Source organism: Coenobita brevimanus, chromosome 95, assembly GCF_032717465.1.
Source record: "Coenobita brevimanus isolate Jiangsu-jjx chromosome 95, ASM3271746v2, whole genome shotgun sequence".
NCBI classification, from domain to species: Eukaryota; Metazoa; Arthropoda; class Malacostraca; order Decapoda; family Coenobitidae; genus Coenobita; species Coenobita brevimanus.
Window position 1 is genome coordinate 29,369,260 of NC_137048.1, and position 71,706 is coordinate 29,440,965.

At 42.0% G+C, this 71,706-nt stretch overlaps 4 protein-coding genes across 4 annotated transcripts; all 4 read right to left on the reverse strand.

The window, feature by feature from the left end:
• Nucleotides 1-9,089: 9,089 nt before the first annotated feature.
• Nucleotides 9,090-14,855, reverse strand: LOC145413273 (lactosylceramide 4-alpha-galactosyltransferase-like). The gene is made up of 6 exons (XM_080283001.1): nucleotides 14,842-14,855; nucleotides 11,599-11,694; nucleotides 11,150-11,343; nucleotides 10,521-10,744; nucleotides 10,068-10,284; nucleotides 9,090-9,226 (listed from the first exon to the last, which is right to left on the reverse strand). The coding sequence occupies exons 1-6, from the start codon at nucleotides 14,853-14,855 to the stop codon at nucleotides 9,090-9,092; spliced, it is 882 nt and encodes a 293-aa protein (XP_080139127.1).
• Nucleotides 14,856-27,027: 12,172 nt separating this feature from the next.
• Nucleotides 27,028-34,904, reverse strand: LOC145413138 (D-beta-hydroxybutyrate dehydrogenase, mitochondrial-like). The gene is made up of 8 exons (XM_080282856.1): nucleotides 34,731-34,904; nucleotides 34,065-34,148; nucleotides 33,609-33,771; nucleotides 32,351-32,506; nucleotides 31,417-31,522; nucleotides 30,655-30,716; nucleotides 29,703-29,845; nucleotides 27,028-28,601 (listed from the first exon to the last, which is right to left on the reverse strand). The coding sequence occupies exons 1-8, from the start codon at nucleotides 34,893-34,895 to the stop codon at nucleotides 28,422-28,424; spliced, it is 1,059 nt and encodes a 352-aa protein (XP_080138982.1). The 5' UTR covers nucleotides 34,896-34,904; the 3' UTR covers nucleotides 27,028-28,421.
• A 5,039-nt stretch (nucleotides 34,905-39,943) lies between these two features.
• Nucleotides 39,944-46,418, reverse strand: LOC145413152 (D-beta-hydroxybutyrate dehydrogenase, mitochondrial-like). The gene is made up of 8 exons (XM_080282877.1): nucleotides 46,254-46,418; nucleotides 45,634-45,717; nucleotides 45,194-45,356; nucleotides 43,917-44,072; nucleotides 42,985-43,090; nucleotides 42,182-42,243; nucleotides 41,308-41,450; nucleotides 39,944-40,225 (listed from the first exon to the last, which is right to left on the reverse strand). The coding sequence occupies exons 1-8, from the start codon at nucleotides 46,416-46,418 to the stop codon at nucleotides 40,046-40,048; spliced, it is 1,059 nt and encodes a 352-aa protein (XP_080139003.1). The 3' UTR covers nucleotides 39,944-40,045.
• Nucleotides 46,419-51,141: 4,723 nt separating this feature from the next.
• On the reverse strand, nucleotides 51,142-57,460 carry LOC145413153 (D-beta-hydroxybutyrate dehydrogenase, mitochondrial-like). Its single transcript, XM_080282879.1, has 8 exons — nucleotides 57,296-57,460; nucleotides 56,625-56,708; nucleotides 56,197-56,359; nucleotides 54,935-55,090; nucleotides 54,148-54,253; nucleotides 53,431-53,492; nucleotides 52,409-52,551; nucleotides 51,142-51,326 (listed from the first exon to the last, which is right to left on the reverse strand). The coding sequence occupies exons 1-8, from the start codon at nucleotides 57,458-57,460 to the stop codon at nucleotides 51,147-51,149; spliced, it is 1,059 nt and encodes a 352-aa protein (XP_080139005.1). The 3' UTR covers nucleotides 51,142-51,146.
• Between the last annotated feature and the right edge of the window lie 14,246 nt (nucleotides 57,461-71,706).

Sequence of the window (71,706 nt, forward strand, 5' to 3'; positions counted from 1 at the left end):
TCGACTTTGTTTCCGTGAATAGCATACAACAGGATAGTGAGTTGTAATGAGTGGAATAAATCGCAGTGGAAAAAGTGTTACGGAATTTACAGAACCAGTTAGCATACGACCCTTCGATATATGGAGCACTGGAGATCGTTGTATAACCTCTTCACTACTGTGGGTCCCTAGGTTGAGTACATTCCTTCTCCTCCTGTACCCAATCCTTTGAGAACACTTCAATGGTTTCCGATCCTATTATCCTTCTCCTGCTGTCCCAATCCACCCTCCTTGTGCTGTATTTTTTTTTTCCCTTCCTTTTCTGGATCTCCTTCTCCTCCTGCAGTTCCCACAGTCCTTCCCCCTCTATATCCTGTTCATTTACAGTATTGTCTCTTTTTCCGACCCTGTAATTCCTTGGTTGCAGCCTCAGCTCACCTTCCTTTATATTCTGTGTTCTTGTCCTTTCATCCCTCTGCTTGGTTTACTTCTCCTCATGTAATTCCCGTCCCTTTTAGAATATTGAATCAGTTTCCTACCTTTTTATTCCACAGTTACAGTCCCAGTCTACCCTTATTCGTGTTTTCTCTTCTTGTCTTCACATCCCTCCTTATAGTCTACATCATCTGAAGTTGCCTCGTTCCCCTCTCATCTCTGCCCTTTTAGAATAGTAGCTTAGTTTCCCACCATATTATGCCTCAGTTGCTGGTCTGATCTACCTACCTTCATCTACTGTAATCCTGTCTTTACGTCCCTCTTCCCGATCTCTAATCCACGGTTTCCAGATTCCTTTTCCTTCTACACCCATCTTATTGAGAATACTGACTTAGTTCCCGACCATCTTTTGCCTCTGTTGCAGTCCCAGTTTACCCTCCTTCATGTGTTATATTCTTGTCTGTCACCTTTATTCTCGTCCACCCTTCCTCTTGCCATTTCCATCTCGTTTAGAATACTGACTCAGTTTCCGACTTTGTTATCCACCAACTATTGTCTCACTCCACCAGCTACTGTCTCCACCCTCCTTTATCTGTATTCTTGTCTTTTCAACCATTCTCTTGGTCTACCTCTTCTCCTGCTGCAGTCCCATCCCATTTTATTGACTCCCATTGGGACTTTGTTACTGCAGGTCATTTACAGTTGCAGTCCACATTATGTAACATTCTAGTATTCTCATTTACTCGATCTACCTCTTCTCTACCTCCTTCCATACCTTTTAGTGTATTACCTCCGTTTGCGACATTCTAATATCAACCCATTTGCAATACCAGTGCACCTTACGTCACATATGCCAGTACTCTCATCTACCCGGCCTGCCATCCTGCTTCCGCTACACCCTCCCCTTTTAGTATATTGACCCGTTGGCTGGTGGTAATCGCGTTTGGTGCTAATCTGGAGATGGGCCGAGCTGGTGCCTTCTGTGGTGGCGGTGTAGGGATGTAGGGTCCGTGTTCCCTGCTCGCCGTCTGTCGTGGCCTGTCAATATCTGCCTGTTTCTCTGTTAATATCGCCGTCTGTCTAGCGTCCGTACCGTTCGCGGTTATTCTGCCTGTTGTTGGTGTTCGTCTAGCTAAAAGCATGATCTTCAGTCAGCGTCTGTCTCTGTTTCATGATCGTTTCTAATTATGGTTCTGAATCTGGAGCTGTCATTATCTGTCATTCTTTCTCTTCATATCTCCCTCTGTCTACCCTCCTCAGTCTCTGCTGTTATTCATTTTTGATTGCTCTTTGCCTGGTTTGGGGCTGTTAGTATCTGCTGTCTATCAATACTTTACAGTCTCGTCCTGTTTTCTCTTTCTCTCTGCTTGTCTCTTACGTCTCCTTTCAGTTAATCGTTGTCTAGCTAATGGTATGTTTCTGTAGTGACATGAGTGCATCTTAGTATTTATTTTATTTTGCTGTCTCTCAAAATATTCTCATTCCTTTGTGTTTTCCGTACACGAGTTTGTCTAAGACTGCCGTAGGAAAAATTTAAATCGCGTAAGTAAAGGCTAGCACCAAATATTTTAACGATAAATTCTTAAGCACGTGACGAAAATAGAATGGGTCTGGCCTTCCGCAATCATTGTTAACTGCGCTCTGTAATATGGGATGCAGGCTAATCAAATATAATATCTATAGTGATTCCATTAAATTTTGGCATATATTAGGGGCATTCCTTTTTATTCACTTGATATCTTCACTACGATGACATTATTATCATTGTTATTATTATTGTTATTTATTTATTCATTTATTTTATTTATTTGGCTACTACCAGGCGACTTTATGCTGCTTAGGGGAGACTTTTCGAGCTGGAGGAAGTTCGATTCAGCCTTCCTTAACCCCTTCAATACGAATGGTGTTTTCAGAGCTAAATAAAATCGTTGGGAGGTAGCGAGAACAAACTAAGATATCATCAGACTGAAAGGGTTAAGTTTTAAGTACACGAACGTTACTTCTGTGTTTTCCCCTTTTTCTTCTTCCTCTCTTTGCTCCTTCTCATGCTGTCTTTCCTTCTTTCATTCATTTTTATCTTTTCTTTCCTTCATTCATTCTTTCTTACCGTCCTTCATTCATTCTTCTTACCGTCGTTCATTCATTCTTTCTTTTTATTTAGTTTCCTTCTTTCGTTCATTCTTTTTTCTTCCCTTTTCTTCCTTTCTTTCTCTTTTCATATTCTGCTATCTCCATGTGTCTCCTTATACTGTTACCGGTAAGTCAAAGGCATCTCAGTAACTTTGCCGGTAGCGTTGCCTGTCTTGTAAATCTCGTTATCAAGGTTCTGGGTTCGAGTTTCCTCTGGGGTGGCTGAGCTGGGTTAAACTGGGGTTCTCTCCTGTGCGATACATATACACACATGATACATACATACATACATCATACATACATATATAAATGTTCATATACGTACAGCAATGAGCAAAAGTTCGTCGACAGTCCTTTGCCAGTGTTATATATTTGCCGTCCACATTTCTACTTACATACATACATTGCTACTTACATACATACATACATACATTGCTACTTACATACATACATACATTGCTACTTACATACATACATACAGGAGAGACTTAGGGCCGACTTAGGTATACGTACTTATATATTTACCTACTTACAGTCTTGGGGAGAAGTTCGTCGACATTTCTTTGCCAGAATTGTATCTTGCCATCCATATTTCCCAGTCTTTACAAATAACAACGTACCCTTCCTTCATTTACTCATTTATTTTATGCCTCATTATATATATATATATATATATACACACACACACACACACACACACACACACACACACACACACACACACACACACACACACACAATATTCCGTCTTTGGGCCCTGATGAGTTAATTAGAACCAATTTTTACCACAGAGAAAAAAAAAATCCCTTGTAATGGTGGAAGATTAATGTTTTTGGAGACAAGAATAAAATGACATGTTTTGATTAATGGAGGGAGTATTAAAAAGTAGACAATTTCACCCCTATGCTCCTTAATCATTAGGGTGAAAATCGTACCTTTGTAATGGCATGTGGTTATTAAGCTGTTGTGTAAGACTCTTGTTTTCGCCCTTATGCTTCTTATTTATTAGGGTGAAAATCGTTCCTTTGTAGTAGTAGTAGTAGTTGTAGTAGTTTTAGTGATAGTAGTAGTAGAAGTAGTAGTAGTAGTAGTAGTAATAGTAGTAGTAGTAGTAGTAGTAACCCCAAGCTCATCTGAACATGAACCCAGTGGATTGCAGGCTGAAGTTGCATTTCTCTGGCAGTCCACCATTCTCCTTTTGGCGGATAGGGTGATAACTGAGGGACGCTTGCATAACCAGGCAGTTGAGCCGCATGGTTGTCAGTGCCACCACATAAAGGCGTCCCTATCCTGCACCCGGCCCTTCGTAATGACATAGTGTGATTAATGGATCGAGCTGTGAAGAGATGCCTGTTTCACCCTTAGGCTCCTTATTCATTAGGGTGATATTCCTGCGTTTGTTATGGTGGTGGTGGGGCGAGAGGGGGCGATAATGGAAGCTGTCGACTTGTGCTGGAATCAAAGTTGATAAAGAAGACGAAAATGAAAATAGTTGTCTCGGCAGATTTTACACACCATTCATTTGCTCTCTCTCTCTCTCTCTCTCTCTCTCTCTCTCTCTCTGTGTCTGTCCATCTCTCCGCCCATCAGTACATCAATTCTGTGAGTATTGATCTTGACAACAGAATACCATACTATTTTTTGCTGTGCTTGATAACGACACTCTTTCCCATAACACACACCCTCTCTCATAACCTATCCCACTTTATGTCAACACGAATTTATCAGAATTTATCCAGTCCTAACACTAGATCAACAACTCATCCCAAACCCTCATTTCTGTGTATTTACCATTAACATCTTTATCACGGTCTCTTTCTGACTCCTCCTCTTTTCAGTCCTCTTTGGTTTTTGGTATAATTCTTTTCGTACTCTCTGTCAGCCTCTTCTCCCCTTTTCTCTTTACCTGTTTAGTTATTCCCCTCCGTCTCTCCTCCCGTCAATCTGGTTTCTCGCTACTCCACCCCTTTCTTGTCCTCCACATCTGTTTATTTTTTCCGCTTCCGTCCTTCCTTCCCTGTCAGTTCTTTTCTTCAGATTCTCTTTGTATTTTAACACTCCTCTTTAGATGTTTCCATTTCTCTTGTCTTTCCATCCCTTCCTCTTCTTTTCATCCTCGTGGTGAAAGAGTTAACATTTCTGAGAGCAAATGCTGAACATGATACAAATGGTGACTTGTTCTGTTATTATCCATATAGAAATTTTCGAAATCTGTATATCTGTATCGCTAAACCCGGAAAGAGTGGCCACAAACAAATCTCCTCCATGTCACCCTGCCCTCCGCAGTCAGACTGCCCTCTCTCCAACTCACACTTCCTCTCTCACATATCTCTCCACCCTATCCCTCCATCTCATCTGCGGTCTGCCCTTCCCCTCTGCCTCCATCTCGCTCACATGTACTCCTAGTCAGTTTCTCACTCTCCATTCTCATAATAACTGCCACATTTTCGTTCCTATCAGGCTGTTTATCTTATCTGGTGTTTTCTTTTTGTGCCAGCCTTTTTTTTTATTTTTTTTTTATTTTTTTAATACTGTCTAACTTCTAACAAAAAAACTAATTAAGGGATTATAATAAAGAAATCGAGGGATATTCCTTTTGTCTAGTGGATGAAATGATTATGCTTGGTTGACAGTAATACAATGATGATGATGATGATTGATGATGATGATGATGATGATGGTGATGGTGATGATGATGATGGAGGAGGAGGAGGATTGATTTGATGATGATGATGATGATGATTACTGTTTATTATTATTATTACTGTAATAATAATAGTAATAATAATTTGTCCAATCAGCACATCTCCTTGGAGGTATACGCTCTATTGAGGATTCTTTTTGTTGGTTAGTCATTTCAGTTTACCTTTTGTCTTAGTTATTTTTGGAGAGAGAGAGAGAGAGAGAGAACTAGTCAGTGAGCCAAGAAGACAGAGGTAGAATGGACTTTTTCCTCGAGAGAGAGAGAGAGAGAGAGAGAGAGAGAGAGAGAGAGAGAGAGAGAGAATAAATGAAGATAGGGGGGACTCCATTGTTTTTCCTCGCTCACCCCAAAAGACCGTCTCTCTATTAAGCTGACTTTAAGCTGACAAAAAGATTTCATTAGCTCACATTATTCTCTTTCTCCCTCAGTCATTAGCTTTCTCCCCTTCCCCTCCTTTTTATCAATCAGTTTCTTCATTTGTCTCTCGTTACTTCCTCTCATTTAATTCGTTTTTTCCCTTTGTTCATTCTTTTGATATATCTTTGTTTTGGTGCGCCGTGTTGTGGTGGTGTTTGGTGCCCTGTTTTAAATTCTCTCTCTCTCTCTCTCTCTCTCTCTCTCTCTCTCTCTCTCTCTCTCACACACACACACACACACACACACACACACACACACACACACACACACACACACACACACACACACACACACACACACACACACACACACATGAGCCACAATAACCTATTACGTATTCCTTTCATCTCTCCTGCATGTTTTAGTCTTTTCTCCGTCATGCCGTTCCTCCACACCCTCACTCCACTCGTCTCCACTTCTCCCCACGTCTCCATTTTCCCTCCTCCAATCCACCCCCTCCCAGACCTCATGAGTTAAGGGAAACTAATACATTTTCCCCTCGTCTCTGCTGCCTGGGTAAGTTTTATCTGCTTGTGGCGAGTAATGATGATGGATGGGACTTGGTGGTCGCGTCTGTCTGCCTGGATCTGTCTCTCTGTCCAGCTTTTTCTATCTCTGTGTTTTCTTTCGATCGTTCTGCCTGTCTGGGTATCAGTCTATTTATCTACCTCTGTCTGTCTTGCCAGTCTCTATATGTCTGTGTGTGTTCATTGCGATCTCTGTCTGTCTGTCTGTCGAGGTCTGTTCCGCTGTTTGTATGTCTGTGTATTTTTTAAAGTCTTTCTCTGTGTAGGTGTATCTTTCTGTCCCAGTTTTTTGCTTCTGTGTGTGTGTGTGTGTGTGTGTGTGTTTTTTCTCTCTCTCTTTGACGATGTTTCTGCCTACCTGATTGTGTCTGTCTGTAGGTATGTATGTTTGGGTTCATTTATCTCCTTTTTTATTCCATTTTTAGGACTGACTGACTCTGCATACGTGTCTGTCTGCTTGCCAGTTTGTTTTCTGTCTATATGTTTTTTTCTGTATGGTTACCTTTCTGCCAGCTTATCTGTCTGTCTGTCTGTCAGTCTGTCTATCCGTCTGTTTGTGTTACTGTATTTTTATACGTTTATCGTTTTCTGTCTGTTTGTCATTTTTTATAATATTTTCTGTCTGCCAGTCTGTGTGTCTTGCTGTCTGTGTTTATGTGCGTGTGTCATAGTGTCTGTCTGTCTTGCAATTTGTCGTTCATTCTACAGTGTCTCTCTGCCGTGATCAGTCTTCTTATCTGTTGTTCTGTCTGTTTGTCTATCTTTCTGTGCACCTGTCTGTCTCTTACCTGTCTATCTGTCGTTATTGGTCTCCTTCCTTCCACTTCTGTCCCCCTTCCTCCCACTTCTGTCTCCAAGTTCTCTCCCCACTTTTCACTTCTCTCTTCTTCCTTCCACTTCTCTCTTCTCTCTCCTTCCTAGTACTTTTCTCTCCTTCCTTCTAATTCCTTCTTCTCTCTTCCACATCTCCCCTTTCGTCCACTTCTTATTTCTTCCACGTATCCCTTTCTTCCACTTGTTTCCTCTCTTCCACTTTATGTCTGTCTGCCTGCCTGTCTATTCTCACCTTTCTCACCTTGACTGTGAGGTGAGACATTTTTCTTTTTTTCTTTTCCGAAACTCTTGCTTGGTGCGTCCTAAGAAGCTGCTAAGTTTTATCTGCCTCGGAAATGAGTGGAAGAAGTGTCTGAGAGAGAGAGAGAGAGAGAGAGAGTATACCCTTTAGTACCAGAATATATTAATCTTTTTTTCTTGCTAACGGGCGGTCTTTATTTATTTATTTTTTTTTAATGTTAGGAGAGGACTCTGGTAGTGAAAGACCTCTTGACCTTATCATTTGCACTTCAGCCCCTAAACTGAAAAGTATTATCTAGTTCACAATAAAACAATAACGAACACTTTGGGTGGAATGATATAAAGAGATGTATGTGTTGCGTTGTGTGTGTGTGTGTGTGTGTGTGTGTGTGTGTGTGTGTGTGTGTGTGTGTGTGTGTGTGTAAATATATAAAATTTAGTACATATTTCTTTATAATTCTCATTTCATCAGTCACCTGTCACACTCTCAGATTTCTTTACAGATTGTGACGTTATCCTTTACCATGAGATGCAAAGGTAAGAAACACTATTGTCTCTTTTTAAATTTTATAACTATACCCTTTTTACTCTAACTTGGCCTAAAATTGATATCTATCCATCTTGAATGAGTGGTAATAATAGATAAACACTAAAAATAATCCTAGTCACAAAGAGGAGCTGTGGAAAGAATGTAGAGCTGTAACTCCGTCCTGTTCTGCCACTGAGCTACATGAAAACCACAAAAGGACGAAAATCTGGGCCAGGTTAAGGTGAAAGGAGTATAGGCGTCTTTATCATTTCCATTTCGTGATACCAAGTTTTCCTGCTGATTTTATTTTATTTTTTTTTTTTTATTTTTATTTTTTTTTTTTTTTTGTCTGTCGTGATTAGCAACGTTCTTGTGTCGCCTTTTGATATTATGGTACGTTTCGCGAATTTGTGGCTATGCTTTGACGCTTGACAGCTATGGTAAGGAAGTTTCAGTATCATAGTATCATTAGTTAGATAGATAGATAAAGAGATAGATAGTTATATAAACATGAAATTACGTAAACCTTACAAAGACACAGTACATCACGCTCCGAGTTAGTTTTTAAATTAACGTTATGTTTGGAAATACTGTTAAATATATATGGACGTTGGACGAGAGAAGCATCCGTATAAATGCAGTGTAACGTTGTTTTTTATATATTATTCTGAGGGTATATGGCGAGTTTGAGTTGATGTGACTAAATAATTCTGAACAGAGATATTCCTGTGACAAAATTACCCACTCGGTCCGTCTTTATGTATCACCTCACTGTTAGCTTATCCATCTGTACCTGAATCTGTCTGTTTACCTGTGTACGTGTATTTTTATTTCTAGCTTTCTGTCTGTCTGTAACGTGTATATATAATCCTTTATAGTTTCTCTTGCTTTACCCATTTTCATTCACCTACCTACCTGCTTGTCAACCTACCAACCTGTCTACCTCCCAATCTACCTACTACCTACCCATCTACCTACCTACCTTCTGGTCATGTATCTCATTTATCTCTTTATCTTTATTTGTTTTCATGTTTAGCTGTCCGTCTTGTTTATCAGTATTAAGCGTTATAGCCATGAAAAATAAAGCATTGAGAAATAATAATCACAGAAAAGTAGAGCTTTTATAATAGTAGAGCAGCCAAATGGAGCTTTTAATAAAGATCAAAGGGTATAGGAGCTCTAGAAATAAGATGAGAGTAGAGCAGAGTGTAGAGCCATGATGAAGTTTCGAGAGTAATTCACAGTGTAGTAGACCTCAGGAAGTACGATGAGTATAGGGCACAGTGTCAGAGCTTTAACAGTAGATGGCAGTATAGTGAAGCTTGAACTGGTAGAAAAACTGTGAGCGTAGAGCCTGGTAATACAGATCTTGGATATAGAATTTCAGGAAAAACGATGAGAATGGTAAGCGTAGAGCCTGGTTGTGGAGCTCTGGGGAAAACGAAAGTAGTAACTGTAAATCTGGGTTATAAAGCACTAGGAATATCTAAGAGAACAATGAGCGTAGAGCCTGTTTGTGGAGCGCTAGAAATACGATGAGCGTAGAGCAGCGTGTCGGTAGGTGAGCGGGCAGTGAGCTGTGGCCGCCAAGTCATAAATGCTTCTACTCCCAGCCTTAAAAGCGTGATCCCGGCTGAAGCGATTCCAGGTGTGTAGCGCGAACGTCTCCCGGAATTGCTGTAAGAGAGAATGATAGTCTTGAGGTCGTGGAAGGAGGAAAGGTGGATGGAGAAGAGATAGATGGAGAGGGGAGGACTGAGAGTTGATGGAGATGGAAAGACAAATTGGCAGGACTGTAATGAGAATGGTTGATTGATTGGTTGATTGATTGATTGATTGATTGGTTGATTTTAGAGTTCTTAAAGCAGTAGGGTATCTAGACAAAATTGCCGCAAGAGAGATTATTGGTTTCGGGGGCCTTTGATGCAAGAGGAGAGGCGATAGATCGAGATGGAAGGACGAAGTGGTGGAATACGAGTATATGAGAGATTATACTTATTCTGTCTTGGATGGATCTCTTGCTGTGATGGGATCTCTTAAGGTAAAAAAAAAAAATTGTCTGAGATAGCAAGAATAAAATATACATCATCGTAGTGAGATGCTTAAGGAGTTACTTTGACCCATTCGTCGCAAATGGTGGGAGGAATAATGTAGTCAAAAGAAGAAGGAGAAGAAAAAGAAGAAAAAGAAAAAATAAGTTGTAAGAAGAAGAAAGGGGAAAAAAATAAGTGTCATTGTACTGTGATGCCGTGAACTATCGTCGGAAATTTACGGGTATTGACCTTATCGAAGTAGTTGCCACTGTCAGCGTCGGAGTAGCGGTGGTGTGCCTCAACTCGCAGCGGGTAGAAGTAGTGTCTCGGGTATACGGTCACGTTGCCACAAGATAAATGTTTGTATCCATCCTGAGCAGCTAAAGTAGAGGCCCCACACCAGTCCTGCAGCACCCTGGTCACGGCAGCTGGTCCTATTAAGCCCCACTGACCAGGCTGTGGGAGTTACAGTATTAATCCTCCTCCTCCTGTGACAGTTTTAACACTCGGCTCGTATGACTCTCTTTCTTCTGAATAAAATCGTCTAGCTGGAATAAAATGCTAGAGCTATCTTTTGACCATAGTGAAAAAATCGTCTGTCGTTAATCGAAATAAAATGCAAGGCAGGTAATTCACACCCCTAGGATTAAAGAAGGGGGCAGTTGGTGCAAATATTACCCTCAGTGTCTTACCTTATAGTGCTTCACCATATCCTCCATAAGGTCCATAAGGAAAGCGTGTCCTCTGGTGAAACCCATGATGGCGTTGTTGGCAGCCCCGGGGTCGGAGAAGCCCACGGCGTTGAGGGGCAGCGTGAAGGGCCTGAGACACACCACGTCCGTATCCGAGTACACGCCGCCCCAACGCCACAGGTACACCACGCGTAACATGTTGCTGAGTTGGTTCACAGGCCACGCTACGGCAAAACGGTACACCATCATTTCTCAACGTGTGTTACCTGTGAGCATTAGTTGTAAATAGATGGTCATACTTGCAGTGCAAATTTCGGACATTAGGCCTGTTTAGGTCACTGTAAATAATATCTTAAGATCATGCCCAAAAAAGCATCTGTATATTTTGTTAATGCAAGGAAGAAGGGAGCAAAGAGTAGAAGCTCACAAGAATGTTCCTTTCAAGAGAAAAAATAGAGAACCAAATGCAAGATCCGTTCATTTCGAGGTGCCTGGACACAGTGCTTTTAAAAGACCGGAGGTTATAGGCAGTTCATTTCAAGATGTGCTTTCAAGTCTGGTTGGGGTTGGCGAATGGGGGTCCAATATATTTGACTAGAGATAAAAAGGCACCCTAAGCGGTCACTCACCACTCTCAGCCTTCCAAGCATACGAATTGTACAGGTTGAGCAGCGGCGTCCCCCTGAAAAGCCTGAATGGTGCTCTGGCCACCCTCAGGTTGGGGTAGCGGTGGAGGAGGTGGCTGGCCAGGAGGTCGGTGTTGTCTAGGGCGTGCGAGGTCAGCAGGAACCACACGTCCAGGTGGGGGTTCCTCAGGGCCCAGCTGACCAAAATCACAGGACTAGGTCACGGCTCTGGTAAAGGTCACGGTGTAGAGTAGTACGGATAGTGGTCAGATTTAGTCGTTTGAATTACTTTAATCCCTGAGGTGTTTATACTCTCTTTACTCTAACAGGGCCTAAAATTGCTGTCTGTCCATTTTGAGCGATGAGTTGTAACAACAGAATAACATTAGAGTAAGGTGCTAGTCATCTCTGAGTTTGATAGCAGTATGGTTGGAGTATGGTATAAATCTCACCTCTCCACAGCACACCACGCCCTGAAGGTGGGGTGGGACGTGTTGGAGGAGTCTATAAGGAACACATTGGCGTCCACTTTGTCAGGGGATCCAACACTGTAAGGGAAAAACACAAAATGAGAGAAGGAAGGAGGGGAGGGGCTATTCTTTGACCTCTTTGAGTCCGGTGGTTAATTTTCTTTTTTCCTTGCTACTTCCAGAGTCTTTTATTTAGGAGATATTTTTCACGCTGGAAATTTTACATATGAAATTCACTAATCCTGTCACTATGAGAGCACTTTCCCTCGGCTGAACAAGATATCGTATATTAAGAATTATAAACCGCTGACTCCGCCTGTGTGAAGGGGTTAGTCCAATCAGCCCGAGGACGTCTGTTATTCTCTTTAGCATCAGACATTTTTTATTCTTTTTAGGAGAGACTTTCGTTGATCGAAATCTTAAATATAGCTATTACTAACCCCTTCCGCACGACACCTGAAGACAACAAGAACTTAATAATAATAATAATAATAATAACCTCATCGGATTCGTGATGATACTGTCTATATAATTTTAGCTTAACTGAGGTCAGACTGTTTTTTTCATCTTGGTACACCCTCTCCTAGTGAAGGAATTAATGAAGAATATTACCGTAGCTAAGAATTATCCAAAGCTGTGTAAAAGACTTAATTTTTATCATTACGAAACTTGTTACTCCCACACACCCTCCCTTCTGATGGTACTTCACCTGAGAATGAGTCATACTGTAGGAGCCTGAGTGTTACCTCAAATTGTCTTTTTTTTTTTTTTTTTTTTTCCTTCGTGCTACATTATAGGAGGTCGGGAATTCTTAATATTTCAAATCCGATCGCGTATTTTGCGATTTATTCTTGCGTCCTGATAAGAGCCTGAGAGTGTTAATTGTTATAAAAAAAAATTCGAGATAATTTTGCAACGGACCTGAGTGGTAGGTGTGTGGAGTCTGTTTTCATCCAGGAGGTCCAGGGCCACCATTTTCTCCCACTAGTCTTTACTGCAATAAATAAATAAAAATATAAATAAATAAATGGTAACTGAAAAGGTTAAGTTTATGAAAAATGGGGAAAATAAGTTAGACAATTAGTAAAAATAAATAAAAGTGAAAATAAAGACGGATAGGTGCCGGTACAAATAATATAATAATCCATTACCTTTTCAATAAAGATGTGGCAAACAGTAAACAAGAAAATTAAAGCAGAAATATATGTAATGAATTTTTATTGGCTGTGTCTGCGTGCTTGATTCCGTCTCTTATCATGTTCGTATAGCCTAATTCTTTTACATGACTGGCTCAGATATTCGTCCGTTTTACAGCTTTTACGTAGCCTAGTGGCAGAAGAGACAACATTGCAGCTGTGTTTTCTCCATAGCACTTCTTCGTGACAAGTAACTGTATCCGAGTGCAAGTCATCTGTTATAACTCAGAATTCAAAGTGGAAAGAGGGCAGTTTTAGGCCAAGTTTGAGTAAAATGATTACAGTATATGAGAGGATATTCTACCAGTTTTCAGCTTAAATGTCCGCCGCAAATGGATTCGAACCCAACCTGAGAGCACCGGGATTGGAAAACGAACACGATTATCACTGAGCCATATTTGTTCAGTGTTGATGATGATGATGATGATGATGGATGACTTTCGTGAATGTGGGTGTAGGTGACGGATGGTGGTGGTGGCAAATGATGATGATGATGATGATTTTTATTATTATTATTATTATTATTATTATTATTATTATTACTATTATTATTTTTAATGTTTTATCTTCCGACAGGGTATAGTCGGTGGGGGGAAGAGGAGAATGAAAAATGTGATGATAATGGTGGTAGGGAGATGATACAGAGTGAATAATATTTTTCCTTACGTGTTGGGAATAGCTCTAGACTGAAGGGTGATGATTGATGATGATGATGATGATGATGATGATTGATATTTTTCTCACCTTCTGCGAGTGGGTTTAAACGGTGGATGGTGACGAAAGAGAGGGTGAGGAGAACAGACACAAGCAGAGCAGCGGTGAGACGTCCCTTATTCTGCCTTGCCATCGCTCTTCTTCGGAAAAAACACAGACCTGAGGAAACAAAGAAAAATGATGATAGAAGAAAAAATTGCATTAGAGTTATTAGTTATTTGTACACACACACACACACACACACACACACACACACACACACACACACACACACACACACACACACACACACACACGCGCGCTAAATATGCAAAGCTCTGAAATAAAGGGGGTTAATGAGGGCATCCCCCCCCCCCGTTTCGAAAATTCGCATCTTAAACAAAATCGTCTGAAGGTAGCAAGATAAAAACACAAAAGACGTCACCGAACTGAAAGGGTTAATGCTGAAGAAATATGTGACGTCGAAATCTTTTAACATGCTTGAGGGGATTAAGCGATATCCCTTTTAGCAATTTTTTCTTTTATTTGTTAGGATTTCTCGGCTGAATAAAATCGTCTGGCGGTAACTTAGACACATTCTTAGCTGCCCCCCGTCCCCACCCCCGAAAAAAAGCTGTACTTGGTTTGTTTTAGAGCCACACAATTGGTGCTTCTTCTGTTGAGTCACCCTGTAGTTACTGAAGCCTCCTGAATGCTCGGCTTTCTTTCAGTTGAAGAAAATCGTCTGGTGTTAGTTTCAAAGGATTGTTAGGTGTACCAGTTGCTGAGAAGAGGTGACTCAGTGTTATTTTTGCTTGGATTTTCTCAGTTGAACCGGATAGGTTTTGAAGCCTCTGCATGCCAAGAATAATTCTCAGTAAGGAAAAAAAATCGTTTGGTGTTACCCTGAAGAAAAGAGCCAAGTGAACCAATCACAGGAAAGCTTATAAACCCATGAGTCCTGTGTGTGTGTGTGTGTGTGTGTGTGTGGGTGTGTGTGTGTGTGTGTGTGTGTGGGTGGGTGTATTATTTTAGTCATGCAGTCTTCGGACAATTTTATTCAGTTATGGAAGACATTTTGAACGGGAGATTTTTTTTTTTTTTTTTTTTTTTTTTTTTTTTTGTCCGACTCTGGGCATAGGCTTCACAGCCTGCTCCCAAGGCCCAGTAGTCCTTCTACGTACCACACACCTCTGCATGATAGAGCCCTAATAAATCCTGTCACTATTACAAATCGTTTCCCAGTTGAGTGAAATCGTCTGAGTGCAGCATGATTAAAAAAAAAAAAAAAAAAGTGAGCCACCTGGATCCAAGGAGGTATAACGGAGCTACTCACTTTACCTGCATCATTCGAACGCGTGAGTGAGCAGTGAAAACAGTTACAGTACGAATAATCCCCCCTCTCACAACACCTGGGGTAGTTACGGTTAATTATTTGTTTATACCTGCTTAATGCCGTCTAGATTTTGACAAGGGTCATTATTTATGTAGCGTAATCATTTTTACCGTACTCTGTTCACTTTATACCCGTTTTGCTCTAACGTAGCCAAAAATTACCGTCTCTTTATGCTGTATCCTGAGCTGCAGCAAGGTATTAGCATTAGAATATAATGCTAGTCACAAAAAAGTGCAATGACAGCGATGTAAAGTCATAGTGCTGTTTTGTTTTACCACTGAGCTACGTGAAATAAGCTGCAGATGGACAAAAATCTGAGCCAAGTTCAGAAAAAAGAACTCTAGGTGTAATTTTGCCCCCCATCTTTAATGTTGGGCTATAACGAAATCAACACGAATATGGTGCTAGTCACCATAATAACTTTGGCAAACTTACTATCAGAGACACAAGTACCTTTCCAGAGTTTTGCGAATACATAACAAAAAAATCGGAACTATTCGAAACACACACTAGCAGAGATATGGTTTTCATTGTATTTCGCCAGTTGTAAATTTTCTTCAGACTGAACTGGGAAGATAGGCGATTCTCTGATTGCTGTGGGTCTCTTGTTAACCCACCTCACCTCCACGTACTGCCTGTGGTCTTACCTGTGTGGATGACGGAGCAGGTGTGCGCGCTTGTGTAATTAGGGAGCTACTTGAGGTGGTTTATGAGAGAGAGAGAGAGGGGGGGGGAGGTAATTGTGAGGGATGGAGAGTAAGGTAACTGTGTGTGTGTGAGAGAGAGAGAGAGAGAGAGAGAGAGAGAGAGAGAGATTAAGGTGATGCAGTGTAGACGGTTCATATAGACAGGTGATGCAGTGCAGACAGGTAATAGACAGGTGATGTAGTGTAGACAGGTAATAGACAGATTGTTCTGGTGTCAACATCTTTTTCCATATGAAGTTGTAGTATCACACATTTTACATAATAATTTTTAAAGCTGTTTAGTCATAATTAACAGTGTGTAATGAAGTGTGAATGATGAACAACCAAATATCATTTCGCTGTTAGCTGTGGTATAGAGAAGAAGGTGGATGGCAGACCATAAGTGCCACCCTGTTTCAATTATAAAATGAAGGTTAGGAGAAGTGAAAAGATATCTGAATAGTGCGTAAGTGTAAAGTCCTGGGGAACCATTTATTATGTTGGTATATGTGAATGTACTTAATACCATTTTATAGAGGTGTATAATGTGCTAGTAGAGCTGTCATTTATCTCTACTTTTTGCATAAGCCCAGAGTATATGTAATGCTCGGCACCTCACTTTTTAGCTGACCTCAGCACCGCGCCCTAGTCGGCTCGGTGAGTGTACAGCGTCAGAGGCCGTTTTACAGTTTTAAAGGGAGGTTGTGTCGCTCTACATATCTCTCGGGTCGCAGTTATATTATTCTGTGCCCAATAAAGAGAGCTTTAATCTGCTCATTTCTGTCACCTTACGCTACCACTTAATAACAGACCAGCTTCCACCTTCTCGTGGCAGAGGACCTTTGGTGGGAAGTGTCGGGCAGTGACGGCGAGTAGCTGACGTGTACTACAGACAGTGTCGTCGATCCAACACGGTGGTCTAGTTATACTATACAGCAGAACACTTAATATGTAGTCAACTGCTACTCCATAACGGCTACATTATTTTATTGGTGCTAGCGGTGGCACGATGTTTAGTGCTAGCCGTGTACCGATACATTAAATTGGTGGCCAGCAGTGCGACGATACATTTTATTGGTGCTAGCGGTGGCACGATATTTAGTGCTAGCCGTGTACCGATACATTAAATTGGTGCCCAGTGCTGGGATACGATACGTGCTAAAGGGATTTATGCTGTGAACCAGTAACCCTTGCAATCGCTCGTTCCTGAAGGTGAAACAGAAAATCTTACTCTACTGTTGTAAGGGGACTAATTACCAGTGAGTTAAGTGGAGCAGATAAACTGGAGTGGTAAATATTAATTCCTCCCATTATTCTGCCAGTGCGAGATTCCTATCTTAAGCACAAACTGGCAGTTATCTCGCCCTGTGGTGTGCGAGATATCTCCATCTTCAAACGCAAACTGGCAAGAATCTCGCTCGTGTGCGAGAGGCGAGATAAGGGGAGTTCAAGCCAGTGCGGTGAGGAGTGGGTCAGCTAGCGACTTCTAGCAACTCCAGAGACGGGCACGGCCGAGGCGAGCCGAGTGAGACCAAAAGCGGCGGGCCTGGCGTGGTACAGGGAGAACCAGTCACTTGCTAACTCCCACAGCGGGCGGGCTGCTGCGTATGGTTGGAGGAATCTGGTGGAGTGTGGAACGTGGAATGTGGAACATCATCCTGGACTTTCATATCTAGGTAGCGTCCATGCATAGTAATCCACACACACACACACTTGAATCAACACACATTAGTTAGTTGATGAGTGGAAATAAAGGTTTCTCAGAATTCCCTTGAAATAAATATACTTTCTGTAATTTATGTGTCCCGTTCTCTGTCACTTACCATAACTATCCTTTTTTATGTCGGTTTATCTTCTTGTAACTGGGAGGGGATTACTGACAAGGTTGGATGGATACAGTGAAAAAGTGGGGACGTAGAATTAGGGGAAACAGAGACCAGGAAATCCCACTAGACTCAGAATTTTATGAGTGGGTTGAAACATCAAATAAAAGTGCTCAGACATATAGAATGAGTGAAGGACATATTGAGGATCAAGGTGATGAGGATATTTCTGAAGGACAGGATGAGGATTTGAACGTTTTGCATTTGCGTTCTGGTCATACTTATTCAACAGTCCCAGAGCAATCAGTTAGATCCAAAATGGCCACTAGTCTTGCTAATGAGGGTAATCCTAGTGAGGAGACTGTGGAAGTTGAGACTACAACAGTACCTTTGGTCACTCAGGATATGCAAAATCCAGTCATTAGTGATAGTACTACAGCCACTCACATACCTGTGTATACTTCTGATGTTTTCAGTACACCACAAGGTTTTGGACAGAATTTATTTTCTGTTCCTTATTCAAATGCATGGGGCATGAATACTAATATTGGCATGCAAACCCAGGGCCCTTATCCAAATACCTGGGGCATGACTAACAATATGGGCGTGCAAGGTCAGACTAACCCTCCTCCTTTGTGGCAGACTAATATGGCATCCACTAACTTGACTACTGCTAGTATCCCACAGACTTTACCTCCTGTTGCGCCAGTCAGACAGTCTCAAGGGCCTATTGTTACTCAGGCACCTTCAAACACAGACTACATCAAAGTACTTCCCACAGCACAACCAAGTTTACGGTTTACTGGGGAAGACAATTATGATATTCACAAGTTTTTGAGGGACTGTGAAGCCCAAATACATAGGCGACAGCTTGCTAGTGATGCGGAGAAGATTTGGCATGTGAAAGCAAATATCAAATCAAATTCTCATGCTTCTGAAATGATGGAGGCATCCTTGTTTTACTCTGGGCCTACTGCTCAGAATTATGAACAGTTTAAGGAAACCCTAACCCACATTTTTGCAAGTGATTGCTATGTGCGAGATGCTTGGGTGTTCAGGTATGTAAACAGGGCTCAGCAGTACCCTAACTGTTTAGTGAATCAAGCTTTGGCGAAGGCAGGCACTTGTTATGTAGAGGCTAGCAAAGCCTTACCGAAATCGGGCTGGGGAGACTTGACTTTGGGAATGACTTTTGAAAGAGCTGTTCGGTTACTTGAATATTTACAGTTTCTAGCTTGTTTGAACTCTGCTACTCGAGCTCATGTACTTAGGCAGCCGAAAAGACCTCCTGAAACATCTTTGCCTGATATGAGCTTTAAGCTAATGGCAAAGGCTGAAGGAGAGGGTAGTAGTGTCCTAGCCATTCACACAGAGAAACCTCCTGGGAAGTATTGTACAGTGTGTAAAAAGGCTGGACATACAGACAAAAAATGTTGGCATGCTAAAAAGGCGGCACACCATGCAGACAAGGCCAACTCGACTGCCACGTCTGAGCCTGGTTCTGGGAAGCAGGTGAGTAACAAACAACCCAGTACTAGTTCTCCACAGCCAAACCCGACCAAGGCCACGAAGTCAAAGGGGACAAGGTGGTGTGCCATACATGGGCATTGTATTCATGAAACAGACTACTGCCCCATTGTCATTGAAAACAGGAAGAAACTAGGAAACCAAGCTAGTTCGGGGGAAGCTCGGGGCCACACGCCAAAGTAATTAAAATAGTACAATCCACCGATGCGTGTGTGGCAGCTATTACTAAGGTGGACTTATTATCTATTCCTTGGATCATAGGGAAAGGTCAAGTGTCCCTGATCGTAGATACAGGGGCATGTACAAACATTATTTCTAGTAAAGCGTTGGAAAGACTTAAAAGTGAAATGCCTCTAACAAACTGGACATTATCACCACCTAATGTAATGTTGACAGGTGTGACAGGGAGTAGAATGAAGATTGTAAGCCAGGTGCCGTTGACATTGAGGGCAGATAAACGATCTCCTGTGTTACGTGCTACGTTTTATGTGGTTGAGGATTTTCCTCTGCCAGCTGATGGGCTAGGCTTTGAAACCATCTTTAATGGGAAAGAGTTTGTAGGCCTTAATCCCTCAGCAACACGAACTGGAACTGGCATCCAATCAGGAGCCGTCCAACCAGTTGTGACCCCGACAAGTGAAGCATCAAGGGAGTCCCCGGATGCACACGAAGTGGAGGGTATGGACTGGAAGAAAGTCAGGGCTATAGTGAGTGGTAATCACCACTTACCCAGTCGAACTGTCTGTAAAATTCCTGTCCGAGTACCTGACGTGTCGGTGGGAACTGATGTAGCATGCTTAACTGAGACTGTAAAACATAAGGCATTGTCGCTGGAATCGACTCTGACTAGCGTTGGCCAAGACCAGAAGACGCCCCTCTTCATCGCAAATATGAGTGGTGGCGCAGTTAAGCTCAGAGATGGTTGTTATATGGGCGACTTGATGTGCTATAGTGCCCCCATAAAGGAAGTCGACGACGTGCCGGTGATCTCTCCTGTAGTTACATCTCCAAGCAACGACTCAGTCGGAACCGTACGTCTGGCTAAGGAAAAACAGCTGGAGCAATACGTGAAGGTCACGGATAATGTAGACCATAAAACACGACTCCTAGCCCTCCTTAGAATTTTCCGACGTAGTAGCACTTCCAGGAGAAGCGCTGGGTAGGACGGATAGGGTGAAGCATCATATTGGTTTGTGCCCTGGTACAAATCCAGTTTATGTGCCCGCATACCATCTACCGCACAGCCAAAGGGAAGCAGTGGAATACACCACTCTTTCTAGTGCCTAAGAAGGACGGTGGTGTGAGACCTGTTGTGGATTTTCGGCAAGTGAACAAACGGTACCGGATCGTTACCCGATTCCGCATCTGCGAGACTTACTTCAATCATTAGGTAAGGGAAATACTGTGTTTACTTGTCTGGATCCAGCGTCAGGGTTGGCAGGTGGAGCTGACCGAAGAGTCGCGTCCCATTACTGCTTTTAGCACTCACCGTGGGCACTTTGAATTTCTCCGGATGCCTTTTGGACTGAGTAATGCTCCTTTAACATTTCAGCGGATGATAAACCAATTGTTTGGCGAGATGTTAGGGCAAGACGTCTTAGCGTATCTAGATGACCTAATAAATTTTCCTACACCACAGAACAAGGATCAGATAAGATCGTTCCTAGGCCTCACTGGCTTTTATAGGAGTTTTGTCCACAGGTATGCCATCATAGCATCACCTTTAACAACGCTACTTAAGAAGGACGCTGCATGGAAATGGGGACCCTCGGAAGAGAAAAGCTTCAACGAGCTCAAACAAGCCATGTCAGAAACACCCGTATTAGTGTTTCCTGATTATACTCAACCTTTCTATCTGTGCACGGACGCCTCAGGTCTGGGTCTGGGAGCGGTGTTACAGCAGAAGGATGAGCAAGGTAAGACACATACCATAGCGTATGCTAGTAGGGCACTAAGACCCCCAGAGAAGAACTATTTGACGACACATTTGGAGACATTAGCAGTCATGTGGGCGTTAGGACATTTCCGGGATATTATCTTTGGCTACCGGATAATTGTTTTAACTGACCATGCACCCATACGCGACTTGTTTAAAGGAAAAAACTTGCACGGTAAGGTTGCGCGTTGGTTTGGCAAGATAATGGAGTTTGATCCAGAGGTCAGATATTTACCAGGCCGTCAAAATGTTGTAGCCGACGCGTTGAGTAGAAACATTGCTGCTACCATAGCCGAGGATGTTGCTCTTGCTGAGTATTCCTCAGACACGGTAAAAGCGGAACAACGTAATGATGCGATGTGGTCTCAAGTCATCTGTGCCTTGGAGTCTGGCGACGAGACTTGTCTACCTGAACTCCCAGTACCAATGACTCACTTCCATCTTCAACAGGGTCTTTTGTACAAGCAACCCCCAGGGAAGGACACTGCATATCAGTTGGTTGTTCCTGCTACCTTACAGCAAGCCGTGCTACAGTTAGTTCATGACGTACCTCAAGCGGGTCATCCCGGTCGCGATAGATGCATACGTGAGGCGAGAAAGAAATACTATTGGCCGACCATGAGGAAGGACATAGAAGCCCACGTCAGTCAATGTGTCAAATGCGCGGAAATACGAGGAACGACGGGACTTCCGACTCCCATCTTAGAGTATCCTCTACCGGAAAAACCCTGGGATACAGTCTCCATTGATCTCTTAGCGTTGCCGAGAAGTCGTCAAGGTTCAAGTTATGTACTGGTGGCAGTGGACCATTTCTCACGATTCACTGTTTTAGCACCTTTACAGACGAAAACTTCAGAGGAGGTGGCGCACGCTTTTGTGACTTCAGTGATTTGTCCATACTCTGCACCTAAGGTATTGCTCAGCGATAATGGCAGTGAATTTCATAACCAGATTTTACAAGAAATCTGTCGTATGTATGGAGTAAATCAAGTTTTTGTAACGCCTTACAGTCCTAAGAGCAATGGCCTGGTGGAGAGAACAAACAGGAAGATACTGGAAGTCTTGAGACCAGTTATAACCTCAAATCAGGAGGATAACTGGGAAGACTGGTTACCACATGTAGCGGCGACCATCAACTCCTCAGAAAATTCATCAACTGGGAAGTCTCCTCATTATATCCTGTATGGAGAAGAGAAAGTGTTACCCTACGATTTGTTGGCTGGACCTCCTACTCCAGTATACAACGAAGAAGACTACGCAAAGGTACAGTTGTTGAAATTCCAACGTATACACAGTGAAGTACGGAAAAGATTAAAAGCCTCAAGAGCGGAGATGATGGCGAAACAACACAAAGGTAGTCAAGAAAAGACGTTACAGGCAGGCCAGAAGATCATGAACCACAACCCTGAGAGAATTTCCAAGCTCAGACCTAAGTTCCGCGGACCATATACCGTTGTGGAACGAGTACGTGGAAATACTTATAGAATAAAAGATGAAGCTAATGGAACTCAGGAGGCAGTACATACTGATAGGATCGAACTAGTAAGTCAAGAGCTAGGCCTATCGTCTGATGTGTTGTGCCCTCTGTCTTTGTCGCAGTCTATGTCGTCATCCGTACCTGTCCCTAACCAAGAGTATCGCAGCAAGCTACGATCCCACAACAAGAGTGATTAAGGGAGTATCTACTCTTGCAGAAAAAAATGTGGCTGTGGCTCATACTCCTCGTGCGTTGCTTGGGGTGGACCTATGGAACGACATCGGCCATGGACACGACTGCGTTAATGCCAGGAGCACTGAAGAGCCCACTTGGAGAAGTCGTGGTAGTGGAAGATGCAGTATGCGTCTACTATCCAATGGAAGGCTATCTCCAAACGCCAGATATTGTCAAGGAGGTCTCCAAGGGCTTGTCGAATCTCAGACAGCAACTGTTGGAAGTGTGAAAGATGTTTAATCGAAACCCACGATTGACGAACTCTGACACTGAAGCTTTGGAACGAACCTTGCATGGAATTGTTGAGGTTCAGACTAGGCATATAGACAGGCTCACCGACAGGCTCACTAACTTGCATGTTGCTTTACCTAACGTACACTCTGATCTTTCCAAGCATGTCCATGCACGTACTAAGAGAGGACTTGTGGATTTTCTAGGAATCCTGTCTTAACAACTCTTTGGTACGGCATTAGATAAGGATGTAGTGCAATTGGGTAGACAGATGCATGACTTGACACTGGCCGCTAAAGCCAATAATAGATTAATCATGCATGTGTATACACAGTTAGATGAGTTCACTAACAAAGCTAACGAGATAATTAGGACTACCAACCATCTAGTAGAGCTTGTGAACAACATCTAAATTAATCTACTAACCCTAGCTAACTTGGTGTTATTCGCTGAGTACTTACATGCTCTCGACGAGTCAACCACTGCTTTGGAGAAGCATGCAGCCAATATGGTGGACGGCTTAATCGATGCAAGTTTGAACAGGGTTAATGCTTTATTGCTACCTACTAATATAGCTATGTGGAAGCATGGACTTATGCCACTTTTTGATCTGAGTCAACTGGAATATTATTACCCATTGTTAGAGGCCCAGTTGACCCATGAAGGCATCCTGATATTGGTACCTATGAGGAATGCTGTAACATACCAGGCATGGCGGTTCATTTCCTTCCCTTTTGCTACTGCTAATAGTACACTTGTTGTTATTGAAGAGGGTCCAGAGGTGCTAGTTGTCTCAGATGACAAGAAATATGTAGCAGAAACGACTGTGGATGAATTTGAGAAGTGTAAGGCCTCATTTCTTGATCTCCATGTATGTCCTGCTTTGCATTTTGTCTTCGTACCATTAAAGGTAGAGGAGTGTAAGAGGGCCTTGTTGGACACAAATACTTCCTCTGCTCTGCAACGTTGCACCTTCCAACCCATTCAGTTGAAGTCAGTTTTCCATGCTCATATTCATGCGAAACAGTACTTTTACTTTCCTGAGACAGAGGATGTAACTGTGATTTGTGCCTCACAGAATCAATTCCTTACAGTAAAGGGGTACTATGTTGCACCTGATTTTTGTGAGTTACACAGTAAAGAGATAGCAGTTCTGCCTAGCAAGCATCATCTAGCTTTGACAGTGAACTTCTCATCCCAGTTACGACCCTTTTTACCTTCATTCAGTGTTACTTCCTTGAATGTGAACAGGCTGTCTCATGTATTAAAGGAGCTTACCTTCCTCTCCCACCTGAACAGGACTGATTTAGAGCCTTATGTACTGTCCTATCTTCCTTCATACCTTTCTCCTTCCTATTTTGGTCCTGGCGTTGGTCTTCTACTTATTGTGGTCTTGTCCTGTGTTTGTGGGTTAGGCTACTATTAAGGCGCCAAAAGGAACCCACTGAGACCACGTGTCTGTACTCGCGGATTGCAAGTGGATGTTCCTGAATAGTTAGCTACCCTACACTCTGGTTAGGCTACACGGTAGTTAGGACAACAATGTCGACGAGGACGTCAAAGGTGTGGCCGAGCGATGTTCTGGTGTCAACATCTTTTTCCATATGAAGTTGTAGTATCACACATTTTACATAATAATTTTTAAAGCTGTTTAGTCATAATTAACAGTGTGTAATGAAGTGTGAATGATGAACAACCAAATATCATTTCGCTGTTAGCTGTGGTATAGAGAAGAAGGTGGATGGCAGACCATAAGTGCCACCCTGTTTCAATTATAAAATGAAGGTTAGGAGAAGTGAAAAGATATCTGAATAGTGCGTAAGTGTAAAGTCCTGGGGAACCATTTATTATGTTGGTATATATGAATGTACTTCATACCATTTTATAGAGGTGTATAATGTGCTAGTAGAGCTGTCATTTATCTCTACTTTTTGCGTAAGCCCAGAGTATATGTAATGCTCGGCACCTCACTTTTTAGCTGACCTCAGCACCGCGCCCTAGTCGGCTCGGTGAGTGTACAGCGTCAGAGGCCGTTTTACAGTTTTAAAGGGAGGTTGTGTCGCTCTACATATCTCTCGGGTCGCAGTTATATTATTCTGTGCCCAATAAAGAGAGATTTAATCTGCTCATTTCTGTCACCTTACGCTACCACTTAATAACAGACCAGCTTCCACCTTCTCGTGGCAGAGGACCTTTGGTGGGAAGTGTCGGGCAGTGACGGCGAGTAGCTGACGTGTACTACAGACAGTGTCGTCGCTCCAACACGGTGGTCTAGTTGTACTATACAGCAGAACACTTAATATGTAGTCAACTGCTACTCCATAACGGCTACATTATTTTATTGGTGCTAGCGGTGGCACGATATTTAGTGCTAGCCGTGTACCGATACATTAAATTGGTGGCCAGCAGTGCGACGATACATTTTATTTGTGCTAGCGGTGGCACGATATTTAGTGCTAGCCGTGTACCGATACAAGATGATGCAGTGTAGACAGGTAATAGACAGGTGATGCAGTGTAGACGGTAATATAGGCAAGTGATGCAGTGTAGAAAGGTAATATAGACAGGTGATGCAGTGTACACAGGTAATATACAGATGATGCTGTGTAGACAGGTAATAGACAGGGGATGCAGTGCTGAGAAGGTGATATAAACAGGTGTTGCATTATAGACAGGTAATATAGACGTGATGCATTATAGACAGGTAATATAGACAGGTGATGCAGTGTAGACGGGTTATATAGACAGGCATAGACAAGTGTTGTATTATGCAGGTAACAGACAGGTGATGCAGTGTAGATGGATTATTTAGACAGGTGATGCAGTATAGACAAGTACTGCAAATTGGTGATGCAGTATAGACAAGTACTGCAAATTGGTGATGCAGTGTAGACAGGTATATATTGCAGACAGGTAAAACGGAAGTCCTGGGGTCTTATGAAGTGAACGACCGGGAAGAACGGAACTCCTATCACTGCACCTTTCACTGCACTTTTTGGACTCGTGCATGGTTACCGTAATTTCGTTCACCTGAGCTTCACAGAGCATGAAATTAAAGTGCAGTTGCCTGTGCTTATAAAAGTTACCAGCTCACAGTATTAAAAAACTGATAAGAAAGTAGTTATAATTCTCGCGCGAAGCACAGACGCGCCGAAGGAAAATGTTGATAAATGGCAGATATTCAAGACAGGATGCAAACAAATATGTCGCTTCTGTATCAGTTAATTCTCCAAAGCATAACTCTACGCTGGTCCTGTTTGCCATCTCGCACAGTAACTGCATAATTCTCCCTCTTTTGTCATTTTTCGAATGTTCTCTAAAGAATAAATTCTGCATTAGTCTCTTTAGCATCGTACATTCATTTCGTCTGTGCATAAGCCAGTGATGGTTTATATCCAAGGGATGGTTGAGGTTGATTGCTCATGTAATGCCACTCGGGGATGAGTGAGGCTAGTCACTCTCATCTTAAATGTCGAGACAAACTGCCTAGCCCCGGGCTCCTACGCTCCTCATGGGGCAGTGTAGGATTGGATGATGGATGGATGGATGGATAACTCCTACAATAGTCCTGTTTAGCATCAAGCACACATTAACGCTTGCCAACCCTACGGACACAGCGGGATGATTCACTGTGGAAGACATCGGATCCTTTTAGCAGTACTATCTCACGAAATGTTGGGTGAGAGAGGGACACGGGTTAGAGTTTGATTTATTTATTTTCTTTAACGTTTCGGGCTACATTTATTTTCTCAGACATTTCTGGTTACATTTATTTTCTTTAACGTTTGGGGCAGCATTTATTTTCTGTAACGTTTCGAGCTTCATTTGTTTTCTTTAACGTTTCGGGCTACATTTACTTTCTCAAACGTTTTGGGCAACATTCATTTTCTCTAACGTTTCGGGCAACACAGAACCTATCTTCAGAGAGTCCCCTTACCGCCGTGGATCATCTGCAATACTCACTTCAATACTTACTGCTTTTCGTACGTTATGGCAAATTTAGATGCCCTACTACATTTACTGTGGACTGGACTCCTTTATTTAGACTTAACACTGCTGTCTCCTGCTGATTTTATTTATTGTAGTGATTTTTTTTTTTTTTTGCTGTGAAGTGGTTAATGATGGCAATAGTCAGTTTCGAAAAAGAATCTCTTGGACTGATTTTTTTGTTTTTTCCGACACTCTTAGACTCCTGTAACTCACTTTCAGCAATAAATAAAAAATAAACATTATGAATAAATGAATAAAGATAAATAAAGATATATAATAAAAAAGTACATAAAGAAGAATCAGTTGGCGTTATCATTAATACATTACTAGAGTTGTCCCGACCATTAGAGGATTTAATGCATAAGTCGTGTTTTACTAATGGAACATTGAACAAGGGATCCATTTATAGTGAAGGTAAAATAACAGTTCCAGTGTTCATTTTGGAATATTTATTTTCATCCACGAGACAAAATTGCGAACAACCATCAATCTGGGGCGGTCCAGGTTAGGTTGGCTTGGTTTGGTTAGGTTTGGCTTGATTTGGTTAGGTTAGGTTAGGGTTCAGCTTAGTTGGGAGGGGCTGGGTTGTTGGGTTGAGTTAGGATGGGTTAGATATGACTTGCTCTGGTTAGGTTAGGCTGGGTTGGGCTGGGTTAGGTTAGGTTGGGTTGGGTTAGTATAAGTTATATGTGACCGAATTAGGTTAAGTTAGAAGTATAACAATTTCAGCCCTTGAATATCTTAGCCTGTAGTTTCCCCCATGTTAAGTCCAAGCGATTTATATTCATTTTACGGGAGGTGTCTTGTAGTGAAAAAGCTGTTGAAGGCTATATTTAACCCCTGTAATTCGAAGAATCTCTTAGAAGTAGGGTAAAATTATCGGATAGTAGCAGAAGTAAAGCAAAAGTTACGTCATGTCTTCGAAGTAGTTACATCAGGAAGGGAAAGCAAGCCTTTAGTATTTGACGGACATTTTTGGGGACGCCTCTGCTTATTAGATTTGGTTAGCCTGCATGCCGTATCATAGAGTGCAGTCAGCAGTATCATAGAGTCCAAACAGGTATCTTCATCATGCAGAGTAAGGACGAGAGTTCATCCAATTTTCGCCTTCTACTTGTCACTTTCTTGGCTTGTATTCCTTGGGTGAGAGAGAATTCTTCTGTTTCCCAGGCCAGGAATGATTCTCCTTTATATGATGCGTCGGGGTTCTGCAGCATACAAGGGGATAGAGAGATGTAATGTGCAGAGTAAATGACTTAGGCGGAGGTGTTACGAAATATTCAGACCTCAGTGAGACGAGGACCTTAGTTCCTTCAGCATGTTGGGGTCTTTTGAGGGTATTTCTTGTTGCTCTCAGGCGATTTTTACTGTGATGACAAAAGCCTCTTGGTGAGAGAGAGAGAGTCCACTGGTTGCTGCCTGTCATTAGGAGACATAAGGGAAAAGCGACATCATTTGGGTGATGGGTTTCTGATAAGAGTAATTTAAAGACAGCAGATAAAAAATAATAAAATAAAATGTCCTTAGGCAAAAGAAGTTAATTGTTCGGTGGTTTAAATGCGGTGCTGAAATGGCCAATGTAGCTCTGAAGTACGCCATCCTCCTCCTCTTCCTCCTCACCAGTTGCTCTTCAGTACCAGCTGCTCGAAGATGAAGTCGTAAAGCCACTCAGGAAAGTGTGTGGCGGCGAAGAGAAGGAAGTACATCTTGGTGTCCATGGGTTGGTAGCGGGCCTGGGGGTATCTCTGGGTTAGGGCTTCTGTGATCACTTCTATCACCTCACTCAAGTCGGGGTTCTGGGGGAGAGAAGGGGAAGGTGAATGATGTATTAATGGATAGGTTATACTGATCGAAGGAAAATGTGGGTGGAAAGATGACAGTTGTAGAAAGAACGTAGTGAAATGATAGAAGGGATTAAAAATAAAAAAGTAGCCTATGGTAACAGTGGAAAGAGTAATAGTAAAAAGAAGTAGTAGTAGGATGAAAGTGGTAACTAAAGAAACAATGTTAGGAAAATAAGTATACGTAAGAGATCGGAATAAGTCCTGGCGTCCATGGGTTGGTAGAGTGCATGGGGATATCTGTGGGTTAGAGTCTAAGGTGTCACGTCTAACACCTCACTCACGTATGGGTTCTGAGGGAGGAAAGAAGTGATGGAGAGAAAATTTTAATCGCGAGGTAATGATAGTGGAAAAAAAAGGTGATAGGAAAAAGAAAGCACTGAAGAAAAGAAGTGATAGTGGAATATAATGAATTTGTCAGTGGATAGAAAGAACTAATAACCTCTGACATTTTTCTCAAGTTATGATTCTGGCGAGGAAAGGTGTTAGGCAGATATGGTACTCAAAAGAAAGTATTGTATTAGAAGAAAAGTTAATGGAGTGAAATTACGGCAGTAGTGGAAAACAAGGAGTAATGGAGGCTAACCCAACCTCTGCATTTCTTACCAAGGCTGAATAAAATTGTTAGTAACAAAAATAAAGAACAACTAATCAAACTGATGAGGTTAACAGTTCAACTTTGTGTTTTTATTTCTTGTTATGGACTGGGAAATAATAGACATTGTTTTCTTTAATAAATTCTAAAAAGACATTATTTAGTAGCGTAGATTATACTGAAGTAATCTAGACTTTAACAGTTACATTGTCGGAGTCTGAATTGATAGGGTGTGTCTTGGTAGATGGGAGATCGTGAAGCGATTACATTCACACCAATTCACCCAAGTGGTACAGTTCCAGGATTTAATTTTTTCCCCCTTTACAAAATCGCATTTAATGATAACATCCCGTATAGCATCTACCGCAATGCTGTTTTATTTCTCCTCTCTCAGAATTTCGTGTAGGCTAATTGTGAGCTATTTATCACATGATCTAAGTAGCTGGCATACCACGACTTACCCCCGAGCGTGCAGTGAGGAACTGCTTCTGGAGTAGATTGTCATAGAACTCCTTCCCGTAGGCGTTCTTCACCTCGTCGTCCATCTCACTCCACATCTTCTTACCCAACCCACGGACGTACTCCTCGTTGAAGATCTTCGTACCTGTAGACGACAGTGTAATGTTGTTGTGGTGTTATAAGGAATTGCTGGTGTACATTTAGCTTCCTCCTTCTTAAGCATCTGAGTTTGACTTAGCTGGGTAATTATAAACTGGATTTTCGTCCTTTAGCAGCCTCATCAACAAAGCTCAGTGGCAGAAAAAAAAAATACTATGGCTATACATCCTTTTCATAGCATTTTTTCGTTATTAGCACCATGTTCTAGTATTAGTTTATCGTTACTACTCAGCATTCAAGATGGAGAGATGGCAATATTGGGCCAACTTAGAGTAAATAGTGTATACTTCAGGAAGTCGTAAAGAAACTGGAAATAACACATGTAAACGCACCCCCACGCCAACTACGTAAGCATGCTCATGTCACACTCACGTAACCTGCACACACACACACACACACACACACACACACACACACACACACACACACACACACACACACACACACACACACACACACAAGCGCGCGCGCGCTATATCTTGCAGTGAATGGATCTTGAATTTGTCTCTTTTCAAGATATTCTTGTTTTAAAAGGCATAGGGCTTTAATAATTCCGTGAGATAAGTTTGAGGCGCTGAACCCTGGGGCCTACTTACAGTCATTTGTATATTATTAAAAACAGCTGAATCAGTCTTAATTTTTTTTTTTTTTTTTTGTACTTCAGCATTATTGTTCCACTGAGACAGACAGACAGACACATGTACTCTCTCTCTCTCTCTCTCTCTCTCTCTCTCTCTCTCTCTCTCTCTCTCTCTCATGCTGCTGTAATATGATTTTTTTTTTTTTTTTACTCACCTGCAGTAAAGTTCCCGGGTTCAATCAATGACACTTTTACGTCGAAAGGTTTCATCTCGACCCTGTTGGTGTAGAGAGAAGTGTTACTATGTTAACCCCTCCCCCCCCTGTGTGTGTGTGTGTGTGTGTGTGTGTGTGTGTGTGTGTGTGTGTGTGTGTGTGTGTCTTTGGTAGCTGTAGCGAAGCCTCATCGCACATCACAACACAGTGCAACGCACTGCACTACCCTCTCACGTCACACCACATAAGTAACGCTCCCACACCACACTACACCACACCAAGGGCCGGAGGCTCCCCGATCAAGTAGGCTAATTCTGTGTCGTTTTTTTTTTTTTTCTTTGCCTTCAGTTTGTTTGTTATATATAATTGTTTAATTATAAGATATCTTTCGCAAATTAAATATAATGATTTGAAGGTTGGAAGCTTTAAGCCGTAAAAGACATTTCCGGAACTTGAATCTAGCCGCTTTAAGTTTGTCCTTGCAACATTCAAACATCTTTATTCATCTCGGGAAAAACAGTTGGTACTGAAGTCTCTTGCAGAAAAGTGTTCCCTGAATTAAATAAAAAATCACTTTGATATTGCAAAGATATAATGAAAAACACATCATGGTGTTGAAGGGGAGAAGCAAAAAGCTCCTATTTCATCTAAAGTAGTGCTGCATTGATCATCCTGCTCTGACATATCCTACATGAAAGGCAGACCTGGCTAGTTGGATATTTTACAGTAGATACAGTAATGAGAAGTCTGTTTACCACTTACCTGAGGCAATCATTGAAGGCCTCTACACCGAACTTGGACACTTCATATATAGAGCCATAAGGGGAGGTGAGGCGCCCACGTACACTGCCCATCGTCACCACGCGACCTGTAATATCACATCACATCATATCATGACATCACGCCTCATGGCATTACACACACGCACCGTCGTCACCACATCACGTCACATTACCTCACATCACATGAAATCTCTATCACAGTCACAGAATATCCGTCATAGATACAAACTCCTAATAATACGGCACTCAGTTGTTCAGTATATGGCGACGTGTTTACTCTTAACACTTTTTGATATCCCCAGCTGACCCTTTAGTTTCTGCTTACCCCCCCCCAACTCAATGCAACCCATACCCAACTCAGCCCAGTGCAACCCACACCCAACCCAATTCATAGTCTTCATCCCACTCACCTGTGTTCCACCTGACCCAAGGAACCTACGAACTCATCCCGACCAGACCCTTTCCCAACCAATCCAAGCCAGTCCAATCCAACCCAGTCCAATCCAACCGTGTCCACCTGGATCTGTTCCAACCTGACCTGACATGAACCAATTCTACCCGACCCGACCCAACCCAACCCAAACCGATCCGCTCTGACCTTACCCGACCCAACTCGACCTTCTCCGATCCAGCCAGACCTGCTCCAACCTAAGTTGGCTCAACGTAACCCGACCCATCCTGCCTTCTGCTCTGACCCAACCCAGTCCGACCCGACCCAACCTAACTCTAACTGATTCAATCTGACCCAACCAGATCCGATCCAACCCAGCCTGGCTCGACACAGCCCTACCTGATTTAACCTTACTCAGCCTGACCCGACACAATCCTTCCTGATCCAGCCTGACCCAGCCAGATCCGACCCGACCAGACCCAACCCAGTCCTTCCCCTCCATTCCATTCACAGCCTCGCTTACCTTTGGCCTTACGGATGAGTGGTAGGAATGCCTTGGTGACAGCAATGGTCCCAAAGAGGTTGACGTCACACAGCTTCTTGTAGGACTCCAAGGACACCCACTCCACTGCACCGTATGGGTTGATGGCTGCATTGTTCACCACGCCCCACAGCGACCCTGGCAACATACACAGATACAGATTAACGAGCGACCTGCCAGGCCGGTTTTCTTTAACACACATTTGGCTTTTAGGTATTTGTATTCGTACTCAGCAACGATCCATTTTTCCTGTGACAACTCACCCTGCCTCATACCGCCCCGCCTTTTGGTTGACGCTTTTCTTCCAACCACCTCATTATCCTACCTCTTCTTAAATAATCAAGGAATATGATTTTGACATGACATTTGCAGGTGGTGGCAGATTCATTAGAGAAAAGTTCTGAAGTGGAGGATCGCTGAATCAGTTGTAGTTTTGCTGCAAGGAACAGTTTGATCATTAACCCCTTGAGGTACTGAATGCTTCTTTGCGTATAATTTTTATCTTCATGAAGAAAGAGATTTTCAATGCTTGCACTCTCAGATCTAAATTTCCATTTGTATTATCATCACCTAAGTTCTGTCACCTCGTCTGCTTTTCAGAAAACGCAGTTTGCAAATTAGTGTCTTTAATCCAAAGCAAATGACACAGATGACACTGATCTGCTGTCAAATATAGCAATCAAATGTCAGCTGCTGTAGAGTCACGAGACAGATTTTCAGTATTCACGGAGTGAGAAACTGGAGTGGCGACGGGACTTTTGTTTTCAAGTTTACATTAATGGTCATGTAACCTTCCCAACTAGGATTGTTGGTCTAGACCGTAAAACCTTTCAGACAAAAGAATTACAAGAATTATTGATCATAACTGTACCATTTTTCATCCTGGAAATAACCTACCGACCTGAGGACTTTCTTAACCGGGTGAGTAGGACTGTTTACTGGGAGTGTATATAAATGCTTAACAGGAACTTCCGAACTGATTTGTAGGATTTGTTGACCGCAGATACATGAGAATTCTCTGCAAACCATCGTGACCAGTTGTAAATTCTCAGCTATTATGATCGTATGTAAATTCTGAGCTAACCATTATGACCGTATATAAATTCTGGTCTGACCATAATGACACTGTAAATTCTCAGGAAACCCACCATGATCGTACAGAAATTCCCAGCCAACCCATCATGATCGTACGTAAATTCCCTGCACACCCATCATGTCAGGACCTAAACAGTGATCTAACCTTCTGAGCCGAGGATTTGCTTGACCTGTGTGAGCGCCTTGGTGATCTGGTCGGGTTTGGTGATGTCCATTTGTAGGACGTGGAGCCTGGAGGAGCCGCGGTCACGGAGACGCTTACCTCCATCACCATCAGCGTTGAGGCAGCAGGCAAACACACCTATACCCTGAAGAGAAATATTATGAGTAGGATGAGTTTCTGTCTGTCTGGCTGTATCTGTTTGCCTATAACTGCCTCTTTCCCCTCTCACCATTACCACTCAGACAACAGGCAAAATCACCAACACCTTGCATAGAAATCTGTTTATCCCTTAAAGTACTGAGTAGATTATTAGGTCCTAGTGTGGCTTGTTTATGCACACACATAGACACCACTGCGAATACCACCGGCATAACATAATTATTACGTCTCTCTCTCTCTCTCTCTCTCTCTCTCTCTCTCTCTCTCTCAGTGTCTCACCATAGCGTCCAAATGCAGAGCGAGGGCGTGGCCGAAGCCGGAGTCACACCCAGTAATCAACACAGACTTGCCGCCCAGTTCAACCTGAAAAGAACGGTTATTTAGCATTCAGAATAATTAGGCTCCTTCTCCACCCAGGTTATCTCGGGCAACATGTACAGTCAATTGCAAATGTCCGTTCGCCTCCCGTGTCTCACATTCTTGATTTACAGATGCCTGAAGGAGCCGTAGTAGTCAAAGATGCGTATTATCACTCACAGATGAATTATATTAAGCGTCTCAGTTCGTTACGTTACAATCAAGCGTATATATAGAAACAGGAAAACTGACTAGACTTTAGTAGATGACTGTACAGGTGCATGATACAGAGACTGCCGTAGCCCACACACGCGAGTACTGGGTCATTTCTTGCTGGCGGGTTACAGTGAGGAGAGTGTGGGAGTATGTGGCAGGTGCTGTACGTGTGGGTGTAAGAGCTACGCTCTCCCTTTCCTCCGTCTGTAATTTGTCAGCCAGAAATGACCCAGGTTTTCTGTGTATGGTCTTGGACAGTGTCTGATTCATTTCCTCACACTTTTTCATCATCATCATCATCATCATCATTATCATCGTCATCATCATCATCATCATCATCATCATCATTCCGTATCGACTAAATCCACTTACCGTAAGAGTGCCAAGGAAGAGGTAGACACCGGCAGACAGTGTCCAGAGGGTGATGAATGTGGAGAAGAAGGAGAGGATGCCCAAGAGGTTGAGTATAGCAGCTGCCGCCACACTCACAGCCCCGCATAACAGCACCCGACTCATCTTGTTGACAGTCAGCATCATCTTGAATTTTTTTTTTTTGTCACCCTGTAACACATCATCGTCATGATCATCATCATCATCATCATCATCATCATCATCATCATCATCATCATCATCATCGTACCCCAGTTTTCCACTTTTGACTAGAATTTTTCGCGATTGTACAGAAGTGACTGGTCTTGGATGAAAGAAATATTCGTAGGTGAACCATTAGCAAAGGCAGGGTTTTTCCACATTAATTTTGAAGCCTCTGATACCTAGAATTTCCTTCGGTTGGACAAACTCCTTTAGCTCTAAAACATAATCGTCATATTTGTCTGAGTACAAACGTGTAACTGTATTATTGAGTAAACACACACACACACACACACACACACACACACACACACACACCGCTCGCTGGTGCAGTGGTAACGTTCTCGCTTGCCATCTTGTAGACGGGAGTTCGCGCCTCGCTCAGGTTGCGAAAAGTTTCAATGACGAAGTGGGTGGTTACTGTCCCCCTTGAGCAAGGGGACGGGTGGGTGCGTGTGTGAAGGTCACAGCCTTGCCCTTAGATCGGACTATATGAGCTCTCAGCTCCCTTCCGAGAGGGTAAAAGCTGACGCTCACGACCATCAAGTGATCCTGACCGACCCGGTGAATTACATACACACACACACAACATAGACTCTTCGGGCCTTATACAGCTGTCATGAATGTCTCGCCACTTTAGCGGTAAATTATCTTCAGACAATAACTGAGAAGATAGTTTTTTCGATGACTTAAGGGTTAGGGCTCACAGAATAACCGAATTGTACTGTTTTTATTGTAAGGTTACCTGTTTGCAGTAAGGAAAGACACGCAAGATAGTCAGCAATTTACTTTTCGTTTCTCTCCTGCAGGGGGGAATCTGAAATATTCTTATCTATCTTGTATTGGAATCTATCCTTGCTTTGTCCGTCATACAAAAACAGTCATAGTTAAGGCAGGGAATTAATCGTAACCTTGACTGTGCACGTTCGTATCATTGTTATCAGCTTCGGTACAGATAGCGCCATGAAAACATAACTCATCATTAGTTGAAGGATTGATTGTATTGTTAAGTGTTTCTTAGGGAGCCGTTGATAAATGCAACTATATATATATATATATATATATATATATATATATATATATATATATATATATATATATATATATATATATATATATATACAGTATACACGTGTGTGTGTGTGTGTGTGTGATATATATATATATATATATATATATATATATATATATATATATATATATATATATATGTGTGTGTGTGTGTGTGTGTGTGTGTGTGTGTGTATGTGTGTGTCACACAGGAACTCACGACACATGTCATCCAGCAAGGGTTGAATATAACCTCATGCAGATGTCATTTTCAGAGCAGCACATCTTGTTTGTCCACATGGCAACAGGTTTGAGAATGGCCAGAAGATTAAGGAAATGGTAAGTGTTCAGTGATATGGCCTTGTCCTTTTTTCGTGCCCATGCATCCCTCTGGCCATACAGTCATTCATACTCTTAGTACGATAACGACCTAATTTGATTCTTTCTCGCAGTGACAGGGTTAGCAACAGCCTTCATCAACACTTAGTTATAGTGGCGTTTGTTTCATTGCGGTCCGTTACCACCAGACATTGTTTCTTTCGTAGTGACAAGTAATAAATATTTCAAGTTAGGAACAGTTTACTTTGAGCCTTTCCGTACGATAACGTCTGTTTTATTTTAGTCTTTCAACACACAAAGATTCTTGTCAAATGCAGGGACGACCTTTCCCAGTGAAGAGGTTCAGTGCAAATTTCACTTACGTAGAAGGTGTTAAGCTGGTGATGCGGTGTGGAAGTGGAGTCAAGTAGTGTGGAGTGGAGTGGTGTGGAGTGCAAGTCGTGGGCGAGGTTGAAACATATACTGCCTGGTGGCAACTTCAAGCCGTTTTGACCTTGACGTGGATCACAGAAAATGGCTATGGTGAGGCGAGGCTGATCTAGAGGACGTTGTGCATATACTTTTAACACTTACAGTAAAATTCATGTACTATTTGTTTTTCTGCTGTATTTCTTTACTTTTTTTAATGTAGTATCGTAATACCGTACTGTGTATTTTTAATCATAAATTTTGCCCCATCAGTGCATCACTATCCCTTTGCCCTAGTATACCCTTCCTGCTTAGCCTTCTCCGTGCTTGTACTGAGTAGTAAAGAATCTAAATAAAAAAAATAAATCGTGTTCCAGAGTGTTCGGACACATACTTAATGACAAATATTCTCATCGTCTTTATTTTTACGTCCCTAGGTTTCATACTTTGCATCGCACTATACTCGTTTTACTTAAACTTATCCTAAAATTTGTCTCTCTCTCCATCTTGAATGCTTAAGTATCACACGAGATAACATTTCGTTAGTTACAAAGAAGTTGTATGGAAAGGACTGTGCCGTAGCATTGTCCTCGTCTGCCATAGAGCTTGTTGAAAGTGCTGCAAAAGGACGAAAATCTAGGCCAGGTTAAGGTAAAAGAACTATAGTATCGTTATCAATAAAGTATCGTGATTAGGCTGAGGTGTACGTAAAGGTTTGGTGTTAGGCAATTAATTCGAGACGAGTGTGTGAACGTGACCAGATAGGTAATGTAGTCTGATAGAGATGGTGTACCGTGGATTTGGTGCACCTAGATTGAACCATTCCTCGCCACTGAGTGATGAAACCGGCTGGTGGGCCACTTTTTTAAATCCCTTCAAACGACTTCAAACGATGACTTTTTTTTTTTTTTTTTTTTTTTTTCCCCAGTGCTATCTCGAAAAGATTGTATTCTCCATGAAGACCTCAGCAGTTCCTAAAATCTCCATCAAACTCAGTATTGTGATCACGAGACAAGAGCCAAGTAGAAGTTATGCCATTGGACTGAAAGGGTTGATGCGTCAGTCTTTGGACATAGATTTGGCAGTCTGTTCCCTGAAGCTTGGCAGTCTCTCCTGCACACCCCACATCCTTACATATCACCACTTCATCGCTAATACCCACTCTTCGTACTGAATGCACGCTAGGGGTGCCTGGTTATGTTAATCCCTCTGTTGTGGAGTCTACGTTCCAATAAGGTTGTCAGATCTGGTTATATTAGGTTAAGTTAGTTTATGCCCCAGTTTGTAAGGTCTGGGTAAGTTAGGTTAGCATAGGTTAGTTCATCTCCTTGAATGTTAGGTTTGGTTAGATTAGATTAGGTTCCCTTCTTCTTTTACGGTATCTGTATTGGATTTAGGTTAGGTCAGGCTGCTAATGTTAGGTTATCTTCCACAGAAATGACATATAAATTAAGATGACACATGTAGACCTGGTTGGGTTAGGTCAGGTTTTCTTGTTCTGTTATGGCATTTGTGTTTATATTAGGTTTTGCAGATTTGGTTGAATTAGGTTAGTTTTTGTAGCCTACTGTTACAATCAGTTTAGGTTAGTAGCTGATCATTACATAGGAATCAGACAATCCAGTGTTAAGAGTAATCATTCAAGTGAGTTATGGCAAATTTAGATGCCCTAATACATTTACTGTGGACTGGACTCCTTTATTAAGACTTAACTCCTGCTACATGCTGCCGATTTTATTTATTTTGGTGATTTTTTTTTTTTTTTTTTTGCCGTGAAGTGGTTAATGATGGCAATAGTCAGTTTCGAAAAAGAATCTCCTGGACTGATTTTTTTTTTCCAACACTCTTAGACTCTATAACTCTCCAAGCTGAATTTAATTGTCACGCTTCTGTAACTCACACTCAGCAGCAGATAAAAAATAAACATTATGAATAAATGAATACAGATAAATAATAATAAAGTAAATAAAGAAGAATCAGTTGGCGTTATCATTAATACATTACTAGAGTTGTCACGACCATTAGAGGATTTAATGCATAGTCCGTGTTTTACTAATGGACCATTGAACCTGGGATCCATTTATAGTGAAGGTAAAATAACAGTTCCAGTGTTCATTTTGGAATATTTATTTATTTTTATTTTTTCATCCACGAGACATAAAATTGCGAACAACCGTCAATCTGGGGTGGTCCAGGTTTGGTTTGCTTGGTTTGGTTAGGTTTGGCTTGATTTGGTTAGGTTTGGTTAGGTTAGGGTTGGGTTGGGTTGGGATGGGCGGGGTTGTTCGTTGGGTTTGGATGGGTTAGATTTAATTTGGTGTGGTTAGATTAGGCTGGGTGGGGTTGGGTTGGGTTAGTATAAGTTTTATGTGATTGAATTAGGTTAAAGTTAGAAGTATAACAGTTTCAGCCCATGAACGTTTGCTTATAGTTTACCCATGCAAACTCCAAACGATTTGTATTCATTTTACGAGAAATGTTTGTAGTGAAGGACTGTTGAACGCTGTATATATCTGATCCCTCCAGTTCGAAAATTCTTTTGAAGTAGAGTAAAATTGTCGGATCGTAGCAGAAGTGAAGCAAAAATTGTCATGTCTTCGAAGTAGTTACATCAGGAAGGGAAAGAAAGTATTTGACGGGCATTTTTGGGGTCGCCTCTTGTTATTAGATTTGTTTAGCCTGCATGCCGTATCATAGAGTGCAGTCAGCAGTATTATAGAGGCCAAACAGGTATCTTCATCATGCAGAGTAAGGACGAGAGTTCATCCAATTTTCGCCTTCTACTTATCACTTTCTTGGCTTGTATTCCTTGGGTGAGAGAGAATTCTTCTGTTTCCCAGGCCAGGAATGATTCTCCTTTATATGATGCGTCGGGGTTCTATAGCATACAAGGGGATAGAGAGATGTAATGTGCAGAGTAAATCACTTACGTGGAGGTGTTACGAAATATTCAGACCTCAGTGAGACGAGGACCTTAGCTCCTTCAGCATGTTGGGGTCTTTTGAGGGTATTTCTTGTTGCTCTCAGGCGATTTTTACTCAGATGATGAAAGCCTCATGGTAGAGAGAGAGAGAGAGAGAGAGAGAGTCCACTGGTTGCTGTCTATCATTAGGAGACATAAGGGAAAATTAACATCATTTGGGTGATGGGTTTCTGATAAGAGTAATTTAAAGACAGCAGATAAAAAATAATAAAATAAAATGTCCTTGGGCAAAAGAAGTTAATTGTTCGGTGGTTTAAATGTGGTGCTGAAATGGCCAATGTAGCTCTGAAATACGCGATCCTCCTCTTCCTCCTCCTCACCAGGTGCTCTTCAATATCAGCTGCTCGAAGATGAAGTCGGAAAGCCACTCAGGAAAGTGTGTGGCGGCGAAGAGAACGAAGTACATCTTGGTGTCCATGGGTTGGTAGCGGGCCTGGGGGTATCTCTGGGTTAGGGCTTCTGTGATCACTTCTATCACCTCACTCATGTCGGGGTTCTGGGGGAGAGAGGGGGAAGGTGAATGATGTATTAATGGATAGGTTATGCTGATCGAAGGAAAATGTGAGTGGAAAGATGACAGTTGCAGAAAGAACGTAGTGAAATAATAGAAGGAATTTTTTTTAAAAATAGCCTGGTAACTGCGGAAAGAGTTATAGTAAAAAAATGTAGTAGGAGAATGAAAGTGGTAACTAAAGAAACAATGTTAGGAAAATAAGAATAAATAAGAGATCGGAATAAGTCCTGGCGTCCATGGGTTGGTAGAGTGCATGGGGATATCTGTGGCTTAGAGTCTCAGGTGTCATGTCTATCACCTCACTCACGTCTGGGTTCTGAGGGAGGAAAGAAATGATGGAAAGAAAATATTAACAGCGAGGTAATGACAGTGGAAAAATTGGTGACAGTAGAAACAAAGCACCGAAGAAAAGTGATAGTGGAATATAGTAAAGGACTGATCACCTCTGACATTTTTCTCACACAGTGATTCTGGCGAGGAAAGAAAGAATTAAACAGATAATGGTACTGTACTTAAAAGAAAGTATTAAATGAAATGGAGAATTAATGAAGTGAAATTATGGCAGTAGTGGAAAACAAGGAGTAAAGGAGGCTAACCCAACCTTTCTTAGTCCCCCCAGAGCTGAATAAAATAGTAGCAAAAATAAAGAATAATCAAACTGAAGCGGTTAACAATTCAACTGTGGTGCTTTTATTTCCTATTATGGACTGGGAAATAATAGACATTGTTTTCTATCATAAATTCTAAAAAGACATTATGTAGTTTGTAGCGTAGATCATAATGAAGTACGCAAGACTTTAACAGTTACATTGTCGGAGTCTGAATTGATAGGGTGTGTCTTGGTAGATGGGAGATCGTGAAGCGATTACATTCACACCAATTCACCCAAGTGGTACAGTTCAAGGATTTAATTTTTCCCCCCCTTTTCTAAGTCGCACTTAATGATCACATCCCGTATAGCATCTACCGCAAGGCTGTTTAATTTTTTCTTTCTCAGAATTTCGTTTAGGCTAATTGTGAGCTGTTTATCACATGATCTGATTAGCTAGCATACCACGACTTACCCCCGAGCGTGTATTGAGGAACTGCTTCTGGAGTAGATCGTCATAGAACTCCTTCCCGTAGGCGTTCTTCACCTCCTCGTCCATCTCACTCCACATTTTCTTACCCAACCCACGGACGTACTCCTCGTTGAAGATCTTCGTGCCTGTAGACGACAGTGTAATGTTGTTGTGGTGTTATAAGGAATTGCTGGTGTGCATTTGGCTTCGTCCTTTAGCAGCCTCATCAACAAAGCTTACTGGCAGAAAAAAAAAATATTATGGTTATACATCCTTTTCATAGCACTTTTTCGTTATTAGCTCCATGTTCTACTGTTAATTTATCGTTACTACTCAGCATTCAAGATGGAGAGATGGTATTATTGGCCAAGATAGAGTAAGAAGGGTATACTTTAGGAAGTCGTTAAGAAACTGGAAATTACAGTACACATGTAAACGCACCCCCACGCCAACTACGTAAGCATGCTCACGTCACACTCACATCACCTGCACACTCACACACACTCTACCCAGGCATACGTTGCACGCGCGCGCGCGCGTGCGCCCGCGATATCTTGCAGTGAATGGATCTTGAATTTGTTTCTCCTTTCAAGATATTCTTGTTCTAAAAGGCATAGGGCTTTGGTTCATAATTCCGCGAGATAATTTTGAGGCGCTGAACCCTGGGGCTTACTTATAGTCAGTTGTATATTTTTAATTTCGAAAATAACTGAATCAGCCGTAATAGCTTTTCCTTCCTTTTTTTTTTTTTCTTTCTTTTACCTGTACTTTCTTGAGCATTATCGTTCCACTGAGACAGACAGACAAACACATGTACTCTCTCTCTCTCTCTCTCTCTCGAAAATGCTGTAATATGATTTTTTTTTTTTTTACTCACCTGCAGTAAAGTTTCCGGGTTCAATCAGTGACACTTTTACGTCGAAAGGTTTCATCTCGACCCTGTTGGTGTAGAGAGAAGGGTTACTATGTTATCTCTCTCTCTCTCTCTCTCTCTCTCTCTCTCTCTCTCTCTCTCTCAGGAATAGCGAAGCCTCATCACACACCACAACACACTGCACCACTCTGTCACATCACACCACATAAGTAACTCTCCCACACCACACAACACCACACCACACCTCACCACACACCACACCTCACCACACACCACACCACACCACACCACACCACCCCTCACCACATCAAGGGCTGTGTCTGATGGGGCCGGAAACTCTCTCATCAAGTAGGCTATTACTGTAACTGTGTCCTTTGTTTTCTTTGCCTTCAGCTTGCTTGTTATATATAATTCTTTAATTATAAGACGTCCTCCCTAAATTAAATATAATGGTTTGAAGATTGGAAGCTTTAAGCAGTAAAAGACATTTCTGGAACTTGAATCTAGCCGCTTTAAGTTTGTCCCTGCAACATTCAAACATCTTTATTCATCTCGGGAAAAACAGTTGGTACTGAAGTCTCTTGCAGAAAAGTGTTCCCTGAATTAAATAAAAATCATCTTGGGATTGCAAAGATATAATGAAAAACACGTCATGGTGTTGAAGGGGAGAAGCAAAAAGCTCCTATTTCATCTAACGTAGTGCTGCATTGATCATCCTGCTCTGACATATCCTACATGAAAGGCAGACCTGGCTAGTTGGATATTTTACAGTAGATACAGTAATGAGAAGTCTGTTTACCACTTACCTGAGGCAATCATTGAAGGCCTCTACACCGAACTTAGACACTTCATATACAGAGCCATAAGGGGAGGTGAGGCGCCCACGTGCACTGCCCATCGTCACCACGCGACCTGTAATATCACATCACATCATATCACAGCACATCACATCACACCTCATGGCATTACACACACGCACCGTCGTCACCACATCACGTCACATTACCTCACATCACATGAAATCTCTATCACAGTCACAGAATATCCGTCATAGATACAAACTCTTAATAATACGGCACTCAGTTGTTCAGTATATGGCGACGTGTTTACTCTTAACACTTTTTAATATCCCCAGCTGACCCTTTAGTTTCTGCTTACCCCCCAACTCAATGCAACCCATACCCAGCTCAGCCTAGTGCAACCCACACCCAACCCAATTCATACGCTTCATCCCACTCACCTGTGTTCCACCTGACCCAAGGAACCTACGAACTCATCCCGACCAGACCCTTTCCCAACCAATCCAAGCCGGTCCAATCCAACCCTGTCCACCTGGATCTGTTCCAACCTGACCTGACATGAACCAATTCTACCCGACCCGACCCAACCCAAACCGATCCGCTCTGACCTTACCCAACCCAACTCGACCTTCTCCGATCCAGCCAGACCTGCTCCAACCTAACTTGGCTCAACGTAACCCGACCCATCCTGCCTTCTGCTCTGACTCAACCCAGTCCGACACAACCCAGTCCGACCCGACCCAACCTAACTCTAACCGATTCAACCTGACCCAACCAGATCCGATCCAACCCAGCCTGGCTCGACACAGCCCTACCTGATTTAACCTTACTCAGCCTGACCCGACCCAGTCCTTCCTGATTCAACCTGACCCAACCAGATCCGACCCGACCAGACCCAACCCAGTCCTTCCCCTCCATTCCATTCCCAGTCTCCTCACCTTTAGCCTTACGGATGAGTGGTAGGAATGCCTTGGTGACAACGATGGTGCCAAAGAGGTTGACATCACACTCCTTCTTGTAGGTCTCCATGGACACCCACTCCACTGCACCGTATGAGCTGATGGCTGCATTGTTCACCACGCCCCACAGCGACCCTGGCAACATACACACATACAAATTAACCAGCGACTTAATAAACTTGCCAAACCGGTGTTGTTTAACGCATATTTGGCTTTCAGGTATTTATATTCCTACTCAGCAACAATCCCTTTTTCCCGTCACAACTCATCTTGCCTCATACCGCCCCTCCCCTTTGGTTGACGCCTTTCTTCCAACCACCTTTTTATCCTGCCTCCTCTTAAACAATCATGGAATATAATTTTGACATTTGCAGGTGGTGGCAGATTCATTAGAGAAAAGTTCTGAATTGGAGTTTCACTGAATCAGTTGTAGTTTTGTTGCAATGAACAGTTTAATCATTAACCCCTTCAGGCACTGAATGCTTCTTTTGCGTATAATTTTTATCTGCATGAAGGAAGAAATTTTCAGTGTTTGCTTCCTATCAGATCTAAATTTCCGTTTGTATTATCGCCACCTAAGTTCCGTCACCTCATCTGTTCTGAAAACGCATTTTGCATATTAGTGTCTTTAATCCAAAGCAGATGACACAGGTGACACTAATTTGTTGTCAGATAAAGCAATCAACTGTCATCTGTTGTAGAGTCACGAGACTGATTTTCAGTGTCCATGGAGCGAGAAACAGGAGTGGCGACGGGACTTTTGTTGTCAGGTTTACATTGTCATGTAACCTTCTCAACTAGGATTGTTGGTATAGACCGTATGTAAATCCTCAGCTAACCTTTGTAACTAATGAATTACAAGAATGATTAATCACAACTGTACAGTTGCACATCCTTGAACCAACCTTCCGACCTGAGAACATTCTTAACCGGATGAGTAGGACTGTTTACTGGGAGTGTATATTATTGCATAACAGGAACTTCCGAGCTGATTTGTTGGATTTGTTGACCGCAGATACATGTGAATTCTCTGCAAACCATCGTGACCAGTTGTAAATTCTCAGCCATTCATTATGATCGTATGTAAATTCTGAGCTAACCATTATGACCGTATGTAATTTCTGGTCTGACCATAATGACACTGTAAATTCTCAGCAAACCCACCATGATCGTACATAAATTCCCAGCCAACCCATCATGATCGTACGTAAATTCCCTGCACACCCATCATGCCTGGACCTAAACAGTGATCTAACCTTCAGAGCCGAGGACTTGCTTGACCTGTGTGAGCGCCTTGGTGATCTGGTCGGGTTTGGTGATGTCCATTTGTAGGACGTGGAGCCTGGAGGAGCCGCGGTCACGGAGACGCTTACCTCCATCACCATCAGCGTTGAGGCAGCAGGCAAACACACCTATACCCTGAAGAGAAATATTATGAGTAGGATGAGTTTCTGTCTATCTGTTTATATCCATCTGCCTCTGCCTGTTCTCTCTCACCATTACCACTCAGGCAGCAGGCAAAATCACCTACACCTTGCATAGAAATCTGTTTATTTCTTGAAGTTCTGAGTAGATTATTAGGTCCTAGTGTGGCTTGTTTACGCACACACAAAAACCACTGCGAATACCACCTGCATAACGTAGCTATTACGTCTCTCTCTTTCTTTCTCTCTCTCTCTCTCTCTCTCTCTCTCACCATAGCGTCCAAATGCAGAGCGAGGGCGTGGCCGAAGCCGGAGTCACACCCAGTAATCAGCACAGACTTGCCTTCCATATCAACCTGGGATGAAAGGTTATTTAGCATTCAGAGTAATTAGGCTCCTTCTCCACCCAGGTTATCTTTGGCAACATGTACAGTCAATTGCAAATGTCCGTTCGCCTCCCGTATCTCACATTGTTGATTTACGGATGCCTGAAGGAGCCGTAGTAGTCAAAGATGCGTATTATCACCCACAGATGAATTATATTAAGCGTCTCAGTTCGCTACGTTACAGTCAAGCGTATAGAAACAGGAAAACTGACTAGACTTTAGTAGATGACTGTACAGGTGCATGATACAGAGACTGCCGTAGCCCACACACGCGAGTACTGTGTCATTTCTTGCTGGCGGGTTACAGTGAGGAGAGTGTGGGAGTATGTGGCAGGTGCTGTACGTGTGGGTGTAAGAGCTACGCTCTCCCTTTCCTCCGTCTGCAATTTGTCAGCCAGAAATGACCCAGGTTTTCTGTGTATGGTCTTGGACACTATCTGATTCATTTCCTCACACTTTTTCATCATCATCATCATCATCATTCCGTATCGACTAAATCCACTTACCATTAGAGTGCCAAGGAAGAGGTAGACACCGGCAGACAGTGTCCAGAGGGTGATAAATGTGGAGAAGAAGGAGAGGATGCCCAAGAGGTTGAGTATAGCAGCTGCCGCCACACTCACAGCCCCGCATAACAGCACCCGACTCATCTTGTTCACAGTCAGCATCATCTTGAATTTTTTGTATCACCCTGTAACACATCATCATCATCATCATCATCATCATCGTACCCCAGTTTTCCACTTTCGACTATAATTTTTCACGATTGTACAGAAGTGACTGGTCTTGGATGAAAGAAATATTCGTAGGTGAACCATTAGCAAAGGCAGGGTTATTCCACATTAATTTTGAAGCCTCTGATACCTAGAAATTCCTTCGGTTGGACAAATTCCTTTAGCTCTAAAACATAATCGTCATATTTGTCCGAGTACGAACGTGTAACTGTATTATTGAGTAAACACACACACACACACACACACACACACACACACACACAACATAAACTCTTAGGGCCTTATACAGCTGTCATGAATGTCTCGCCACTTTATCGGTAAATTATCTTCAGACAAAAACTGAGAAGATAGTTTTTTCGATGACTTAAGGGTTAGGGCTCACAGAATAACCGAATTGTACTGTTTTTATTTTAAGGAAGACTTGTTTGCAGTAAGGAAAGACTCGCCGGATACTTAGCAATTTACTTTTCGTTTCTCTCCTGCAGGGGGGAATCTGAAATATTCTTGTCTATCTTGCATTGGAATCTATCCTTGCTTTGTCCTTCATGCAAAAACAGTCGTAGTTAAGGCAGGCAATTAATCGTAACTTTGACTGTGCACGTCCGGTGTCGTATCGCTGTTAACAGCTTCGGTACGGATAGCGCCATGAGAACATAACTCATCATTAGTTGAAGGATTGAGTGTATTGTTAAGTGTTTCTTAGGGAGCCGTTGATAAATGCATCTATGTCTATCTGTGTGTGTGTGTGTATATATGTGTGTGTGTGTGTGTGTGTGTGTGTGTGTGTGTGTCACACAGGAACTCACGACACATGTCATCCAGCAAGGGTTGAATATAATCTCATGCAGATGTCATTTTCAGAGCAGCACATCTCGTTTGTCCACATGGCAACAGGTTTGAGAATGGCCAGAAGATTAAGGAAATGAGAAGTGTTCAGTGATATGGCCTTGTCCTTTTTTCGTGCCCATGCATCCCTCTAGCCATACAGTCATTCATACTCTTAGTACGATAACGACCTAATTTGATTCTTTCTCGCAGTGACGGGGTTAGCGACAGCCATCATCAACACTTAGTTACAGTGGCGTTTGTTTCATTGCGGTCCGTTACCACCAGACATTGTTTCTTTCGTAGTGACAAGTAATAAATATTTCAAGTTAGGAACAGTTTACTTTGATTCTTTCCATACGATAACGTCTGTTTTATTTTAGTCTTTCAACACACAAAGATTCTTGTCAAATGCAGGGACGACCTTTCCCAGTGAAGAGGTTCAGTGCAAATTTCACTTACGTAGAAGGTGTTAAGCTGGTGATGCGGTGTGGAAGTGGAGTCAAGTAGTGTGGAGTGGAGTGGTGTGGAGTGCAAGTCGTAGGCGAGGTTGGAACACACACACTGCCGCGGTGGTAACTTCAAGCCGTTTTGACCTTGACGTGGATCACAGAAAATGGCTTTGGTGAGGCGAGGCTGATCTAGAGGACGTTGTGCATATACAGTACTTCTAACACTTACGGTAAAATTCATGTACTGTTTGTTTTTCTGCTGTATTTACTTTTTTTTAATGTAGTATCGTATTTCCGTACTGTGTATTTTTAATCATAAATTTTGCCCCATCAGTGCATCACTATCCCTTTGCCCTAGTATACCCTTCCTGCTTAGCCTTCTCCGTGCTTGTACTGAGTAGTAAAGAATCTAAATAAAAAAGTAAATTAATCGTGTTCCAGAGTGTTCGGACACATACTAAATGACAAATATTCTCATCATTTGTATTTTTACGTTCCTTGGTTTCATACTTTGAATCGCACTATACTCGTTGTACTTAAACTTGTCCTAAAATTTCTCTCTCTCTCCATCTTGAATGCTTAAGTATCACACGAGATAACATTGCGTTAGTTACAAAGAAGTGTTATAGAAAGGACTGTGCCGTAGCATTGTCCTCGTCTGCCATAGAGCTTGTTGAAAGAGCTGCAAAAGGACGAAAATCTAGGCCAGGTTAAGGTAAAAGAACTATAGTTTCGGTATCAATAAAGTACCGTGATTAGGCTGAGGTGTACGTGAAGGTTTGGTGTTAGGCAATTAATTCGAGACGAGTGTGTGAACGTGACCAGATAGGCAATGTAGTCTGATAGAGATGGTGTACCGTGGATTTGGTACACCTAGATTGAACCACTCCTCGCAACTTGAGTGATGAAACTGGCTGGTGGGCCACTTTTTTTCTTAATCCCTTCAAACGATGACTTTTTTTTTTTTTTTTTGGCTTTAATTTTATCAGTGCTATCTCGAAAAGATTTTATTCTCCATGAAGACCTCAGCAGTTCCAAAAATCTCCACCAAACTCAGTATTGTGATCACGAGACAGCAAGAGCCAAGTAGAAGTTATGCCATCGGACTGAAAGGGTTGATGCGTCAGACTTTGGGCATAGATTTGGCAGTCTGTTCCCTGAAGCTTGGCAGTCTCTCCTGCACACCCCACATCCTTGCATATCACCACTTCATCGCTAATACCCACTCTTCGTACTGAATGCACGCTAGGGGTGCCTGGTTAGGTTAATCCCTCTGTTGTGGCGTCTGCGTTGCAATAAGGTTAAGTCAGATCTGGTTATATTAGGTTAAGTTAGTTTATGCCCCAGTTTGTAAGGTCTGGGTAAGTTAGGTTAGCTTAGGTTAGTTCATCTTCTTGAATGTTAGGTTTGGTTAGATTAGATTAGGTTCCCTTCATCTTTTACGGTATCTGTATTGGATTTAGGTTAGGTCAGGCTTGCTTACAGTATGTTAGGTTATCTTCCACAGAAATGGCATATAAATTAAGATGACACATGTAGACCTGGTTGGGTTAAGTCAGGTTTTCTGCTCCTGTTATGGCATTTGTGTTTATATTAGGTTTTGCAGATTTGGTTGAATTAAGTTAGTTTTTGTTGCCTACTGTTACAATCAGTTTAGGTTAGTAGCTGATCATTACACAGGAATCAGACAATCCAGTGTTAAGAGTAATCATTCAAGTGAGTTATGGCAAATTTAGATGCCCTAATACATTTACTGTGGACTGGACTCCTTTATTAAGACTTAACTCCTGCTACATGCTGCCGATTTTATTTATTTTAGTGATTTTTTTTTTTTTTTTTTGTGAAGTGGTTAATGATGGCAATAGTCAGTTTCGAAAAAGAATCTCCTGGACTGATTTTTTTTTTTTTTTTCCCCAACACTCTTAGACTCCTATAACTCTCCAAGCTGAATTTAATTGTCACGCTTCTGTAACTCACACTCAGCAGCAGATAAAAAATAAACATTATGAATAAATGAATACAGATAAATAATAATAAAGTAAATAAAGAAGAAGCAGTTGGCGTTATCATTAATACATTACTACTGTAGAGTTGTCGCGACCATTAGAGAATTTAATGCATAGGCCGTGTTTTACTAATGGAACATTGAACCAGGGATTCATTTATAGTGAAGGTAAAATAACAGTTCCAGTGTTCATTTTGGAATATTTAATTTTTTTTTTTTTTTCATCCACGAGACAAAATTGCGAACAACTGTCAATCTGGGGTGGTCCAGGTTAGGTTTGCTTTGTTTGGTTAGGTTTGGCTTGATTTGGTTAGGTTTGGTTAGGTTAGGGTTGGGATGGGTTGGGATGGGCGGGGTTGTTCGTTGGGTTTGGATCGGTTAGATTTGATTTGGTCTGGTTAGGTTAGGCTGGGTGGGGTTGGGTTAGGTTGAGTTGGGTTAGTATAAGTTTTATGTGATTGAATTTGGTTAAAGTTAGAAGTATAACAGTTTCAGCCCATGAATTTTTGCTTATAGTTTACCCATGCAAACTCCAAACGATTTGTATTCATTTTACGAGAGATGTTTGTAGTGAAGGACTGTTGAACGCTGTATATATCTGATCCCTCCAGTTCGAAAATTCTTTTGAAGTAGAGTAAAATTATCGGATCGTAGCAGAAGTGAAGCAAAAATTGTCATGTCTTCGAAGTAGTTACATCAGGAAGGGAAAGAAAGTATTTGACGGACATTTTTGGGGTCGCCTCTTGTTATTAGGTTTGGTTAGCCTGCATGCCGTATCATAGAGTGCAGTCAGCAGTATTATAGAGTCCAAATAGGTATCTTCATCATGCAGAGTAAGGACGAGAGTTCATCCAATTTTCGCCTTCTACTTGTCACTTTCTTGGCTTGTATTCCTTGGGTGAGAGAGAATTCTTGTGTTTCCCAGGCCAGGAATGATTCTCCTTTATATGATGCGTCGGGGTTCAATAGCATACAAGGGGATAGAGAGATGTAATGTGCAGAGTAAATCACTTAGGCGGAGGTGTTACGAAATATTCAGACCTCAGTGAGACGAGGCCCTTAGCCCTTTCAGCATGTTGAGGTCTTTTGAGGGTATTTCTTGTTGCTGTCAGGCGATTTTTACTGTGATGACAAAAGCCTCTTGGTGAGAGAGAGAGAGAGAGAGAGAGAGAGAGAGAGAGAGTCCACTGGTTGCTGTCTATCATTAGGAGGCATAAGGGAAAAGCGACATCATTTGGGTGATGGATTTCTGATAAGAGTAATTAAAAGACAGCAGATAAAAAATAATAAAATAAAATGTTCTTGGGGAAATTGTTAAGTGGTTTAAATGTGGTGCTGAAATGGCCAATGTAGCTCTGAAATACGCGATCCTCCTCTTCCTCCTCACCAGGTGCTCTTCAGTATCAGCTGCTCGAAGATGAAGTCGGAAAGCCACTCAGGAAAGTGTGTGGCGGCGAAGAGAATGAAGTACATCTTGGCGTCCATGGGTTGGTAGCGGGCCTGGGGGTATCTCTGGGTTAGGGCTTCTGTGATCACGTCTATCACCTCACTCATGTCGGGGTTCTGGGGGAGAGAGGGGGAAGGTGAATGATGTATTAATGGATAGGTTATGCTGATCGAAGGAAAATGTGAGTGGAAAGATGACAGTTGTAGAAAGAACGTAGTGAAATAATAGAAGGAATTTTTTTTAAAAATAGCCTGGTAACAGTGGAAAGAGTAATAGTAAAAAGATGTAGTAAGAGGATGAAAGTGGTAACTAAAGAAACAATGTTAGGAAAATAAGAATAAATAAGAGATCGGAATAAGTCCTGGCGTCCATGGGTTTGTGGAGCGCATGGTGATATCTGTGGCTTAGAGTCTCAGGTGTCATGTCTATCACCTCACTCACGTCTGGGTTCTGAGGGAGGAAAGAAATGATGGAAAGAAAATTTTAATCGCGAGGTAATGATAGTGGAAAAAATTGTGACAGTAGAAACAAAGCACCGAAGAAAAGTGATAGTGGAATATAGTAAAGGACTAATCACATCTGACATTTTTCTCACACAGTGATTCTGGCGAGGAAAGAAAGAATTAAACTGATAATGGTACTGTACTTAAAAGAAAGTATTAAATGAAAAGGAGAATTAATGGAGTGAAATTATGGCAGTAGTGGAAAACAAGGAGTAAAGGAGGCTAACCCAACCTTTCTTAGTCCCCCCAGAGCTGAATAAAATAGTAGCAAAAATAAAGAATAATCAAACTGAAGCGGTTAACAATTCAACTGTGGTGCTTTTATTTCCTATTGTGGACTGGGAAATAAGAGACATTGTTTTCTCTCATAAATTCTAAAAAGACATTATGTAGTTTGTAGCGTAGATCATAATGAAGTACGCAAGACTTTAACAGTTACATTGTCGGAGTCTGAATTGATAGGGTGTGTCTTGGTAGATGGGAGATCGTGAAGCGATTACATTCACACCAATTCACCCAAGTGGTACAGTTCCAGGACTTAATTTTTCCCCCCCTTTTCTAAGTCGCACTTAATGATCACATCCCGTATAGCATCTACCGCAAGGCTGTTTAATTTTTTCTTTCTCAGAATTTCGTTTAGGCTAATTGTGAGCTGTTTATCACATGATCTGATAAGCTGGCATACCACGACTTACCCCCGAGCGTGTATTGAGGAACTGCTTCTGGAGTAGATCGTCATAGAACTCCTTCCCGTAGGCGTTCTTCACCTCCTCGTCCATCTCACTCCACATCTTCTTACCCCACCCACGGACGTACTCCTCGTTGAAGATCTTTGTGCCTGTAGACAACAATTTAATGTTGTTGTGGTGTTATAAGGAATTGCTGATGTACATTTAGCTTCCTCCTTCTTAAGCATCTGAGTTTGACTTAGCTGGGTAATTATAAACTGGATTTTCGTCCTTTAGCAGCCTCATCAACAAAGCTCAGTGGCAGAAAAAATAAATATTATGGCTATACATCCTTTTCATAGCACTTTTTCGTTATTAGCACCATGTGTTAAATTATCTTTACACCTCAGCATTCAAGATGGGGAGATGGCAATATTGGGCCAAATTAGAGCAAAAAGGGTATACTTTAGGAAGTCGTTAAGAAACTCGAAATAACACATGTAAACGCACCCCCACGCCAACTACATAAGCATGCTCACGTCACACTTGCGTCACCTGCACACACACACACACACTCCACCTTCTCATATGTTCCGCGCGCGCGCGCACACGCACACGCGCACACACACACACACACACACACACACACACACACACACACACACACACACACACACACACACACACACACACACACACGATCTTGCAGAAATGGATCTTGAATTTGTCTCACTTTTCAAGATAATCATGTTTTAAAAGGCATAGGACTTTAGTTCATACTTCCGCGAGATAAGTTTGAGGCGCTGAACCCAGGGGCCTTCTTACAGTCAGTTGTATATTTTTAATTTCGAAAATAGCTGAATCAGTCTTAATAGCTTTTCTTTCCTTTTTTTTTTTTTTTTACTTGTACTTTCATGAGCATTATCGTTCCCCTGAGACAGACAGACACAAATGTACACTCTCTCTCTCTCTCTCTCTCTCTCTCTCTCTCTCTCTCTCTCTCTCTCTCTCAGAAAATGCTGTAATATGATTTTTTTTTCTTTACTCACCTGCAGTAAAGTTTCCGGGTTCAATCAGTGACACTTTTACGTCGAAAGGTTTCATCTCGACCCTGTTGGTGCAGAGAGAAGGGTTAATTCTCTCTCTCTCTCTCTCTCTCTCTCTCTCTCAGGTATAGCGAAGCCTCATCACACACACAACATACTGCACCACTCTCTCACGTCACGCCACATATGTAACTCTCCCACACCACACCACACCACACCAGATCAAGGGCTGTGTCTGATGGGGCTGGAAACTCTTTCATTAAGTACGCTAATTCTGTAACTGTGTGCCTTCAGGTTGATTATTATATGTATATTTGTTTAATTATAAGACGTCCTCCCTAAATTAAATATAATGGTGTGAAGGTTGGAAGATTTAAGCAATAAAAAAGACATTTCTGGAACTTGAATCTGAGGCTGCCTTGTTTTAAGTTTATCCCTGCAACATTCTGACATCTTTCTTCAGTTTGGGAAAAACAATTTTTTCTGAAGTCTCTTGCAGAATAGTGTTCCTTGAATTAAATAAAAAATCATCTTCATATTCCAAAGATATAATGAAAAACACGTCATGGTGTTGAAGGGGAGAAGCAAAAAGCTCCCTATTTCATCTAAAGTAGTGCTGCATTGATCATCCTGCTCTGACATATCCTACATGAAAGGAAGACCTGGCTAGTTGGATATTTTACAGTAGATACAGTAATGAGAAGTCTGTTTACCACTTACCTGAGGCAATCATTGAAGGCCTCTAGACAGAACTTGGGCACTTCATATACAGAGCCATAAGGGGAGGTGAGGCGCCCACGTACACTGCCCATCGTCACCACGCGACCTGTAATATCACATCACATCATATCACAGCACATCACATCACACCTCATGGCATTACACACATGCACCGTCGTCACCACATCACGTCACATTACCTCACATCACGTGAAATCTGTCACAGTCACAGAATATCCGTCATAGATACAAACTCCTAATAATACAGCACTCAGTTGTTCAGTATATGGCGACGTGTTTACTCTTAACACTTTTTGATATCCCCAGCTGACCCTTTAGTTTCTCCTTACCCCTCCAACTCAATGCAACCCATACCCAACTAAGCCCAGTGCAACTCACACCCAACCCAATTCATACGCTTCATCCCACTCACCTGTGTTCCACCTGACCCAAGGAACCTACGAACTCATCCCGATCCGACCCTGTCCCAACCGATCCAACCCTGTCCACCTGGATCTGTTCCAACCTGACCCGACATGAACCAATTCTACCCAACCCGACCCAACCCAAACCGATCCGCTCTGACCTTACCCAACCCAACTCGACCTTCTCCGATCCAGCCTGACCTGCTCCAACCTAAATTGGCTCAACGTAACCCAACCCATCCTGCCTTCTGCTCTGACCCAACCCAGTCCGACCCGACCCAGCCTAACTCTAACCGATTCAACCTGACCCGACCAGACCCAACCCAGTCCTTCCCCTCCATTCCATTCCCAGCCTCGCTCACCTTTGGCCTGACGGATGAGTGGTAGGAATGCCTTGGTGACAGCAATGGTACCAAAGAGGTTGACGTCACACACTTTCTTGTAGTACTCCAAGGACACCCACTCCACTGCACCGTATGGGTTGATGGCTGCATTGTTCACCACGCCCCACAGCGACCCTGGCAACATAGACAGATACAGATTAACGAGCGACTTGCCAGGCCGGTTTTCTTTAACGCACATTTGGCTTTCAGGTATTTATGTTCGTACTCAGCAACGATCCATTTTTCCTCTGACAACTCACCCTGCCTCATACCGCCCCGCCTTTTGGTTGACGCTTTTCTTCCAACCACCTCATTATCCTACCTCTTCTTAAATAATCAAGGAATATGATTTTGACATGACATTTGCAGGTGGTGGCAGATTCATTAGAGAAAAGTTCTGAAGTGGAGGATCGCTGAATCAGTTGTAGTTTTGCTGCAAGGAACAGTTTGATCATTAACCCCTTCAGGCACTGAATGCTTCTTTGCGTATAATTTTTATCTTCATGAAGAAAGAGATTTTCAATGCTTGCACTCTCAGATCTAAATTTCCATTTGTATTATCATCACCTAAGTTCTGTCACCTCGTCTGCTTTTCTGAAAACGCAGTTTGCAAATTAGTGTCTTTAATCCAAAGCAAATGACACAGATGACACTGATCTGCTGTCAAATATAGCAATCAAATGTCAGCTGCTGTAGAGTCACGAGACTGATTTTCAGTATTCACGGAGTGAGAAACTGGAGTGGCGACGGGACTTTTGTTTTCAGGTTTACATTAATGGTCATGTAACCTTCCCAACTAGGATTGTTGGTCTAGACCGTAAAACCTTTCAGACAAAAGAATTACAAGAATTATTGATCATAACTGCACCATTTTTCATCCTGGAACTAACCTACCGACCTGAGGACTTTCTTAACCGGGTGAGTAGGACTGTTTACTGGGAGTGTATATAAATGCTTAACAGGAACTTCCGAACTGATTTGTAGGATTTGTTGACCGCAGATACATGAGAATTCTCTGCAAACCATCGTGACCAGTTGTAAATTCTCAGCTATTCATTATGATCATATGTAAATTCTGAGCTAACCATTATGACCGTATGTAAATTCTGGTCTGACCATAATAACACTGTAAATTCTCAGCAAACCCACCATGATCGTACATAAATTCCCAGCCAACCCATCATGATCGTACGTAAATTCCCTGCAAACCCATCATGTCAGGACATAAACAGTGATCTAACCTTCTGAGCCGAGGACTTGCTTGACCTGTGTGAGCGCCTTGGTGATCTGGTCGGGTTTGGTGATGTCCATTTGTAGGACGTGGAGCCTGGAGGAGCCGCGGTCACGGAGACGCTTACCTCCATCACCATCAGCGTTGAGGCAGCAGGCAAACACACCTATACCCTGAGGAGAAATATTATGAGTAGGATGAGTTTCTGTCTATCTGTTTATATCCATCTGCCTCTGCCTGTTCTCTCTCTCACCATTACCACTCAGACAACAGGCAAAATCACCTACACCTTGCATAGAAATCTGTTTATTTCTTAAAGTACTGAGTAGATAATTATGTCCTAGTGTGGCTTGTTTACGCACACATAAAAACCACTGCGAATACCACCTGCATAACGTAGCTATTACGTCTCTCTCTCTCTCTCTCTCTATGTCTCACCATAGCGTCCAAATGCAGAGCGAGGGCGTGGCCGAAGCCGGAGTCACACCCAGTAATCAGCACAGACTTGCCGCCCAGTTCAACCTGAAAAGTACGGTTATTTAGCATTCAGAGTAATTAGGCTCCTTCTTCACCCAGGTTATCTTTGGCAACATGTACAGTCAATTGCAATTGTCCGTTCGCCTCCCGTATCTCACATTGTTGATTTACAGATGCCTGAAGGAGCCGTAGTAGTCAAAGATGCGTATTATCACCCACAGATGAATTATATTAAGCGTCTCAGTTCGCTACGTTACAGTCAAGCGTATAGAAACAGGAAAACTGACTAGACTTTAGTAGATGACTGTACAGGTGCATGATACAGAGACTGCCGTAGCCCACACACGCGAGTACTGTGTCATTTCTTGCTGGCGGGTTACAGTGAGGAGAGTGTGGGAGTATGTGGCAGGTGCTGTACGTGTGGGTGTAAGAGCTACGCTCTCTCTTTCCTCCGTCTGTAATATGTCAGCCAGAAATGACCCAGGTTCTCTGTGTATGGTCTTGGACAGTGTCTGATTCATTTCCTCACACTTTTTCATCATCATCATCATCATCATTATCATCATCATCATCATCAATCTCATCATCATCATTATCATCATCATCATTCCGTATCGACTAAATCCGCTTACCATAAGAGTGCCAAGGAAGAGGTAGACACCGGCAGACAGTGTCCAGAGGGTGATGAATGTGGAGAAGAAGGAGAGGATGCCCAAGAGGTTGAGTATAGCTGCTGCCGCCACACTCACAGCCCCGCACAACAGCACCCGACTCATCTTGTTCACAGTCAGCATCATCTTGAATTTTTTGTATCACCCTGTAACACATCATCATCATCATCATCATCATCATCATCATCATCACCATCATCATCACCATCATCATCATCATCATCATCGTACCCCAGTTTTCCACTTTTGACTAGAATTTTTCACGATTGTACAGAAGTGACTGGTCATGGATGAAAGAAATATTCGTAGGTGAACCATTAGCAAAGGCAGGGTTATTCCACATTAATTTTGAAGCCTCTGATACCTAGAATTTCCTTCGGTTGGACAAATTCCTTTAGCTCTAAAACATAATCGTCATATTTGTCCGAGTACAAACGTGTAACTGTATTATTGAGTAAACACACACACACACACACACACACACACACACACACACACAACATAGACTCTTCGGGCCTTATAAACAGCTATCATGAATGTCTCGCCACTTTATCGGTAAATTATCTTCAGACAAAAACTGAGAAGATAGATTTTTCGGTGACTTAAGGGTTAGGGCTCACAGAATAACCGAATTGTACTGTTTTTATTTTAAGGAAGAGTTGTTTGCAGTAAGGAAAGACACGCAAGATAGTCAGCAATTTACTTTTCGTTTCTCTCCTGCAGGGGGGAATCTGAAATATTCTTATCTATCTTGCATTGGAATCTATCCTTGCTTTGTCCTTCGTGCAAAAACAGTCGTAGTTAAGGCAGGGAATTAATCGTAACTTTGACTGTGCACGTCCGGTGTCGTATCACTGTTATCAGCTTCGGCACAGATAGCGCCATGAGAACATAACTCATCATTAGTTGAAGGATTGAGTGTATTGTTAAGTGTTTCTTAGGGAGCCGTTGATAAACGCATCTATGTCTATCTGTGTGTATATATATATATATATATATATATATATATATATATATATATATATATATATATATATATATATATATATGTGTGTGTGTGTGTGTGTGTGTCACACAGGAACTCACGACACATGTCATCCAGCAAGGGTTGAATATAATCTCATGCAGATGTCATTTTCAGAGCAGCACATCTTGTTTGTCCACATGGCAACAGGTTTGAGAATGGCCAGAAGATTAAGGAAATGAGAAGTGTTCAGTGATATGGCCTTGTCCTTTTTTCGTGCCTGTGCATCCCTCTAGCCATACAGTCATTAATACTCTTAGTACCATAACGACCTAATTTGATTCTTTCTCGCAGTGACAGGGTTAGCAACAGCCTTCATCAACACTTAGTTACAATGGCGTTTGTTTCATTGCGGTCCGTTACCACCAGACATTATTTCTTTCGTAGTGACAAGTAATAAATATTTCAAGTTAGGAACAGTTTACTTTGAGCCTTTCCGTACGATAACGTCTGTTTTATTTCAGTCTTTCAACACACAAAGATTCTTGTCAAATGCAGGGACGACCTTTTCCAGTGAAGAGGTTCAGTGCAAATTTCACTTACGTAGAAGGTGTTAAGCTGGTGATGCGGTGTGGAAGTGGAGTCAAGTAGTGTGGAGTGGAGTGGTGTAGAGTGCAAGTCGTAGGCGAGGTTGGAACACACATACTGCCGTGGTGGTAAGTTCAAGCCGTTTTGACCTTGACGTGGATCACAGAAAATGGCTTTGGTGAGGCGAGGCTGATCTAGAGGACGTTGTGCATGTGCAGTACTGCTAACACTTACAGTAAAATTCATGTACTGTTTGTTTTTCTGCTGTATTTCTTTACCTTTTTTTATGTAGTATTGTATTTCCGTACTGGGTTTGTAATTCTACTCATAAATTTTGTCCCATCATTGCATCACTCTCCCTTTGCCCTAGTGTACCCTTCCTTCTTAGCCTTCACAGACAGCGTTCCCCAGTGCTTGTACTGAGTGGATAATAAAGTAAATAAATCGTGTTCCAGAGTGTTCGGACACATGCTAAATGACAAATATTCTCATCGTCTTTATTTTTACGTCCCTAGGTTTCATACTTTGAATCGCACTATACTCGTTTTACTTAAACTTGTCCTAAAATTTGTCTCTCTCTCCATCTTGAATGCTTAAGTATCACACGAGATAACATTGCGTTAGTTACAAAGAAGTGCTATGGAAAGGACTGTGCCCTTGCACTGTCCTCGTCTGCCATAGAGCTTGTTGAAAGAGCTGCAAAAGGACGAAAATCTAGGCCAGGTTAAGGTAAAAGAACTATAGTATCGGTATCAATAAAGTACCGTGATTAGGCTGAGGTGTACGTAAAGGTTTGGTGTTAGGCAGTAAATTCGAGACGAGTGTGTGAACGTGACCAGATAGGCAAGGTAATGTAGTCTGATAGAGATGGTGTACAGTGGATTTGGTACACCTAGATTGAACCACTCCTCGCCACTTGAGTGATGAAACCGGCTGGTGGGCCACTTTTTTTTCTTAACTCCTTCAAACGATGACTTCTTTTTTTTTTTTTTTTTTGCTTTAATTTTATCAGTGTTATCTCGAAAAGATTTTATTCTACATGAAGACCTCAGCAGTTCTAAATATCTCCACGAAACTCAGTATTGTGATCACGAGACAGCAAGAGCCAAGTAGAAGTTATGCCATCGGATTGAAAGGGTTGATGCGTCAGACTTTGGGCATAGATTTGGCAGTCTGTTCCCTGAAGCTTGGCAGTCTCTCCTGCACACCCCACATCCTTATATATCACCACGTCATCGCTAATACCCACTCTTCGTACTGAATGCACGCTAGTGGTGCCTGGTTAGGTTAATCCCTCTGTTGTGGCGTCTGCGTTGCAATAAGGTTAAGTCAGATCTAGTTATATTAGGTTAAGTTAGTTTATGCCCCAGTTTGTAAGGTCTGGTTAAGTTAGGTTAGCTTAGGTTAGTTCATCTCCTTGAATGTTAGGTTTGGTTAGATTAGATTAGGTTCCCTTCTTCTTTTACGGTATCTGTATTGGATTTAGGTTAGGTCAGGCTTGCTTATGTTAGGATATCTTCCACAGAAATGGCATATAAATTAAGATGACACATGTAGACCTGGTTGGGTTAGGTCAGGTTTTCTGCTCCTGTTATGGCATTTGTGTTTATATTAGGTTTTGCTGGTTTGGTTGAATTAGGTTAGTTTTTGTAGCCTACTGTTACAATCAGTTTAGGTTAGTAGCTGATCATTACACAGGAATCAGACAATCCAGTGTTAAGAGTAATCATTCAAGTGAGTTGTGCTGTATGAAAAACCTATGAGGAAGTAAGAATCCTAGAACCAAGAGTAATTTGCGGCACTGATGGGACATGTATTCATCAATGCACCGAAAGGGACTAGGCTTAAATATGTTTCTTGGCATTAAAGATAATAATAATTTCCTCAGAGTAATGGCAGTTTACTACTCGTAGTTCGTCATTGGAAAAGCTGGAACATCTTTAGAGAGCTTCTCACGGGCTGGGAGTATTTCTCTCTCTCTTCATGTTGCCATTGACTTAAATACGTAATGAGATAATTGTTCTTCCGTACATTAGTAGACTGACGAACCTTTTGTTTACATTTAGAAGCCAAGCAGCTGATGAAGGAAAGCTGTGACTGGTTGATCGTGCTAAAGGTCTGCTTATAAGAACCATTGTCACTGGCTGGACAGAAATCAGCAGCTGCTGCAGATTTAAGGTGGGCGGAGTTTACGAACAGGGTAAGGTGCCTTTAAAAACTGTAATGAATACCAAACTGCTGTGTGTTATGGTGCCTTAATAATAAGTACCGGATTATAGGTTCCGGATTTAAGTTTGGTGCCTCAGCCTGTGAAGACGTTAGTGAATCCGGCCCCTGAAATACGCGATCCTCCTGCTCATCAGTTGCTTTTTGGTAGCAGCCGCTCGAAGATGAATTCGGAAAGCCACTCTGGAAAGTGTGAGACGGCGAAGTGAAGGGAGTAAATCTTGGCGTCCATGAGCTTGGTTCGGGCTTGAGGGTATCTCTGGGTTAGGGCTTCTGTGATCACGTTATGTACCTCACTGGGTTAGGGCTTCTGTGATCACGTTATGTACCTCACTGGGTTAGGGCTTCTGTGATCACGTTATGTACCTCACTGGGTTAGGGCTTCTGTGATCACGTTATGTACCTCACTGATGTTTGGGTTCTCGGAGGGAGAGAGAGAGAGAGAGAGAGAGAAATGATGAGTGTGTTAGTGGGTAGGTTATGTCAGTGGAAAGTGCGAGTTGATATTATGACAGTTGGAGAAAGTTCGTGCTACATTAAAGGAGAGAATTGATAAGGCGGTAACAGTGGAAAAAGTAACAGTAAAAGATGGCTGAAAATAATGAAGGCAGTAATTGAAGGAGTACCTTAAAGAAAATAATAAAGAGAACGGGGTAAATCTTGTCTTCCATTGTTTTCAGTGCAGGTCAAGGAATACCTCTGGGTTAGTTTCCCTGCGATCACTTCATGCACCTCACGTCAGGATTCTGAGGAAGGAAAGAGAAAACGGAAAACAAATATTAGTCTTTAGGTAGTGGGAGAAGGGAAAAAGTTGAGAGCGGAAAGTTTGTACTGAAGAAACAAACTGATAATAGAATGTAATAAAGTTTGAAGTGGAAAGAAAAGAATAATCACCTCTGACAGTCCTCTCACGTAATGATTCTGATGAAGCTAGTGATAATGTACAGATAATGGTAGTCAGTGGAAAGTATTATATGGGAAGAAGGATTAATGGTGTGAAACGATGGTATTACTGGAAAACAAGGAGCATTATAACGATAGACATTATAATCAGCCTCAATGGGGAAAGTAATGGTGGAAAAGATGTATTATCCTCGTCACTACGATGGCTTCTCTCCCCCCCTTCACTTTTACAGTGGCGCCTTCACGTGGTGGCACCGATATAACCAGTCGAGGAGCTGCCGGGTTGTACAAATGCTCGCCTCCTCTCCATATATCCGCAAGGGGATTGGTGGGTTGCAAAAGACGAGCAATTTCAACCTGCAGTCCACCGGGTTTACGTTCATTTGAGCCCGGAGTTACAGTTTGGGTACTACTACTACTACTACTACTACTATTACTACCACTACTACTACTACTACTACTATTACTACCACTACTACTACTACTACTACTATTACTACCACTACTACTACTACGACTGAGACTGCTACTACTACTACTAAAAAAAGGGGGGGTTAATGTTTTGAAATCGCTCTCGTGGAAGAAGTTTATGAAGGTTTTATTTAATCCTTCCACTTTTATATGTTTTCAGCTGAAAAAAATCGCCTGAAGGCACATGGTAGGAAAAAAAAACGAAAAAAAAAAAAAAATAGATGTCGTAGTGAAAGGATTCGTGGAAGGGTTGGGTAGAATTAAAGAAGATGCAGGAAAGGCACACACACACACACACACACACAAACACACACACACACACACACAGAAGTACATCCCACAGCACAAAGAAGCAGATAAGAAAATACAGAAATGGTTCAATACAGAATGTAAAAAATCAAAAGAAAGAAGAGATTTGTTGTGGAATAGATACAGAAGACACAATAGTGAAAGGGCGTATAATAATTACAAACAGGCAAGAAACGACTATACAAGAATAAGGAGGGAAGCCCAAAAACAGTTTGAGGAGGATATAATAAATAAAAGTAGTGATCAACCAAAGCTGTTTTACAGCTATATCAGAAGCAAAACCAACGTAAAAGATATAATACAATCCATCACGGACGAGGGAATCACTTATACACAAGAGAAAGATATTTGTGAAGCACTAAGTAAGAATTTCCAATTAGTTTTTACTGAAGAAAAAATTTTTGAGAGGGAATATGTGGAACACGCATGTCCACACATACTACCAGATATACAAATAGCAGAAAAAGTAATACAGGAGGAGTTAAGTAGATTAGACAGAGGAAAAGCAAGTGGTCCTGATGAAATTTCATGTTGGGTGTTACGAGAATGTGCAAAGGAGTTAAGTAAACCATTATTTTTAATTTTCAAGAAATCCTTGAGTCAAGGGAAACTACCTGATATTTGGAAAAAAGCAAATATAGTCCCCTTATTCAAGAAAGGAAATAGACAAAATCCTCTCAGCTACCGACCAGTATCACTGACCAGTGTTGTAAGCAAGGTATTAGAAAAACTTATAAGAAAAGCTTGGGTAAATCATCTAGAAGAACACAGTATGATAACAGAAAGACAGTTTGGTTTCAGAAAAGGAAAATCATGTGTTACTAATCTGTTGAGCTACTATGACAGAGTAACAAACACAATACAGGAAAGGGAAGTATGGGTGGACAGTATCTATTTAGATTTCAAGAAAGCTTTTGACACAGTACCACACCAAAGACTTTTATGGAAGCTGTACCATCAAGGAGGAATTCGAGGCAAACTGTTTTGTTGGATGCAAGACTTTCTCATAAAAAGAGAAATGAGGACAGTACTAAAAGGAAACTACTCATCATGGAAAGAAGTGACTAGTGGAGTACCACAGGGTTCGGTGCTGGCACCAATCATGTTTCTAGTGTACATAAATGATATAAACAGTAACACTGGAAATGAGAGCTATCTGAATATGTTTGCAGATGATGCAAAAATACAAAGGAGAATTACTAGCACAGACTCTTGTAGGGAGCTACAAGAAGAATTAAATAAACTTCATGAATGGAGTAGTAAATGGCAAATGGAATTCAATGTGGACAAGTGTCATGTAATGAAGTTTGGTAAAAGTGGAAAAAGACCTGATTGGGATTATAAGTTAGGAAATAAAACCCTATACACATCAGAAAGAGAGAAAGACCTAGGTGTGATTATCAATAAAAGACTCTCTCCGGCTGACCACATCAGCGAGAAGGTACGGAACATGTATACACTGCTTGCAAATATGAGAATAGCATTCACATACATAAATGAAGACATGCTAAGAAGGATAATAACATCATTAATTAGACCAACCCTGGAATATGCATCAATAGTCTGGAGTCCTCATCTCAAAAAGCATATAGACAAGATTGAAAAAGTTCAAAGGGCCGCTACAAGATGGATACCAAGCTTAAGGGACCTAAGCTACGAAGAAAGACTAAATAAACTGAATCTACCAACACTACAGGAGAGAAGGAAAAGAGGTGACATGATAATGCTATATAAGTGCATATCAGGAAAGGAGAAAATAGACATAAATGATTACTTAATATATGGAGAAGCATCAGCAAGAGGACACTGCAAAAAACTGCATAAGAAGAGAGGTGATAAAGACGTAAGGAAATTCAGTTTCCCAAACAGAGCAATTGATCAATGGAATGCACTACCGAATGAAATAGTGTGTGCCAAAACAATTCACAAATTTAAGGATATGTACGACAAATTATGGTCTAAAACACGGGACAATACGAGCTTGACTCATTCCTGTAAAGATACAATTAGGTAAGAACAATTAGGTAAGAACACACACACACACACACACACACACACACACACACAGACGGATTTGGTACAGTAGTTTATGCTGAAAATTTCGTGTTCAGTCCAGCCTATACAAAGAAGATGAGTTTCATTGGGTAGCTTAGATAAACAGTTCTCCAAAACAATGATATGGACGAAACTGATGGGTGATTGCACTCATTAAGAAATAAAAAGTCGTAAAAAAGCAACCAGTATTTAGGTGACTGTCGCTGTTTGAATGACTAAAAATAATGAGATCATTATTTGGGGATTACTTGCTCGTTATGGGTACTCTCTCTCTCTCTCTCTCTCTCTCTCTCTCTCTCTCTCTCTCTCTCTTTCTCTCTCAGCTAAATCCGCACGTCACAGCTTATAATTCGTCTTTCCCATAAACATCCTTGCATAGGTTTATTCCCTTCAGCGCAATGGACGCCATGTATATTTTTATTTTGCTACCTCCTTACTCTTTGTACTTTATTTTAGGGGAATCAGCTCGCGGTAAATTGCATAGGTAGGCTTTACGTTAATCTCCTCTGATTAGAAAGGAATACCCAAAGTTAAATATAGTGAGTGGGTTGAAAGAATAATAAAAAAGTGAGTGATGGCGTTTCCGCAATTCTTCTTATGTTCGGCCCTGTCCGAGCTTGTATCATCAATGATTTTTGAAAACGAGGTTCTGTGTGACGATAGCGAAGAGTCATTGCACACCACAACACAACTCAGTGACCCGCCTTCTCACGCCTCACCACATAAATAACCCTCTCACAGCACACCACACGAAGGGACCTGGAGTTTCAGCATCAAGTAGGCTGATTTTGTAATTGTTTCCGTGTTTGGTTTCGTTGCCTTCGTCTTACCTCATATATATCATCTTTTCGTTATAAGACGTCCTTCGTAAAATAAATAGTTTGAAGTTTCGAATAATAAAGCAATAATAGACATATCTGGACCCTGAATCTGCCGATGGCGTGTTATAGGTTTGTTCTTGCTCCTTTCATTTTTTTTCCGGTTCGGGGAAGAAACATTTCATCTGTTTCAGAATTGTAGTTATTATTTATTATTATTATTATTATTACTATTATTATTATTGTTGTTGTTATTATTATTATTATTATTATTAGCATTCTTGTTATAACTATTATTATTATTATTATTATTATTATAAATTATTATTATTATTATTATTATTATTATTATTATTATCATCATCGCTATTACTACTGCTGTTACTGCTACTACTACTACTAATACTACTACTGCTGCTACTGCTACTACCACTACTACTACTACTACAACTGATGCTGCTACTACTACCATTACTACTACTACTACGACTACTACTACTACTACTACAACTGATGCTGCTACTACTACCATTACTACTACTACTACGACTACTACTACTACTACTACTACTAATAATAATAATAATAATTATAATAATAATAATAATACTTGTAGTAGGCCGAATTTTCTCACAGACGACCATCCACTTATCGGGGGGGATATAAAGGACTTTGCATAACCGAAGAACTCAGCCTGTGTGGATGTGGATGTGGCAGTGGAGGATGGTGGAAAAGTAAGTTTGTGGTGGATGTACTGTATATATTTCTTTCTTTTCTGCCTTTTCGTCGACAGTCCTCTGCCAACATTGTGTCATGCCCTCCATATATCCCATGCCTGCTTCAACGACAGGGAGTAGCCTTCCATCTCGTTCTGTTATATTGTGTGCTTCGTATGGCTGTCGCAGAAAACTGGTTCATATATCTGCTTCCATTGCCACAGTTGGTAGAAAAGTGTCGGCGAACTTTTGCGTGTGGCTGAATGACCTCCTGAATGCTGTGATTGAGAACACCTTTGTCTGAGAAACGTTCGTCGCACAAAGGTGAAAGGTGGGGGAGTTGGATAGGTGGCGGAGGAAGGGAGGGAGGGGAGGGTGAGGGAGGTGGGAGGTAGACGAAGAAGAAGGAAAAAAATATAGAACGTGTTTGTGTGGAGAGGGGGGCGGGATGGATACTGGGGGAAGGAGGGACGGAGGGACGAATGGAGGGGAGAGCGAGGAAAGTAAGAACGTTTGTATGATTGTGTGTGTCTGTGAAAGGGAGGGAGGGGGGTAGGGATGGCGAGGAAGGCAGGGAGGGGAGGAAGATGAGGGCTTGGATGAGGGTAGGAGCTAAACGTGTGTGTGTAGAGGGGGGACGGGGGCAGGGGCAAATAATGGTGCAAGGGAAGGGTGAGCGGAGGGTGGGAAGAGTAGAAAGTAAGGGACGGGGAGGAGAAGAGATGACGATTGCAAGGAAGGAAGACAGGAAAGTGAAAGGTAGAGGAAACAAGTGAGGGAGGGGGAAATGTAGAGATGAGGATAGCAGCGAGGAGAGAAAGGGAAGTGAAACGTAAAGGAAGAATGTGAGGAAGGGGGGAGACAGATGGAGGAGGAGGGAGTGGAGAGAGGAGGGAGGGGTGGAGAGAGAGAGTACAAAAGAGCGGGGCAGGAGTGGGACTTCCCTGTAACATTTAGGTGTGTTTTTTCCTGGTATTCGCAAGGAAAGTTTGATCCTTGTTTTGCTCCGCCATACCATACTCTGTTCACTTTAACTTGGCATAAAACTGCCCTCTCTTCATCGTGAATGTTAAGTTGCAATAAAAGATTAACACTAAATTACGGTGCTAGTCAGGAGGAAGTGCTCTGGAGAAGATGTAAAGCTTTAGAGTTACCGTATTAAACATTTGAGCTTCGGGAAATAGGCTGCATCCATTTCGCTCCTCTCCATTCCTGCATATATCCCCCTCATTTCATCTCTTCCACCCCATTACTAAATTTCTCCCCATTGCGTCACATCTCCCACCCTCCTTACCCCTCTCCGCTCCACCGTCTCTCCTCCCTCCTTTGTTGCGTTAGAGAAAGTTCCCGGTTTTAATATCTCAAACAGTCTCGTCGGGAGTGGTCATGTATGAGAGGTTTGGGGCTGGGATTACTATAGTTCATTTGTTCTCACCTGGCGAAGATCCCAAACTTCTTACCTGGCGAAGATCCCAAACTTCTTACCTGTCGAAGATCCCTAACTTCTTACCTGACGAAGATCCCAAACTTCCTACCCGGCGAAGATCCCTAACTTCTTACCAGCAAAAAATCCCTAACCTCTTTCTGCTGAGTGGATGGCCAGGTGTAGTCGGATTGGGGGGGTGGAGTTGAATAGTGACCAAGGAGACTCATTCTTATATCCAAAACTCATCGAAAGGCATCCATCCACGACTTTGTTCTGAAGTTGTTTGTGGGACTGGACCTGTTCCGTCAGATAAAAACAAATCGACTGCAACACTCTTAAGGTCATCGCCTTCTCGTAACTATAATTAATATGGACAGCTTATTATCACTCCGGCTGCAGAAAAATGAAGCAATCTTAGTGTATGTGAAGTGTTTTGTGAAGTGTCCCTTTTTGGTGAAGGTGAATGCAAGTGAATTCATACTGAGTGGGAAGGTGGACGAAGATGAAGTGAACAAAAGCCTATGGGACGTGGTGAATATGAGTACGATGGTGAATATGAGGTGATGAGCCTAAATTAATGTAGTTTGAATTAAAGAGTGATATATTGAACATGAGGGATATTGTGAACATGAGCGATTTGGTGAACATGAGCGAGTTGATGACCATGAGTGATAAACTGAACATGAGTGATATATTGAACATGAGCGACATACTGAGTACGAGTAACACCGTGAACATGAGTGATATGCTGAACATGAGCGAGGCGATGAACATGAGCGATATAGTGAACATGAGCGACGCACTGAACATGAATGCATTTGTAGAAGGTTGTGACTTGAAAAATGCACGGCGACCTGACGACCCCCCAACCCCCCGCGCCCTCGTGGTGTTCGCCCTCGTCTACTGCTACTGCGTTATGGTAGTAGGAAGCATCGGTGAGCAGGGGCAATTTGTGTGTGTGTGTGTGTGTGTGTGTGTGTGTGTTGGCAATCTCCTGAAGTTTGAAGAAGGGCTTCTCGCAGTGAAGGGGTTAAAATGTTGGGTGGAGTGGATAATAATTTCATCTTAACTGTTGCGAATAATATAGTTTATCCAGCTTAGCTTGGTGGAAAATATTCGTCGTTTTGCAGCTGATTTCGTGTAGCTTAATGGCAAAACAAGGCAAGTCTGCGGCTGTATATAATTTCCATGGCACTTTTTCACGACTAGCATCATATATTAAGGTTAATTCCACTTGCAGCTCACCATTCTAGAAAGATGGATGGCAAATTTAGGTCAAGTTGAAGTGAACAGAATGTATTAGCTTTTTAAGTACGATGATGTCTTCTGTATTTTATCATTGAAGCCCAGAATATTGAAAGACCACTGGAAACGGAAGAAAATCGTATGGTAGCAGTAACAATGAAGTGTATGGAATCGTTGTGCTGAAAGTTTATGTACGAAAAATATGGCAGGCAATATACAGACACAGACAGACAGGTAGAAATTAAACGTTCTCTTCTCCCCTTTTCCTGGTAGCCGGAATAAGACAGCTTCCCTTACTAACATGTTTAATATAATATAATTAATGTTGTATTATATATGTACACAGATAGACATTTTTTTTTTTCCTCTTCCTCACCCTTCGCCTCCGTGAGTTGCAGTAGCCTGGTGGTTGCGTGTTCGTCTTGCGGTCAACGTCTGACCTGTGTCTGAGCTTTGAAACCCAGGCTTTGACGTACAAGTATGTGAATGCTTGTATGTTCTTAAATATGCCTGCATAATATTCCACAGTGTGTTAGATCACATCTGTGACATACAGTTATTTTATACAGACGTGTGGCACATATACACAGTCATATAAACACCTCGTCTTTAACATACATCGCTCTCACTACAGACGCTCCTCCTCTCTTCATACTTTGCTAGCATAGTCGAGTGTTATGTCACAGTACTGCTATCCCCTCAAGGACAAGAGTTGGTCTTGCATTGGATCTCCTATGGACTGATGCGGTTTCTGCCTCCCCCCCCCCTTCATTATTCTCCCTCTCCAGGCAGCGATTTATCAGTGTTGTGCATTTTGACTTGCAAGAAGGATAGGCAGGATGATAAGTAGAAAAATATAGGCAGACGGAATATACAGTATATTACTTCTCTCTCCCCCAGGCAGTGGTGTAGCCGTGTGGTGAGTGGCAGCTAAAAAAAATACCGTGTAGCTGTAAAGTTGCTGCTGGAAAAATATAATACTGTGCGTAAAAAAATGTACAGTAGGCAGGTAGACTGTATACGGGTTTACTCTCCTCAGGCAGTTTTGGTGCCGTGTGGTGCATAGCGATCTGACAGAAGACTCGTATAGCTGTAAAGGTGCTGCCGTTGACTGTGTGACTATTTGGAAAAAACTGTGAGTCTGCTGGAAAAAATATATATACAGGTAGATAGGTATAAAGGTCGACAGAATATACCATACTGTACACTTTTTCTCTCTCCCCCAGTCAGTGGTGTTGCGGTGTGGTGCATAGCGACCTGCGGGAAGACGCGTGTAGCTGTGAAGGTGCTGCTGTTGACTGTGTTTGTGCCGGTGCTGCTGGTGTGCGTGGGAACCCAGCCCCTCATGGGACAGATGGTGCTGGCCTTCCTCTCCTGCGAGCCCCACCTCAAACCTCACCCACTGCAGAGCATCCTCTTCCTCTTCTACACCTTCCTCACTCACACGGAAGTGATGGCCATTGCGGTGGTGGCGGTGGTCAGGTGAGTGTAATACAGGGTGGTTCGTATATTGCACTCCCCAGTCTTGTTGCAGGGATACCTTAAATTGTTGTCATGAGGAAGTAGGACATATTAACTGCATCATGAAAGTACTAATATCATACAATCAGTGGATGCAAAAAAGAAGATACTGTATAACATGAAGTGGGTAACTGGAAGTAAAAAATGAAGTACTTTAGACAGTAGTAACGCTGACTGAGCCGTTCCCACAACACAGAATGGAGTTGCATAATATGTGGACCACCTTATGTAACTTGGCCAAGTATTGCCATCTCATCGTCTGAAATACTGACCTGTAACGAGAGATTAGCGCTAGAATATGGTAGTGCTTACGAAGAAAGCTTTGGAAAGAATGTAGAGTCGTAGTATTGTCTTTTTCTGCCACTGAACTGCTTGAAATAAGTTGCAAAAGGACGAAATTCTTGGTCTGGTTAAGGTGAAAGAACCATAATTGTTTGGGTTGGTGTTGTGTGGCCAGGACGGTGGCGGTGTGGTCGCCTCACAGACACGGGCTGGAGCTGAAGACCGCCATTGCCATAGTGATGTGTGTCCTCGCCTACTGCGCCACCACCAGCTGCGTAAGGCTTGCCAACTGTGCTTTGATAGTAGTAGTAGTAGTAATAGTAGTAGTATCCTCGCAAAACATTTGAATAGCATAGAACATTTAGAGCAGTGTTTTATTAATCTTGAGCAAAGAGGAGTTAATCAGTATTATCGTCATTTCTTGGGCATCTTCATCTTATCCATGATTCACTAAGGGATAAGCAAGGTAAGGTGGGGATAACTATAATTTCATGTAGTTATGAGATGATGATGATGATGATATGATGATGATGATGATGAACTAAAATGTGAACAAATCTGTGTTTCAGTGCATATGGCTGCCTGATATACTTGGATGGGAAGTGGAGAGACAGATCATGCTAGTCCTTTTCACCGTCATCTTTGCACTTAATTCATCGCTGCCCAGCCTTGTCACTGCTTCCTGCTATATAGCCATGTTCACTGCAGTCAGTACCCTTTTTATGTATTTTCGCAGTTTGATGTATTTTCTAGTAGTCAGTACTGTGTGTGTGTGTGTGTGTGTGTGTGTCGCCCACAATTTTTTTTTTTTTATGGGGTCTCTAGATTGACAGCAATGTCGCTCTGTT

Coding starts and splice junctions, on each gene's coding strand:
- LOC145413153 (XM_080282879.1), bottom strand. CDS start 57,460: ATGATGCTGACTGTGAACAAGATGAGTCGGGTGCTGTTGTGCGGGGCT. Junction 56,360..56,624: donor CTCTGCATTTGGACGCTATG/GTGAGACATAGA, acceptor ATTTCTCCTCAG/GGTATAGGTGTGTTTGCCTG. Junction 51,327..52,408: donor TCCTCAATACACGCTCGGGG/GTAAGTCGTGGT, acceptor TCTCTCCCCCAG/AACCCCGACATGAGTGAGGT.
- LOC145413273 (XM_080283001.1), bottom strand. Junction 10,745..11,149: donor TGCTTGGAAGGCTGAGAGTG/GTGAGTGACCGC, acceptor GTTTTGCCGTAG/CGTGGCCTGTGAACCAACTC. Junction 10,285..10,520: donor ATATGGTGAAGCACTATAAG/GTAAGACACTGA, acceptor TAACTCCCACAG/CCTGGTCAGTGGGGCTTAAT.
- LOC145413138 (XM_080282856.1), bottom strand. CDS start 34,895: ATGATGCTGACTGTCAACAAGATGAGTCGGGTGCTGTTATGCGGGGCT. Junction 33,772..34,064: donor CTCTGCATTTGGACGCTATG/GTGAGACACTGA, acceptor ATTTCTCTTCAG/GGTATAGGTGTGTTTGCCTG. Junction 32,507..33,608: donor GCAAATCCTCGGCTCAGAAG/GTTAGATCACTG, acceptor GTATGTTGCCAG/GGTCGCTGTGGGGCGTGGTG.
- LOC145413152 (XM_080282877.1), bottom strand. CDS start 46,418: ATGATGCTGACTGTGAACAAGATGAGTCGGGTGCTGTTATGCGGGGCT. Junction 45,357..45,633: donor CTCTGCATTTGGACGCTATG/GTGAGAGAGAGA, acceptor ATTTCTCTTCAG/GGTATAGGTGTGTTTGCCTG. Junction 44,073..45,193: donor GCAAGTCCTCGGCTCTGAAG/GTTAGATCACTG, acceptor GTATGTTGCCAG/GGTCGCTGTGGGGCGTGGTG.